Source organism: Panicum hallii, chromosome 9, assembly GCF_002211085.1.
Source record: "Panicum hallii strain FIL2 chromosome 9, PHallii_v3.1, whole genome shotgun sequence".
NCBI classification, from domain to species: Eukaryota; Viridiplantae; Streptophyta; class Magnoliopsida; order Poales; family Poaceae; genus Panicum; species Panicum hallii.
The window spans coordinates 57359051-57426024 of record NC_038050.1 but is presented as its reverse complement, the minus strand read 5'-3'; the positions used below and the strand labels follow the sequence as shown (position 1 = coordinate 57426024).

At 51.4% G+C, this 66974-nt stretch overlaps 7 protein-coding genes and 1 long non-coding RNA gene across 8 annotated transcripts; 4 read left to right on the top strand and 4 right to left on the bottom strand.

Moving 5' to 3' along the window:
• The first annotated feature begins 7345 nt into the window (after window positions 1-7345).
• LOC112877907 (lysine-specific histone demethylase 1 homolog 3) lies at window positions 7346-16548 on the top strand. The gene is made up of 10 exons (XM_025942279.1): window positions 7346-7506; window positions 7622-7732; window positions 7866-9547; window positions 9672-9813; window positions 10215-12533; window positions 12629-12722; window positions 13289-13779; window positions 14584-15252; window positions 15492-15566; window positions 15799-16548. Exons 3-10 carry the CDS (start codon window positions 8040-8042, stop codon window positions 15865-15867), a joined length of 5367 nt encoding a protein of 1788 aa, XP_025798064.1. The 5' UTR covers window positions 7346-7506; window positions 7622-7732; window positions 7866-8039; the 3' UTR covers window positions 15868-16548.
• A 2271-nt stretch (window positions 16549-18819) lies between these two features.
• On the bottom strand, window positions 18820-22312 carry LOC112877908 (probable lysophospholipase BODYGUARD 1). The gene is made up of 3 exons (XM_025942280.1): window positions 21274-22312; window positions 20613-21159; window positions 18820-19471 (listed from the first exon to the last, which is right to left on the bottom strand). Exons 1-3 carry the CDS (start codon window positions 21821-21823, stop codon window positions 19150-19152), a joined length of 1419 nt encoding a protein of 472 aa, XP_025798065.1. The 5' UTR covers window positions 21824-22312; the 3' UTR covers window positions 18820-19149.
• On the top strand, window positions 18955-19729 carry LOC112877909. Its single transcript, XR_003225596.1, has 2 exons — window positions 18955-19096; window positions 19169-19729. It is a non-coding gene; the product is annotated as an uncharacterized LOC112877909 (long non-coding RNA).
• Window positions 22313-26385: 4073 nt separating the features above from the next.
• On the bottom strand, window positions 26386-27817 carry LOC112878210 (heavy metal-associated isoprenylated plant protein 39-like). The gene is made up of 3 exons (XM_025942643.1): window positions 27543-27817; window positions 27214-27289; window positions 26386-27097 (listed from the first exon to the last, which is right to left on the bottom strand). The coding sequence occupies exons 1-3, from the start codon at window positions 27549-27551 to the stop codon at window positions 26676-26678; spliced, it is 507 nt and encodes a 168-aa protein (XP_025798428.1). The 5' UTR covers window positions 27552-27817; the 3' UTR covers window positions 26386-26675.
• A 7040-nt stretch (window positions 27818-34857) lies between these two features.
• Window positions 34858-36350, top strand: LOC112875047 (transcription repressor OFP8-like). Its single transcript, XM_025938729.1, has 2 exons — window positions 34858-35029; window positions 35150-36350. The coding sequence occupies exon 2, from the start codon at window positions 35296-35298 to the stop codon at window positions 36106-36108; it is 813 nt and encodes a 270-aa protein (XP_025794514.1). The 5' UTR covers window positions 34858-35029; window positions 35150-35295; the 3' UTR covers window positions 36109-36350.
• A 3152-nt stretch (window positions 36351-39502) lies between these two features.
• Window positions 39503-44417, top strand: LOC112875045 (C-terminal binding protein AN-like). Its single transcript, XM_025938727.1, has 7 exons — window positions 39503-40182; window positions 41019-41187; window positions 41342-41472; window positions 42010-42783; window positions 42907-42954; window positions 43788-43904; window positions 44059-44417. Exons 1-7 carry the CDS (start codon window positions 39574-39576, stop codon window positions 44131-44133), a joined length of 1923 nt encoding a protein of 640 aa, XP_025794512.1. The 5' UTR covers window positions 39503-39573; the 3' UTR covers window positions 44134-44417.
• LOC112875046 (protein PAM68, chloroplastic) lies at window positions 44408-45345 on the bottom strand. The gene has a single exon (XM_025938728.1). The coding sequence runs from the start codon at window positions 45227-45229 to the stop codon at window positions 44552-44554; it is 678 nt and encodes a 225-aa protein (XP_025794513.1). The 5' UTR covers window positions 45230-45345; the 3' UTR covers window positions 44408-44551.
• A 786-nt stretch (window positions 45346-46131) lies between these two features.
• LOC112877565 (probable serine/threonine-protein kinase At1g01540) lies at window positions 46132-49961 on the bottom strand. Its single transcript, XM_025941903.1, has 7 exons — window positions 48193-49961; window positions 47655-47759; window positions 47437-47559; window positions 47020-47190; window positions 46799-46928; window positions 46466-46672; window positions 46132-46379 (listed from the first exon to the last, which is right to left on the bottom strand). The coding sequence occupies exons 1-7, from the start codon at window positions 48957-48959 to the stop codon at window positions 46311-46313; spliced, it is 1572 nt and encodes a 523-aa protein (XP_025797688.1). The 5' UTR covers window positions 48960-49961; the 3' UTR covers window positions 46132-46310.
• Between the last annotated feature and the right edge of the window lie 17013 nt (window positions 49962-66974).

Sequence of the window (66974 nt, the reverse complement as noted above, 5' to 3'; positions counted from 1 at the left end):
AAAAAAGTTTATGATAAGATTAGCTGGCTAATTTGATTTTGACTTCAACTTCGTTGTTGTCAACTACTTCTTCTCGAGATGATTGCTGCCTACTTTGGCACCAACCTTAGCTTTGGCTCAATCAATTACTTTATCTTCAGGGCTCGTCATCCACTTTGTCTTCGCCACATCTATTTATCGCGCGCGCGGGTCGCAGGCGCCGCATTGCAGAAGGGGGGGGGGTGCTGCTGGCAAGCTAGGGGAGGGAGGCAGGGAAGTGGGTGGAGTGGCCGCCAGCGAGCTAGGAGAGGGGGAAGGGTGGAGTGGCCGCCGGCGAGGGGTGGAAGGTGGGGGGAGCGGCTAGGGTGGTGGTCGAGGCGGCGGAACTTAGCGTTCGGGGTTCCGGGGCTCCAATGGCCAACGGCCTTAGAGGAGGTCGGTGGTGGCGATGGCCCGACAGTGGTGGCGGATCGGTCGGCGGTGGAGGCAAGGCGGGCTGCGCCGCTGGTCCGGCGAGGCTGGACATCCAGTGGGCGGTGGCCGATGGTGGAGGCGAGGCGGGCCGCGCCACCGGCCGGGCGAGGCCGGACATCCCGTGGGCGATGGCTGACGACGGGGGCGAGGACAAGGCAGCAGTGTGGACGGACACTGTGGCGGTGAGAGTGGTTAGCGGCGGTGGAGGAGGGCGTCGGAGGCGTCGCCGAAGCCGGGGGAGACGGGTGCGCTCGGCTATGAGCAAGGAATAGACGCCCCCCTTTGTCTTCGACTACAACAACCCCCCCCCCCCCCCCTCATCGACTATATTTGGCTGGAGGAGCTCACCACCTACTTTGGCTACAACTTCTCCTTTGTCACCTTTAGTTACTTCTACTAGAGGGCCTAATCATAAATTGCAGCCTCAAATATAGGGTGATGGCAGAGTGCTTGCGAGGCCGCGAGGAGGTGGACTTGATCATGGGAAATCAGTCATGCATGATTGCGGGTAGCCCTGATCATGGGTCAATCGGATCAGGTCGGGTCAGGTTCAAGTTGGGTAAAAAAAACTCGGTATTTTTTCTTGAGCTCGACCCAACCACCGGGCTGGATTTTTTGGTCCGGGCGGCCCAACGCGACACGTGGTAAGGTCAGGTCAGCTTTGGATCGGGTAGGATTAAACATGATTTTTATGTACAATTTTCGGGTCGGGTCTGATATTTTTGGATTTTGGCTTAAAAAATCAGCTTGTGCCCTGCCCGCTTTTTGTTGCGGATCGTAATTTTTTTACTAGAGCTTGATCCACATATTGGTTGGGTTTTCGGATCAGATATTTTTTCAAGCAAGTTGGGTCAAGTTCGTCGAGTCGGATGGCCCATGATCAGGTATAGCTCTGGGGTGTACTTGGTGTAGTCATGCAGGAGAAGGGAGGGTTTTGGCACCATGTGCATCATCAAGTGCAGATGTGGATTTATAGCAAGAGGGATGTGAATAGGGATGATGAAGGGGCGTGCGGTGTTTTTACCCAGGGGAATTGGAGGATTGAGAAGTGATGACAAGATGAGGGGATGTCGAGGAGGGTGAGAGGGAGACCATTGGCGATGTGCGGCTAGTTGGACCGTGGTGACCGGTGAAATAGTGTCGGAGCAGGTATGAGGAGAAGAGAGAAGTGAGTCGAGTTGGGCCAGTGGTGGGGAATTGGTCTGAAGTAGATGAAAGGGGGATGGGGGCCTACAGTCAAGATAGGCCGGCCAAATAAGGTTTTCGGACCAGATTAAATTTTGGATATAGGAAAGAAAATAAAAACAAAAGAGGGAAGGTTGGACTGGAAAGGATTAGTAGTTTTGGTGGAGAACCATTTTGGGATTTTTAGGATTTAGGTTTTGGAGTATTTGAAGTTGAATACGTTTTAAATTCGAATACATTTTGATATTGTGGTAGGATTAGAGTTTATGAACATACAATATGCAAAAAAATGCTTAGGTTTTCATGCAAGTTTAAATTAATAAAATACTTTTAATTATTTCATGTAGTAAAATAAACAAAGGGTTGGAAAAATTCAAAAAGATCCAAAAGTTTGGTAGTTTTTAAAATGCTATAAAAGTGGGATGAGTCTTGTATGCAGTGAAATCTGTTTTTCTGGGTTGTTTGATTTCTTGGAGGAAAGATTTCGGTTAGTTTTCTAGAGGCTAAGCAAAGGCTCTAGCGGGCTCTAGCCCCCGCTAATCTTATTTAGCTGTTTTGCAAATTGAGTAATTAAATTAATAATCTAGATGTTTAGGACATCAAATCAAACTGACACAGATCACAAAGTTCATTACATCATCAAACCAGTAAAAAGTTCAAATGTTCAGTACATAATAGAGATTAGACAAACACAAAGTTCAGATAGTGCAGTGAGCTAGTGACCTATCAATCTAACACAGGACAGTTTAGACATAAACTGAAAGCTAAATAAAGGTCCAATCTAGCAGTTTAGCGGGCTAGTAGCGGTTATTAGCGGAAATAAGCAATTAGCGGTAAAGGCTAACTATCCCAGCGGAGGGGCTTGCCAGAGGCTATAGCGGGCTATAGCAGGCTATTTTGAACATTAGCTTCTATTCGTTGGAGAAAATTTTCTTAGTTACTCCTTCTTTATTTGGCCCTCGAAAATTTAAACTTCCTTATTTAACATTGGATATGAGTTTAATTCCTAAATTGATATTTACATCCAATGTTGTTAGCCAATTCCAAACCAGCTCATGTTGACGTAATTGACTAACGAATTGGATGGAAGTATGAAATTGGGAACCAAATTCGGACCTATTATTAAATAGGGGAATTTAAGTTTCGAAGGTGAAGGAAAAAACATTAACTTTGCGAGCATCACATAGGGAATTTTCTCACTTGCTTTTTTGTGCTGGCCAGTAGTTGTTGTTCTTATATATATGAAGAGGTGGAAGTTTATCTCAGAGTTCCGCATCCTTCTTTCTGCTATTGAACTGGTTAGTTTCTTACCTTTCGTAACCCAGCCTATTTTACGGTACTGTCAGCTGTGTTGGTTACAAAGTTCGTAATGGAGTTCCTGGACCACCTGTTTCAGGACTACGGTGTTTATTAAGGTTTCATTTTCTGTCATCCCGAGATCATTCTCTGCCGCGACTATATGTACTACTTGCGTTTTCAACGTAGCCAACTTCCTGCCACGAGCTTGGCCGCGGGCAGACACGTCACTAATGTTCTTATGCCCACGACACGATCCAATCGTGCATGATTGAAAAGGCTAGCTGGGCACGGCGTTGCCACGCGGTGCATGGGACTCGAGCTCTGATTTTACAGCCACTGCATCGTTCCTCACTGGCACGACGCCCAAAATCTTCAAGCTCCGGGCTCCGGCCGGAGACCCGACCGGGAGCGCGCGAGCGCGACGAGGGCGTCGAGGACGACGACACCCCGGCAGCACTCCACTTTCCCGACGGCATCGCCTCCTGGCTCCGTTATGCTCAATTAAAGCCCAATTACGCGAAGGGCCGAAGAAGACTCCGGGGTGTAGGGCCAGTCCGGCTGGGCCACAAAGCCTTTGTTTATTTTCCTCAAGGCCCTTTGAAAAATGATAACAAGCCCCCCCTACCTGGATCCTCCTTTTATGTAATTTTCGCTCTCTCAAGTGCAAAAATGTATTTTTCACTGAGTCGCAATAGCTTTATTTTAGAAAAAAAATTTCTATAAATAAATAGATAATATTTTTTATTAGTTTGGGTCATCTCCGAGCAAGAGGTTGAGAGCTTTGGTATTTTTCTTGGACTCAGAGTTTCTCATGCTACCAACCCTCGACCTTTTATTGAAAAAGGCTCTACATCTAAAAAAGAGAGCCTCTAGATAGGGCTATAGATATGGCAGCATGAGGGGGGGGAAAAAAGAGATACGGAACTTTTAAGCGGTGTACTACAACTAGGAAGATTGGCGCGCTTCGCGCGCCCGCCAGTGCTGTGCGTGCTGAGCATGCTTTATTACCGGGGTGTTTACTGTTTCATCAGTGGCTGTCTCGCCTGCTTGTTATTTTGACGATGGATATTTTTTTCTCTAATGAGTCTTGGTTGAACTGCAGAGTGAGCAGCGTAGTCTGCGTCATTGGACTTGTCGGAATACCTGCATCTTTTGATTGCAAATGCTTTTTCAAACCAATGATTGTGAATGGGGTTAGGAGCGCCATAGCAATACATGAGTCATGACACGTAAAAGTAGGAATTGCCTCGCAATTATTTAGAAATGCATGCAGTATCTTTATTTTTGTTAAAAATTTAGCAATGATGATTTACAGAGTGAAATAATCACAACTAATCAGCACATAAAATTGAATGGAAAATAATGAATGCAATCCGCATGCCAAAACTTAAATCACATATTTATTTAATCATGAGCATCGCATGCCAGACAACTAATTGATAATAGCCAATCTATTACAAACCAGACCGTATATGGACAACCTATTTTACAAACCAATCTTGAAACGCATCATCTCCCAAGCAAGACTCAAATTGCCCTTGATCTGAAACCCAAAGGCACAAAACAAACAGAACCATGAAAGCTAGAAATCAATTAGGTATCAGAGTGGGACATGTAAACCCAAAGTAGAAGTACATCACTGTGAGGTTATAACCGTGATAAAATTTCAAAGATTCAATCAAAGCAATATTCAGAATGTAGAATATAGGTAGGGTATAAACAAAAGGTAATCTACATGAGTTTCTGAAAAGAAACGATATATTTGAGATGGGTACCTGTCATACTGAGCTATTTTCAGATGATGTATAGCAACTCCACTATTTTTACAATCACACAAACATGCCTTTGTGTCGGTAAGGTTCGTTGACCACAGGAATGAATGCATGGCACCAGTTTATTTGGTATAAGCAGTACAACCATCCGGTGAACCATTGAGCACACGACAGACCAACAGATTAACCGGACATAAAACAAACTTATCAATGTTTGCAGTTCGTTAGTATTAGCACACAAATTGCACCGGAAAGCCCACAGTCTTCTTATGGACACTGAGAGCAAATAGATATGGAATTCTCTGAAGGAATTTGGAAACAAAAGAAAAGAGAGGAAGAGAGATCCTGTACCTGTTGGTCAGAAGAGAAGGTGACGCTAGTGTGGTCGAGGGTTTGACTTATTCGGTCCAGAAGACTATTGGGAATGATCCGTGACGCGCTGGAAGCTGCTTCGGTGGCCTTGAGTGTCAGCGCATCGACACAGGCAAGCGCACGGATGTTATGGAGGCAAGCGCGAGGTGAACCGAAGGAGGCAACAGGCAGCGGGGCAGCACGTCGTGAAACGGAGGAGGACGGCGAACCACTACAGGGCCTAATACTGCTGTTGCAGTGTTGCTCGTGGAGTCGTGGTGCCTCCGCAGGTCCAGCGGCTCTAGCAGTGCGCCGTCATGCATCTGGTCGTCGTCTCGACGACTTCGGCCATCCGCTTGAGGCGGCGACATCATATCAGTCGGAGCAGAGGAGGGCACAGAATTGGTCACATACCGAGTTGAGCCGATGGGAAGGGTGACACAAGGATCGTCCGGCCACGGCTTCAACGGCGTCGGCTACCTGCTTGGGATGACGCCGGCGAGGGCGGCGCGTGCTTGCGCGAGCCGCAGCAGCAGAGCAGGCGGGGCCCCTGGCGCTGGCGGGCTGCGGGTAGGAGCGGGCAGCGATGGGACATGCGAGCGTCGCGGGCGCCGGGCGAGTGGCGGACACGTGAGGCGAAGGTGAGGAGGCGGCGGCGCTGGAGGCGAGGACGGAGAGGCGAACCAGACGGAGACGATTTGTTCTGCAGGCACCGACGACGCGCCTGACTTGGCCCCACGTGCGGGGCGCCGCATTTGGGTGGAACGGAAGCAGGCCACGCGCTTGAAGGAAACACAACGTTGACGCGCAAGCCGTGACGGACAGGTGACGCTCTTCCGATCGCGAATAGCATCAAACAGTAGCAGAGGCTCCGTAGGCTTCCAAATCTTCGAGCGATGTAGATCTACATATTAAGAGTAACGGCTATAGTTTTAGGCTATAGCATATCTGTACGTAGTTAATTAGTATTTCTTCTAGATATATACTATGAGAAGATGAGATATTATAACTATTAATTGTATCTGAAACAAGTGAAGGTTCTCCCTTACCACCCACGTCACCAAGATTTAATTTGGGTAGTTTTGCGAATCAAGTACCTCAATATTAATGGGCAGACTTGGTATAGGATATATTTTTTTGGTACTACCTCGTATTATGCTTCTCACATAGTTTCTAGTTAATTATTTACTGCTATATATCTTTTGGCACCGTAACATATTGTGCCTTTCATAGAGTAATTTTCTTTTTAACGGAATATTAGAACAAACTAGGTATAAGATGTCCTAGGGTGTCTTTCGTATAATGAAAAGTAATGTTTGCCCTTCTGTTAATCTTTACCATCCTAAAAAATAAGTATCTACATATACACGAGATGCTTTGCCGTTCTTGATATAACCAACAAAATATATTACAACAAAGAAAAAAAGAATTTATAATTATTTGACCTATTGCCACGTGCCTTCGTAATAACGTGCAGTGCAATACTTTTGCAATAAGATATAGCTTTAAAGTTACTTAGATTAGCACCTCATTCTCTTGCCATCTTATCCGATTTTCGGTAACTGTCGATATACCATTTCTCAGTTGCTTACAACGCATCATTTATAATTATTTCTCATAATATTGTAACGTAGTATACGTTACAGATAACATTTAACGAAATTTAGCTGCTATATTTATCTGCTTGCCACCTACATCGATGTCGTCACTAGATTTGTCGGTTTTTTTTGTCGTTTACGCATGCCTCTTTGTGAGCACTAATTTTTTCCTTATAATCCCGATCAATCTATTTTATAACTTAGTGCATGTCGGTTATAGAATTAAAATACTTGACCACTAGCGGTTGCTTATCATCCGTCTTTTCCCGCGCTTTACTGTATGCCTATGCAAATGCAAAACTAGTTAAACATGTTCTATCAGCATCTTCTACTGCAAATATTATTATGAACATTTTAGATGACACTCGTCACAAGGAAAAAGAAAAAGTATATTATGGTTGGAACAGGATGCTAATATTTTTTTGAACTTTAAAGCATATACATGAATAACCATTAACTTAGAAACAAAATTATAGTAAAAAATACATATATTAGTAATAATTTTTTTCAAACCATGTCTAGAATTTCTATATAATTCCAATATATACAAAACCAGACACATGTTTCATTTGAACGTTGGTAGAATTATAAAAAACAGCTATATTTGCACACAGAATTGGTGAAAAACCAAAACAGCCAGCACAGCGTAAAACCGTATTAACCCCCCCTCTCCTCCCGACCCACATCACCCCGCCTCCGTCCCCGTCCCCTCTCCGAGCAAAAAACATCCGGCCCTCCCCGTCGCGGCCGACCTCGCCTGCGCCGCCGCCGCAGTTGCCTCGCCCGGTGCCCGGACGAATCTTGCTGCCGGTGGGGTGGAATAGGACCTTACTGACCCGCCCAAACCCGTGTATGTGCCTCCCAGCCCTAGACGTCGCACAAGGCTTTAGCTTCCTACGGCGCGTCGCCGAGGACCACGCCGCCGGGTGCTTACTCCATCGTTTTCTCTGTCTCTCTGCGCAGGATTTTCCGCCCACCTCTCTTCCTCCGCTACCACTGCTGCAGGGCTGGTTCTCCCTAGTAGTGTGGGGTGGAGATCCATCAGGGCGAGGGGCTGATTTCCTTCTGGTTTTGGTGAGTAATCCCTTCTTGTCTCGATGAATTCCTTTGGTCTAAGGGTTTGTTTTGTTCTCCATTGAGTTGGTTTTTGATTTGCGTGCCGCCTGATGCCCTACTTACCCAATCCATCAATCCATGGTTCGATTAGGTTTTTCATCTCGGTATTAGTTGACAAGATAGCACCTGCTCATACCTGTTTATGGTGAGGGTGTGGTCAGTTTTCCAAGAATTTAGGGGGTTCAACTGAACCCCCATGACCCAAGTGAAGTCCTCGCCTTGTGGAGCTCGTGGTGGCTGAGGGGAGGGTGTGTGGCCAGGGGAGATGGATGATACGTTGGCTATCATAAGGAAGAAGTTGAAGAAGCGGAAGAAGGGCAAGGATGGTAATGATTTCGGTGCAGTGGCTGAATGTGGAGCTGAGGTTCAAATGTTGGTTCAACAGGAAGATGTGCAGGGTGGTGTCCATACAGGTAATGATGTTACTGATGAGGATAGCAATCTGAGTGTCGTAAAGTTAGGGGATGTTGAAATTGCTGGGGATGGCGCTCAGCGTCTGGATGATTTGGGATTGGAAGACTCCTTGTCCGTGCTGTTTACAAGATCTGGTCGGAAGTCTCGGCAGGTCTCAGAGAAGGAGGCTGAAGGTGTTGAAGTTGCTTGTCAACATGACGAGGAAGGTCTTGACAAGGGATCTGCTTTGGTTCCAGATACAGCTTCCAAGGGCACTAAAAGGAGAAGGCGACGCACAAAGGAAGAGATGAAGAATGCTGCTGTGCAGGATCGGAAAGCCTCATTGCCCCGAAAGGCAAAGGCAAAGGCAAATGGTAGCAAGTCTACTAGACACTATACGGTTGGTCCTCACCAAACGTTGGGAGGATTATCTTCTTTTTCTCCTGACCTGGAAAATAAGTCTCTTATGAAAGAGAAGGCTGCAGATGATGAATTATGCCACCGATCATTAGGAGAAGCGCTTCTGCAAGATGCGGAAGCCAGCAAAGTACTGAAGGATGGATCTAGGAACCCTTCCAATGGGGCTACTCATCATGTTGAAATCTCAGTTTGGGCAAGCAATCACCCTGGGTTGAAACCTTGTTCAGGAAAGGTTGCTGAAAAAACATCTTGCACTGCAGCAAACACAATCAATGTTGGTGTTTCTGATGCACACACATATTCTCAAACACTAGGGAAGGACAGCAGTGATGATGTGGATTGTTCTCAAGGCAAGTCACCAACATCAATCATAAGAAGGAAAACTGGTCTAAAACCAAAACCAGTGCCCTGGAAACCTGTTCGACGAAAAGAGGCATTATCATCTGTTGATGCTGATAGTAAACCAGCTGAAACAATAGAAAGTATTGAACCAAATGCAGTTGTGCTTACAGAGCGAAATTTCGGTGAGCTGGCTGTTTTGGGGGCCAACGATTCTTGTTCTTCGCATGACATGCCAGCACCTGCGAATGATGTGGATATGGCTGATGTGGAAGTGCCATTGGATTATGAAGACACAGATAACACGTCAAAGGTGAAACGTGTTACACGAAGTTCCAAAAAACGCAAACATGGTGACATGGCATATGAGGGTGATGTTGATTGGGAAACTCTAATGCAAGAGCAGGGGCTGTTCTCGAACCCCTCAGCCAGCTTTACGGACCAATCAGTAAAATCAAAAGATAAAATTAAAACCTCAGAAGTTTATGAGGGTGGAGGTGATAATGGTGTTGCTGCAGTACGTGCTGGCCTGAAGGCAAAGGCTGTTACACCAATTGAGAAGATAAAGTTCAAGGAAGTCTTGAAGAACAAGGGCGGCCTTCAGGAGTACCTAGAGTGCAGGTAGGTTAATGTTTTACTTTTGAGCTATATGTACCCTGATTTTCTTTTTACCATCTTAATATCAAATTTTGGTGGAATTAACCCTGCATCATTGTTTTTGTGTCTGTTTCTTTTTGTATTCCAGGAATATGATACTAAGTCGCTGGAGCAAGGATGTTAAACATTTATTGAATCTTGCAGAATGTGGTGTTTCCGTCTTTCCTTTGAAAGATGAGTTGCCACGTCAAGCACTTATTCGTGATGTGTATTTGTTCTTAGACCAAAATGTAAGTTGAGTCACCCTTACTCTTGGTCAGGCTTCATAACACAGGTTTCATTACTTTCCAAAATTGCCTTACCAGATTAAGCTGTCAACTTCCACCTAGGTTAGCTGCACCTATCAGACCTCTTTGATGACTTGCTCACTGACCTTCTGAACCATTGAACACTCCTTTTCTTTTTACTTTTTTCGAGAATGTGCCTGAGCATGTGTTTCATTAAGAGGAAAGCAATAAGTTTACAACAACGCCACACTGAACAGCGCTGGGTAGCTCAAACCAAAAACAACTATCACACTTGAGCATTCGTTTTCCTTTACATGCAATCAGCTTGTTCTTTTAGTCAGTATGTTTTTCTTAATTGCAAAAGAGTACCTGAATGATAACACACCATACTTCATGAATTTCAGGGCTACATAAATGCTGGAATTGCATCGGATAAAGTGGCAAAGGAGCACGACACTCCTGAATTTGTGGAAGTACCCAAGCTAAATGAATCACATAGAATTGAATCAGTAAGCATTCAAGATGACATTGTCTCTGTACCACTCCAGAATGGGGATTTTGAGTATGGCACAGGCATTGAATGCTGCAGAACTGAATGTGTTAAAAATACCGAGTGTGCTTTAGTAGAAGCATCAAATGATAAGGATTGCCCCGCTGTTGACTGTGATGCTCTGGAGTTGCTACCTCACTTGAAGTCTGAAGAACAGCCAACTGAAGAAAAGAATCTTGGTGTATCAACTGAAGGTAGAGATGCATCATTGCCGTCCAGCAATTTGGATATACAAGGCAGGTCATATGTGGACTCTTTTGTTCGAAAAGTTGAAGTCTCTCACCAACCAGAAGCACCAGAAATTGAAACTTGTGGAAATAACTGTCAAAGTGGTAGGGTTGAATCAGGTGCATATCGCAAAAAGATAATCATTGTGGGAGCTGGCCCTGCTGGTTTAACTGCGGCTCGCCATTTGCAACGCCAAGGTTTTTCGATCACTGTTCTTGAGGCACGAGATAGGATTGGTGGTCGTGTTTATACAGATCGCACGTCACTTTCAGTTCCTGTAGATTTGGGTGCTAGCATTATTACAGGAGTGGAGGCTGATATAGCTACTGAAAGACGAGCTGATCCATCCTCTTTGATCTGTTCTCAGCTTGGTCTTGAACTGACTGTGTTGACTAGTGCTTGCCCTCTGTATGATGTAGTAACTGGTAACAAGGTTCCTGATGCACTGGATGAAGATTTAGAAGCTGAATATAATGGCCTTCTTGATGAGATGGCACTGCTGTTTGCGCAAAATGGTGACAGTGCAATTGGTTTATCCCTTGAGGACGGTCTGGAGTACGCTCTTAGGAAGCGTCGTGCAGCTCAACATATGGATTCTGTTGAGCGGGATGATCACTTGAAAAGTTTGACAAATGCTGGAGCTATAGACATTTCCAAAAGTGCTTCAACAGAAAAGGAGATAGCTCATTGTGGGAAGGATGATAAGGTCGACGTCCTCAGTCCTCTTGAGAGAAGGGTTATGAACTGGCACTTTGCACATTTAGAGTATGGTTGTGCTGCACCGCTAAAATCTGTATCCCTTCCATACTGGAACCAGGATGATGTATATGGAGGATTTGGTGGTCCTCATTGCATGATAAAAGGCGGTTATGACAATGTTCTGTGCAGCCTTGCAAAAGGACTTGATATTAGGTTAAACCATGTTGTAACTGAAGTACTGTATGGATCTGATGAGTTGGGGGCTAGCTGTAAGGATGGGAAACACGTCAAGGTTTCCACCTCAAATGGCAACGAATTTACTGGAGATGCTGTGTTAATCACTGTTCCTCTTGGTTGCTTGAAAGCACAGACAATTAAATTTACGCCCTCCTTGCCAGATTGGAAACTATCTTCTATAAACAAGCTTGGGTTTGGTATTCTAAACAAAATAGTATTGGAGTTCCCTGAGGTATTTTGGGATGATAATGTGGATTACTTTGGTGCAACTGCAGAAGAAACAGATTTAAGAGGACAGTGCTGTATGTTTTGGAACCTCAGAAAGACAGTTGGGGCACCAGTTCTGATAGCTCTACTTGCTGGGAAGGCTGCTATAGATGGGCAAAGCATCAGTTCTGATGTTCATGTTAACAATGCTATGGTGGTTCTCCGGAAGCTCTTTAGGGATGCTTCTGTACCTGATCCAGTTGCATCTGTTGTGACAAATTGGGGCCTTGATCCCTTTAGTAGAGGTGCTTACTCTTATGTTGCAGTTGGAGCATCAGGGCGAGATTACGACATTCTCGGAAGGCCAGTTGCAAATTGTTTATTTTTTGCTGGTGAAGCAACATGCAAAGAGCATCCAGATACTGTTGGTGGTGCAATTTTGAGTGGTTTGCGAGAAGCTGTTCGCATCATTGACCTAGTAAACACCGGAAATGACTATATCGCTGAGGTAGAAGCTCTACAAACTTACCAAATGCAGTCAGACAGTGAAAGAAATGAAGTTAGAGACATGTCAAATAGACTTGAAGCATGTGAACTTTCTACTGCTCTAAGTAAAAACTCATCTGATGTGACGTATCCAATTGTTAGCAAGGAATCTTTACTGCAAGAAATGTTCTTCAGTGCAAAGACAACATCAGGGCGCCTACATTTGGCTAAGGAGTTATTGAAGCTTCCTACAGATGTTCTTAAATCATTTGCTGGGTCTAAAGAAGGACTAAGCAAACTGAACTCTTGGATACTTGTAAGTTGATTAACGAGTTATTTCTTTAAGCAGTCATAGTACCAGTACTTTTCCTATATTGAAAAATCTTCATGTTTGCAATCTAAATTTGGCAGGATTCACTTGGGAAAAATGCTACTCAACTACTGCGGCACTGTGTTCGCTTGCTTGTGCTTGTTTCCACTGATCTGGTAGCTGTGCGCTTGTCAGGTATATACAAAGTTCCATATCCCTTTAAATGACATTTGGTAGGGAATGCCACTCGACATGGCAGGTGTTTCATGTTCCTCCCTTCCAACCTTAAACTTTGGAAGGGTACAAAACCTTATTGGGTTATTACATTCATATTCTTAGGAGTCTAATTTACCTTGCCAGTTTAGCGAACCCCATCCTGTTTTACTTTTATATAATGGTTGTTCATTCATTAGGTAGAAAAGGAAAACAAATAACCAAATACCTATTACTATATAAGTATATATGTGCACTACTGAATTGATCTGTCTGCTGTAGTTATTGGTTATTACATTCTTATTCTTAGGCATCTAATTTACCTTGCCAGTTTAGCAAACCCCTTCCTGTTTTACTTTTATATAATGGTTGTTCATTCATTTGGTTGATGAAAAGGAAAACAAATAAGCAAATACCTATTACTATATATGTGCACTACTGAATTGATCTCTGTCTGTTGTAGTTAGTGCGCCCGTAGATGCTTGTATAAATTATTTGCTATTGCAGCCTGGTGACAAGCCTGATTCTTCTCTTTGAACTTCATGCAGGAATTGGGAGGACTGTTAAGGAAAAGGTTTGTGTGCACACAAGCCGAGATATTCGTGCTATAGCTCGTCAATTGGTCAGTGTTTGGATTGAAGTTTTTCGTAAAGAAAAGGCCAGTAATGGTGGACTCAAATTGCTGCGTCGAACACCGTCAATTGAATTGAGTAAGACAAAGAGTAAGGATTTGCAATCAGGAAAGCCTGCCTTACGTGTACCAAATGAATCTTCGGACAATAATAAAGTAGCTTCCCAGCGCCAGCGTGCAAGATTCACAAGTAGCCACTCACCACCAAAAGCAAGCAAGAAGTTTGAGAACAAGGAAACAAAATTGGAAACTGGGACTGTTAGAAGGTCCGATGACAACTCGTTTTCCCAAAAGCAACAGCATGTTATTGAATCTAAGGTGGAGCATGGCATTCCTATGTCTGAGGAAGAAGCTGCTGCATTTGCTGCTGCTGAGGCTGCTCGAGCTGCTGCCATAGCAGCTGCACAGGTCTGTGACTAAAGTTTTCTTTTGATCAAGTTTTTTTCCAACTAGTTATGTTTTAATCTTCACCATTGAGCATCCTTATCAGCTCTCATGTGAACGTTATTCACAAAAAGCTGAGAAAGCTTGTTATGTGCCTCTCTATATTGTCATAATTTCATTACCCGACACTGCAGAGTTGGAAATTTTGTGCTACTTTAAGCTTTTTTCATCTATTGCAAAATCTGCACATAAATTTTCTAGTTTAAGCTTTATTTCTTTTATTGCAAAAACTAGGGCATATATTTTTCTGCAAACTATAGTTGTGAATGCAAAATATCGAGACATTTACAATTTTTTCCTTATCTATAACCTGTTGCTCTTCTTTCTTTTTATTTATCACTGAGTGAAGTTTTTCTTTGCAGTACTTCCAAGAAAAGCTACTATGGTCCTCCTTATTTTGTGCACGTGTTTGGGACATACCTTGTATTGTGCAATGATTAGAGCAATATTACTTATCACTGATCACGTGTGATCGAACATCCAATGGAAACTTTAAAAATCCCAATGTGGAATTTTAGGCTTAGAATTTTGAAACTTGTAAACAGTTTTGACTCTGACTTTAGATTAAACAAAAAATAGAAATTTGATAAAATTTAAGGCAGCCAATTGCCAATTATGGTAATTAAGGCTCTAATTAGAATCAGAGTGGTATATGAAAATATTCTAGTTGGTGATGTTAGTCCAAAATAAATAAACTTTTGCAGTGTTCTAAAAAAAGGGAAAATTGTCCAACTCTTTACTCATGTATGTTTTTTGTGTGTTTCATAGGCATATGCATCTGTAGAGGCAGAGATAAATGTGCCTCGTGAGCTTCCAAAGATACCGTCATTCCATACTTTTGCGATGCGTGATCACCATTTGGATGAATCTGATACAAGAAAAAAAGCATTGAAGGATAATTTTGGGAGACTTGAGTGCATATCAGAAAATGGTTCCAAGAATGGCAAAGCTAAGAACTCACCTGATGATGCTAACTGCGCTGATGTTGACAGCTTGAAAATGTCTGGTGATAATGGCACACAGAGGAGCCACTCAAACGAGAAATCCTGCCTAGCAAATACTAGGGATCATTCTACAGACATTGGTATTTTAGACGGTCGGGCATGGGTGGATACTGATACAATCTGCATTGATGGTGTGAAGGATCCTCTAGCCATTGAGAGGTGGCAAGCACAGGCAATGGAAGCTGATAAAGAGTTCTACAGTCGGATACGCATACCTGATGAAGAAGATTCAACTAGTCAGAAGCAGGCATGCCGTAGCTCTGCCTCACAGGGTGCCGACAGCAAACCTGCATCCGAACGGCAATCAAGAGGCGTGGAGCATATAAAACAGGGTCTTGTGAATTTCATAGCCTCGCTGCTGATGCCATTATACAGAGGAAAAAAGATTGACCGCGAGGGGTACAAAACAATCATGCGGAAAGCTGTTAACAAGGTAATCTTTTTATTGGATTATCAACTTGAAAACGTAACTTGATACTCTGTTTTATGGTAGTTAGTTCATACTTTAAAATGTTTATTTTCCATGTAGAGCTGCATGTGTTGCTCGATTTTCTTATCATGTTATTTCCATCATCCTTCTGTGATCTATTTGAGTACTGTTGCCTGGTGAATTAGGTCATTAATATGATAGTAACGATACTCACAGTGTCTCTGTTTCTCTCTGCCCAACAGATAATTGAGACATGCTCGGAAGGAGAAAAATTGATGACCACTCACGAGTTTCTTGATGTTAAAAGGAAAAATAAGGTGCGGCAATGTTCACTTCTTACCCAAGTTTTATACTTTTGTCCAGACCCTACCTTATAATACTGCATAGCTCTCTACCAATGATGTTATTATTCTGTTGATTTCTATCTGATGGCTTGGGATTCTGACAGCAGGAGCCATTCTACGCCTTACTAGTCTCTTCCGATAATTCTTTTACTTAATCGGAATAATGTTATATGTTTTAACTCATGGGTGTTTACCATCAATGCAGATTGAATCCTTTGTGGACAAGATGGTTGACAGGCATTTGCATGTGGTTAACAAACCTGCCAAACCATAAGGTTCACATTCGCAGTGGTGTTGTGTGCAAAGGAAGCTCTTTTAAAACACCAAGCTCTCACTCAGTGATCGTGCTCCAATCCAAATGAACTAAGACTGTGAATGTGAACCTTATGGTTCACCAGTGCTGCCAACAAGATCAGCAGGATACCTATTACCCAGACTATCGGGGTGGCCCAGAAAAGCATTGACCATTTCAGCACATTTACTTTTGTATTTAGTTAGGCATCTTTCCATTATCGTAGCTATAGGTCAGTCAAAGGCTTAGACCTCTGTGCACTCGACAAGCATGTTGTGCATGCAGTAGCTTGGATGCCAAGTTGAGTTTCTGTGGCTTGATGAAGTGGCATATGGAGATCCTGGATTCAGCGTGATCTCATATGCAATGAGGGCTTTTGTGCCTTACATGGCGGTAGTTCAGTCCACCCTAGCGGATTAATCCTGTTCGTTGTTCAGAGTTAACTTACACCAAAGTAGATCCTCTTCTCTATTTGTTGTACAGTTCTTTTGCAATTTCTAACAGGGTTTAACTTATAGTTGGTCGGGTTAGAAAGGCTGCATTGGCAGAGAAGGTTGAGCTTTGCAGCCCTTTGTATATCCTTCGCTGCTTATAATGTGCCTCCTTGATGATTGTCGAATGCTAAATGATTGCAAAAGAAAAAAAATGATGTTTAACCCCCCCCCCCCCCCCCCCCCAAATTCTCTGGTTGATTTTTGCCCTTCTCCATATGTTTGTATGTTTCAGTATGATTGTATGACTCAAGGGGGATACACTGCCATGGTGTTCCAACATATTTCGTGGATTCCATCATATACTGAGGCATATGTTTCTATTCTTCTGTATTCTGTGCCTGGAGCTCACGATAGAGCTTTACTTTCTCCTCTTGAATATTATACGTGCAACAAGTAAGGCTCGGTACTTCAGATCTGCAAGTTCAGGATGTTTACAATACCATGCAACAGGTTTCAGTAACTACATGAGCCTTTTGTGTTAACTACATGTTTGTTTGTTTGTTTATCAATAAGCTATGCCAGTGTGTTTCCATACGATTCTTTAAAGTTTTGTCTTTTTCCCTTAAAGCTTTCTGTTCCCCTCGTGCATCTGATATACTAATTCCTTGTCTCCACTTCCAGATCCGGTATCTGGTTTTGTCCAGTGATTTTTCACTTGTAATTACTCTGCAGGTAGGTGTTACATTTCTCTTCTTGTATTATTCTTTGTTACTGTGGTAACTTCTGCCTTCTCCCGTGCATCCTGTGTGCTCTTCATTGATTAAATACCTGCTGGACCAGAGATATCCAGGAGATGCCTTCATTTCAGTCCACTCCTTGCATGGATGCATACAAGGAGTCCAGGTATACCTTCCGATCCCCAGGTCCAATCCAAAGGATTTTCCTTCTGTAACTGATATCATTTCCTTATCATTGCCATCTGAACTCTTGTGCAGGATGCAAAATCAACCCATGATTGGTTTGGCATGTATACTGAGGTAGGTGCTGCAAGTGGCATAAACGGATCTCAATTTTGACCACCCCCAAGTCCCAACAAGCCTAGCCGAGCTGGAGCATGGCTACAGCATTGCTCAATTTCATGCTTGTTTCTTGTGCTGGCTCGCTTTGTCCAGGCAGTTCTTGAGCAGCAGGAAGGAACCCTAGATCGCTACACGCGGCCACCGTCCAGACAATGGTCCGCTGCTTGCTTGGGGTGGTGGGCACGGGAGGATTGATGGAACGCCTCAAACGGGGAGCACTTGTATTGAATGAGCAGGCTTCATCTCACTGTACATGAGATCTTGCATGGCTGCCAGCTTTTACTACACTGATTACACTGTAAATTAAGTTGCTGGAGACAGTGCCATTACAGTTGTTTGGATATGGATGTTTGATACTGATTAGATTAATTGCATAAATGTAGATTAATTCTTGAGACGAATCATTAAGCCTAATTAGTTCATGATTTGATAATGTTGTGCTACAGTAAATATATGCTAATGATGAATTAATTAGGCTTAATAGATTCATCTTGTGAATTAGTCTCCATTTATGCAATTAATTTTATAGTCAGCTCATATTTCATATTTCGTCCTTCTAATTCGCATCCAAATATTTGACGTGACCCGGATTAAAAATTAATCCCTAAATCCAAACACGTTCTAAGTGTGAGTGATAGATCGGAGATTTCGCTCCATGTTTCAAACAAAATCTTGGGCTGGAGTGAATGGTTGCTGTTAGATTGAGCCGTTCTGTTGCGCAGGCAGGCAGATGCAGCTGTAAACTGTAATAACTCTGCGCAAGTACAGCAAGCTGCGGCCCTAGTTGGGAGACGGTGAATCCTTTTACTTTATCGTCCTCCTGTGGCAGCTCCTTATGATCTCCATCAGGTAAAGATTGGGAAAGTCGGATGAACAGTTGATGGGGAGGAGTTGGACAGTGCGCAGGTATATCGATTTTGCTATGCCGTGATTTTTTTTTGGAGCATCTTGGGTCCATTCATAATTTTATAGGTAGTTATGCACCATTTATGGGAACCATTCAGGCGACAATGCATTTCGAAGACACCGTAATGTGTCCACAGGGTACAGCAAGGTATGGTGTTCTGACCTTTGCTCTGAATCTCTGCAGGTTGACGCGGAAACTCTCTTCCGGAATCCAGATTTGAGCTGGACCGACCACTGGCAACCACGACATGGGAATAGAGTGTTCAATCTTCTGTAGGATGGTGGGCAGCAGGGGAAGCATCGAACATGCAAGAAATCAGAAATTCGCCTTCAGTTCTAGTTCTATTTCAGCGATTCGTTTTGCTTGCATCTCCTATATGAATTGTATTTCCATTATAGATTACAATAATAATAATGTTGTATCTCATGAAGCACAGGAACGCACCGCGAAGAGAACCGGGGAAGAGAGAAGGCGCAAGCTCAACAAATTGATCAGGTCACATTCTGTTCATGGATTACAGCCGAAACGACTCGTCATTTATCATAGTTATACACAGCACCAGGCAAGAATTTTCTCAGCCTTCAATATGAAAACTTGAGAACGAGAAGAAAATACAATGGGGGAGAAAAGGAAAGGAAAAAAAAGGTAAAATGTAATTAGGTAACCTTCACATTTCTCTCGAGCCCTTCTGCCCTTACACTTCCTGTCGCCTCCGTCCAGAAACTTGTTGCTAGTTTGCAGCCATGCCATGTTCTTCCAAGACCCCACCCTTCTGTTAACCTGATTCTGAGGTGCGTTCTTAACACTCCCCGTGATTCCGTCCTATAAACTTGATTATTAATCCTCAGCGTCTCCTGTCCCAGATCTCCTCGAGTTCCCTGGCCAGGTCCTTCTGCCGGCCGACGACGATGGTGACGTGGTCCTTGCCGTCGATGACCCTGACCTGGGCGCGCGGGACCTTTGCCTTCACCGCGTGGCTGCACTGCACGGGGAGGAGCTCGTCGTCCCCGCCGTGGTAGACGGTGACGTCGCAGGTGAGCTGGTCCCGGACGACCTCCAGGCATTTGTCGATCTTGCCGGCGCTGCCGCAGATGATGTTGTGGAGCGTGTGCCACGACGCGATGTGGGTGTGGCAGAAGAAGCCGTCCATGAGGTAGGTCCGGACCCTGCCCGTCGCAGCACGACCAACGGTTGGTTAGCCCAAAATAATAATAACAAACAAGCGTCCCTCCCAAAACTGACCCTGCCTAGCTTGGTTTAGTAGCTAGTACTGCACTGGTTGTCCATTTATACAGTCTCGAACTGTTGTTCATGCGCCCGGCTGGCTGCATCATATGAACATGCAGAAAAGATGAACTCTGTACACTGTACACCCCTTTGGGGGGTACCCTTCACCAAATCTTGGAACCTAGAGAGTTGGAGAAGTTAATGGCCATGTCCTTTTCTTCTGATGCTGCTAAATGCGTAAGCTCATACTGCTAACGAGAACGAATGGCTACACACATTAACTTTAGGCATCAATGCCATGGCGCACCCTTCTCATGAAAGGCATCTATTGTTCGTTAGTTTGCACTGAAACGAACGGCTTGCTCTGTTTTCTTTCCTCCTTTGAAATTTTCGAGGAAATTCAGTGAGATCGCCCGAGTAGCTGGTGGTTGGTCAGTTGGGCAGGTGCAGCGCTGCAGCTCAGTGTCTGTCTGGCCTGGCCACCCGGCCGGCAGTGGACCGGCGGATGGGCGCCGGCCGCTGCACCGAGCACCCCAGGCCAGCGGCTGACCGAGGTCAACTCATTCCTATGCACCCCCCTATTAACTCCCCTATTGATCACATCGTCGCAGGCGATGCAGGCCGGGCCCCACCCGTCGCTCCTAAATGCTGGAGTACCAAGGGAGTGGAGTGGAGTACGAGTACCCTGTGTCGAGATCCTATCATCCTATTGATGATGCGATGCGAAGCGACCTCTTCTACGAGCGAGCTCGCTCGTTCGCTCCCTTAATTCCCGTTGGTTTCATGCAAAATCAAACCAACCAATGGAAGGAAGAAGATGGCCAACCGGCGTACCACAAACCAGTCCCCAAAACCCTTGGATGGAGGACGCAAGGAAATGTTGTTGAGCCGGTCGCTGACCTAATTTCACCTCCCAGATGCTCACCGAATCTCGTGATCTTGGTTTCTCGTTTCTACTGAAGAATGGAAAAAGGTTTGTTGCCCCAAAAAGGTCTTCTTCTTTTTTTTCAAGAGAAGAAGGCAGTAAGTTGATGTAGGAGGTGGGAAACACTGGCTGGATTCGCAATTGGTACCCCGTACCTGTAGAGGGTGAAGACGCGGAAGGCGAGCTCCCAGAGGCGGTGGTGCTTGCAGAGCACGATGCTGACGGTGCGGCTGAGATGCTCGTACCAGCACGCCACCGAGGCGCCGAACGCGATCGGCGGCCACACCCGCCGCGGCGCCACCGTCCGGAGCACGTACTGCGTCCCGACCTCGCCGCGCGGCACCGGGAAGTAGGGCGGCGCGACGAGGGTGAGCGACCTGACCGCGGCGGGGTACTTGACGGCGAGGGCGAGCGCGAGGATGGAGCCCAGCGAGTGCGCCACGATGTGGAAGGACCGCACCCCGTGGCGCTCGATCACGGAGCGCTCGATCATCTCCACGTGCTCCCGCAGCGTGTACAGCGAGTCCGCCGGCTTGGGGCTGCGCCCGAACCCGAGGAGGTCCACGGCGAACAGCCGCCGCCGGGACCGCGCCGAGGGGCTCACGTGCGGGAGCACCGTCTCCGTCCAGAACCCCGACGACGAGATGAACCCGTGGATGAACAGCACGTCCTCCTCCGGCGCCGCGCCGCCGCCGACGCCGCCTGCATTTATTATTTCATTTGTTGAGAAACGAAACGACGGTGAGAAGATCGAGCGCTGACGGACGGACGGCCGGCCGGCCGGCCTCGGGTGCGCGCGCGCGACGCCATACGTACCTTGCGGCGCCTCGACGTGGACGAAGAGGCGGCCCGTGTCCGCGGGGTTGCAGTTGGCGCAGTGGCAGTCGGACCACCGCGGCGACGGGTACGGCCTGTGCTTGCCGCCGCCGACGCCGATCTTGCCCCGCAGCATCTGCACGATGGCCGAGTGCACGGCAACCCCCGCCGGGCGCCGCTTGGAGGCGCCGGACCCGGACGCGGACGCGGACGCGGACGCCGCCGCGCAGGCGAGCACGGAGGGCCGCTCGTAGAGCGTGTCGGAGATGTCCTCGAGGTGCAACTTCGTGGACGACAGCATGCTGACGACCTTGGAGCCGCCCCGCTCCGACACGACGATCTTGCCCGTGGCCCCCGCGGCCGCCGCCGCCGGGGCCGAGCGCGAGCAGTAGCAGGGCCGCCACGCGCCCTCCGCCACGTAGTCCGCCACCTTGTACACGACGCAGAGCAGCACCTCCAGCGCGTCCAGCAGCACGAACACCAAGAGGCTCACGGCCTCGTTCGCCGCACGGCCGGCCGACGCCAATGCCGACCGCGCCGCGGCGCCCATCTCTCCGGGAGGATGAAGGCTGTAGCAGCGCGTGGACGGGGAGGCAGCGGCTCAGGAGTCTGGGCGAGGGAAGGTGGTGGTGGTGGTAAAGAAGGGTGAGGCGAGGCGAGGCGAGTGAGTGAATTGATGGTGCTCTCGCATTAAAGCGCAGGGGTTGGTGGTGGTTGAACTGACACGGCCAACTGGGGCGCGCGGGTGCCGGGCTGGGGCGCCGGACCAGGCAGCCCAAGTAAGCTCAGCGCCTGCACCTGTCGGAAGCCATTCATAGGTAGACGACCAGACGGTCCACGGGAGGCGACAGGCCATGCAGGATCTGTTGGTATAGTACTAGTAGTAGTAGTAGGAGTAGTAAACAAAAAGAAAAAAAGAAATTAGCGGTGAGATCAGATGCCAGTGTTTCACCCATGGAGGTCACTTGCCATTGCTAAAAAACTCTATTTTTAGCACTAGCTTCCCCTTCCCCCCTTGAAATTGGAGGCCAGGTCCAAGGAAACAACGGGACAGCGAAAGCACAAGGCGCCACCACTTTCCGAGCCATCGGTGGCGTCGCCGTTGACGCCTTGTGCGCCCCCTGAACGGCGGTCTCAAGGCGCAGCAACAACAGCATCTGTGCAGGTTCCCCACCGGGCAGGACTCTTTCAAGGTAACCATAGACAGACAGATAAACATGAAAAGAAAAAGAAAATGTATGGCGCCTTTCCAGTGGCCGCCACATGTTCTGAATTTCTGACAGTATGCTCCTTCATTCAGGCTTCAGCATCTCTCAGTTCAGTACAGGAGAGGAGCTCCATGGATCCGCCGCTCCGGTGCCCCCAATGCAAGGCCCCCAACTGCATGCAGCTGCGTGTTTGTTTCGCTACAACACCGACGACAAGCTCTCGGCAACAGAAACTATGCAGCACGCCAGCACGCACAGCTCAAGGAGTTCGGCAATGGTGATTGCGGCCCATTTTTTTTCCTCGGGATATACGGGCTCGAAATACGGCTCCCAAGTAGTACTCGATTGGGGGTCTCGGCCAATAGTCCATAAGCACGTCTCGCCACCGTGCATTTCCTGACGAGGATTTCGCCGGCGTACAACGCCGGGCATTTGCAGCGTCCAACGTACGCACATGGCTGCGTGCACACACGAACGCCTCTTTCGGCCACGATGGGAGCGGAGATTGTGCGCGCGCGCGGTACTGCAGCGCAGTGAATACATGCTGTACTGTGCGTGTACCCGTCGTCTAGGCGTCTAGCACGTTCCTGGCTGCACTCGTCAAAATTCGATTCGTCCATGATCCGGAAGACCCGTGGCACTGTGCTCAGAGAGAGAGAGAGAGAGAGAGAGAGAGAGAGAGAGGACCTCCCGTGCGGACACGTGTGCGTGGAGGCGTTACGGAGAGGTTTACTGTGGGAAACGTTTGCATTTCAGTAATTGAATGATGAATGAACTCTCTCTCCACGATCTGGACATTCTTGTGTGCATGAATGAGCCACCTGACCAAGATGGTAACCTGACTTCGGTGATCGAACTCTCAAGTCTCCTGAAGCGGCGACGATTCAATCCGGCCATTTAACTGCACGCTAAAACCACCAGACGAACCTGACGAAACAAGCAGGATCTAGCAAGGATCGCGACCAATTCCGCTGATGGTTAGAGGACCAGCCGGGGTACGGACGCCGCGAGCTTACGTGATTTTACACTCGCTCAGTAGGTGAGCTACGGCGGGAGGAAAGCTGAGACGAGCGGCCCGTGTAGGTGAGCAGGCGCCGGAATTCAGAAGGGCCCCCATTGTTTATTCGGAACTCAGCAGCGCGGACTAACTGCGGGGCTCGAATTCGGGCGGAATCGTTTCTAGATTTAGGTAGAAGGTTGCCTCCTCGGCAGTCACCAGCTGAAAGAGATGGCCGGGGCACTGGTGAGCTGACTGCGTCTGGGATTTTTGTAGGTAGATAGAGTGATGGTTGCGGGGGTTAGAAAAAACGTCTAGCGAGAGGGACGGTCTAATGAAGATGGCATGGAGAGAAATGCACGTGATTAGTAGTATATGTGTTGCGTGCAAGGAAGCAGAGGTTTAGCCATGTGCAATTTGCAGTGCGTGAGCAGCGTCGAGTCAACAGCACTCAGGCCGCAACCTACCCATCAGGATTCAGGAATAGAAACTGTTTTTTGTTTTTAGCGACTTTTGTTAGTGGGCTGCCAGACTACATGCATGATAACAATTGGGCCATCAGGAATTTGGCCCTGCTACGAAAGGTGAGCTGCGGCAGGAGCGGCGCGATTCCCCTTTTGGCCCAAAGGCCCACATCAAATCAAAGATTACCACTATTCATAAAACCATACATCGTGTGTGGTCGGCCCAATACGGCCGCCTGGTGTTTTCGATCGGCAAGCAGAATATCCACCAGCTTCCAGAAGAAATCCCATCCCCCACCCAATCGCCCTCCCTCCGCAAGGCAATCCCAATTTCCACATGCTTCAAAACTGGTTATTCAAACACTCTGACATACTATCTGAAAGTAACAATGGATTCTCCTGTCTCCTCAGTAGAATGCCCATGGCAACTATCCATGGTTAGACGAGGATTCTCCCCACCTTTGATTGTTTTCATTCTTTGACTTTAATGAGTTTTTCTAGTGCTAATAACTATCCTCCATTTTCTTTTCAGATATTTTTCGACGATCAGTTGATCGCCTGCTGCAACTGGATAGAATAATAATCGGCCAGTGAGAGATTAGCTGCATGTTAAGGTTTAGCTTACGGATGGTCCCATAAACCCAGGTTAACCATCCAAAGCCTCAGACGTCGTGATCGGACTCGCCGAAATGTTTCGGACGGGGACAAGTGGTTTTGGTTAAAACCATCCAAATTTTCGGGCGTCACTGGCCACGCCCGCACTCCGTTTCGTGGATGCAATTAGCCACACCCACACCCGTGTGGACATGCGCCCCCTATCCCTTTCATCTCCTTAATTTGGTGTTTCCATGTTCAGTATTCCATAGAAAAAAACTTCATCCCGTTCTTCTGATGCGCTGGACCTGACGCCTCAAGACCTGATGACCTCATCGATTCCTGTCGTTTTCTCTGTGAAGGTTGTAGCAGCAGGTGTGCCATTTGCAGTATCTTTATGGCATATTTCTACGAATCCCTGATTTTTGTCGACTAAAGTATGGTTGCTGACTAAGAGCAATTCCAGCAGCAACCCACTAAATTAGATCCTCCAAATGCTAAATATGAGTTATTTTTTAGGAACTTCTAAATTTGCTTCAACTCCAGCAATATCCCTCAATTCTAACTTATAATAGAGGGCTTCGCAGAGACCCTCTAAGAATAGAGGGTGGAGAAGAGAATTTGGAGGCCTTCCAGGATCTGTTGGAGTGCATCTTTTTTGTTTAACCCTCTAAACAGCATACCCTCTAAGCAGGTCCCTATCCCAAGTTTAGATGGTTAAAAAGAATACACTCAAGTAGAGTCTTTACTCGGCCCTCTGTTCTGGGGAGGCTTCCAAAGTCCCTGCTCCACCTTCCATTTCCAGGAGGTCTCTAGAGATCCCTCTATTTATAAGTTAGAATTGAGAGCTATGCTAGAGTTGAAGAAAATTTGGAAGCTCCTACAAAATATAGGCAGATCTTATTTAGCATTTAGAGGGTCTGATTTAAGAGTTATTGCTGAAGTTGCTCTAATGCATAATGCATGATACGCAAGGTTTTTGGGTAAAAGATGAACAGATTTTAAGAAAGGATATCTGTGTGCGACAGCTGTTTGAGACTTTGAGTGAGTTTCCTCGCTGAATACTTCGGGCGAACCTTACCTGCGGAATGTGGACTTGGCTCTCAATGAGTATGCTAAATGAGGCGATTAGATATTGCTCACTGATTGGTGGTATCATACTGATGTGATGCCATCAAAGATGTGAATCACCATGTGATGTAATTGCATTTTTTTTGGGGCGAAAGATTAGTTTAGCCGTTTAGGTGCGGCTAGGCTTGCTTATCCTGTGCTCCATGAGAGTGAGAGGTGTGAGCTGTGGGCTTTGCTATCTCTTCCCAAGTGCGCATTTTTCTCTCTTTCTTGATCACAAACTTGCAACTCTTGTGCAACTTGTCGTAGAAAAAATGGGTAGTGAGAAACATCTCTCTGTTGGCATCATGCGGCATTTCGAGATTCTGTTTCTCCAATAAGTCAATCTGGTTGGATGCCTGTGAGTATCATGACCTGACAGGACTAGCTAAGAGGAAGAGCATGGCATGAGGGCAGGGCAGAGCACACGCTGTGTAGCTCTGTTAGATGAATCCTCCTCAGCTTGTTCCTAACACATTACAAGGGGAACTCAACAGTTATTTTGAAGACGGGTGCAAATTGTTCGCGTTCAAAATTTGTACTTTTGTACTACTTCTGTTGGAGGAGTAACATGGACAGGTCATTTAGCTTATCCTCTTAGACCCCACTTGTCAGTCTGTATGGATGTTATTTTTCCAATTTTCACGCCTCATAATACTGCGACTGAGATCTGAGAAACCTTCAGCAGCATATTAAGTGATTCACATTTTCACACGAACATGCATCAGTCACACTCGTATTAAAATCCAAAATTGTAGCTACATATCATTACATCTCTAGTTAACTCAGAAAGCAAAGTTTCACTTACACATACAGTTACCATCATACGTGTTCTTCTATGTACTGAGACACGCTGCGTATCCACCACACGAGTAGGCGCTATCTTTTTTTACCTTTTTATGCACGTCGCAAGCATGCATGGTTCACAAGTACCTCAGGTCGTCTGTCTCGTAATTCTTACTCGGATATATACACGTGAGCTAGACACGGTAACTGATGGTGGCTGATTACCTCATGCGGCACAAGGGTCTAGCAGATGGCGCAGGAGTTGGGGTTCTCCTCCATGCTCTGGACGTAGTAGTGGGTGTTCATGGGCGGGTAGTAGGCGCGGTACTGGTTCATCAGCTCGAGGATCTGCTGCTCCGTCGGCGCCGCCGCCTTCTTGCCGTCGCCGTCGTCCTTCTTCTTCTCCCCCTCGCCGTCCTTCTTCTTCTCCCCCTCGCCTTCCTTCTTGCCGTCGCCGTCCTTCTTGTCGCCTTCTCCCTCCTTCTTGGCCTCCCCGTCCTTCTTCTTCTCCTCCTCCTTCTTCTCGGGCTCCTTGGCCGGGCCGACCGAGTCGATGGTCGCCGCCCACGAGGCCTTGCGCAGCTTGCTCACCACGTTCACGGGGTCCACCATGCCGATCACCGTCATCTTGTGCGACGCCATGTCCACGGAGATGGCGTCGATCCCTGCAGGCCACCACGACGACAGGTCAGTCTCTTCGTCGTCTCTCTCCCATCGACGCAACGCATGGTCGGAAAACAGCAATTGGGGTTTGGGAAGAAACGAGCGGCTGCCGTGGTACCGGTGAGCGCCGAGACGGCCTTCATGGCCTTCTGCTTGTCCTTGTTGTCGTGCAGGTCCAGCTTCACCACGATTTTCTGCATCAAGAATCGAAGCACTCGTCAGAAAGCTGCTGAACGTACGGTTGGACTCTGTGCTGAGCAGAAGCGGAACAGGGGAAGCACAGATGAGCAAAGAGTAGAAATGCAGAGCGTAAAAGAGAAGGCGAAACGAATCATTCTTGGATTCCAACGAGAAGACCCCATGCCCCTGGAAAGGCGACCAGCTTTGTATACGGCGGAAAGAAACCAGGCCACGATCAATGCGAGCAGCACGAGCACGTCGTCTTACCTTCGACATGTCGCCGGAGGAGTGCGAGCACGGCCGGCGGCGCAGCAGAAGTCAGAAGAAAGTAGCTGCCGGCAGGAAGGAAGGGCGACGGGAATGGTGCCGAGGAGGTTGGTTGGGTGTCAGGAGTCAGGAGTCAGGACTGGAGAAAAGCAATGGTGGAGAGCGCGGAGGAAACACCAGGAGGAGAAGCTGTAATAAAGCAGCAGCAGCACAAGCAGCCGGGCGTGTCACGTATCAAAAAGGCAGGCAGGGAAGGAAAGGGAATGGCTACCGAAAGCTGGCCAAGAGCAAATCTCTGTTCTCTTCCTCCCAATTCGCTACTGGTGCATTATATTGTTGCCCCTCTTTTCTCAAAAGTTTTAGGGCCTTTTTGCTCACTGCCTATTTGCTCCCAAGACAGAGCAGGGCTGTGCTCTTCTTGTTCTTGCCCACTTCATTTTCTTACCATAATCCAACCGTACTTCCGTGCTCTATCAAGTTAGGTTTACCATGGTACTTCGGTCTATTTGGCCTATGAAAATTGAACTATTTGCTCTATCAAGCTTGGTGGGTTCCAGCACGAGCTAAACCTAGATAGGCATAAGAACTTCTCAACGGGCATGATGCCGATGCTATTCGCTGCTCCTTTTTCTAAACCTTCCCCCCTGTCCTTCTTGCTACCCTTTCTTACGTGGCATGATAGCGCTGAAGTGGATGGATTTGCTGCACTGGTTTGCAGCCTTATGTGCTGTTTGCATCCGGTCCGCCCGGGCACAGAAGTCCCGCGGAATCTCCATCCATGGACCTTCCACCATCAGCCGGGGTTTTTCCTTTTTGATAAGATATCAGCCGGGTGTTTGTGTGGACTTGTTTCACCCGTCAGGTATTTTCTACTTGCCATTTGTGTAAGTTGTACACTTGTACTGTAGCGGGAGTTTATTCAGCCACCGGAAATGGCATACATAGCATGACGCCAACGCCTGAACCGGCCTACGTGTATGGATTCTTGTGGGATTGTACCTACTCGTGCATTCGTCGAGCTGACGATAATTGAAATTTGAGAAGTCTGGGTGCAAGCTGCAAGGAATTATGTAAAAGCTATATGTTTTCTTTTTAAGTTTCTGCCATCTTCCAAATCCATTTTTTTCCTTACTTTCAACATTCCACGAGATCTTTTACAAATAGCTGCTGGTTATTCATCTTCTTATTTACATTTTTCAAAAACAGCCAAGGTTTTTTAAGGCATTTCAAGAGTTATTTATCAAGTGGCTAATGGTTTTTTTTAAAAAAATGGTTGAGGATTCTCAATTGCTCATCTGTTTCTTTTTGCCTATCTAGAAATGTCTAAATTAGAGTACAAAAATCCTCCGCCACTTGATAAGAAATTATGAAGAAAATACAGAACCCTTGGCATTTGAAAATGACGTTTGGTGAATCTTTGATATCATGTAGTGCGCATTTACCAGCCGATCTGTTTCTTTTATAAAGCACTCACACATTTTCAACTTTGAACTTTGTGGTTTTCAAACAACAGTTCACTTACTATAGTGCAAATTTTGTTGTAAAAACATGCTATCAGATCTGCATTTGAAAGTACCTTCATCGTTCTGGTGCTATATAAATAGTAAAGGAACTTACCCACTAGAAGTTTAGTTCTCATAGACTGCACCAGTCAGACAAAACACCTTATATTTTGATTTCTATAATAGAGTTCTTTAGTGAAATTCCTACAGTAAGGAGTGGTTCAGAAATTATTTGCATGCTAACATTATTGTGGCCCGTGGTGAGAGTCGGCAGCATCCATCAGGGAAAATATTTTTTGAAAAAAACCCCGGTGATAAACCCTATTCTCAGCTTTGCTGGTATTTTCCCAATTTAGTTTTTACTTGAAATTGTTTGTGATATATCTCGGCCGTCTATGATTGGGTGTCCTAATGATTGAGTTCCAAACAGAGGGACAAGGGCGTAACATCTGCAGCTGTGGCTCTCAGAAGAAGAGAAGCCATGCCCGCTAACGTTCCTCCAAATACGACAGGACACTCTGGCCTTTTACGACGTACGTACTCGTACGTAGGATTCTGCAAAATCAAACCCTGTAGAAATTCCGTGAAACTCCTACGCTCCGATCGAGCCGAGCCCTGTACCTGCCGTGGCGCGTCCTCGGTCTCGCGGTCTCGCGCCTCGCGCCTCGCGCCCGCTCGTCGCGTTTTTTCCCTCTGAAAATCCCATGTCAGCCTGAACCGCGAGCGGAGTACGCGCGTGAAGCGTGGATGTGGACCACTGGATCCCGTTCCTGCACCGGTGGTGGATGGGAGGTGGTGCGCCGCGCGTCGCGCCGCCGCCGATGCGCCGCCTAGCGGCCACTGGCCACTGCTTGCTTGGCTGCTTCCTGCTTGGATCCGGTCCCGGCTTCTGTTCGTGTTCGATGACGCAGAAGCTTCTAGGCCCACGATATTATGTGGTCTGGAGACATGCACGGCCCTGCCTACTGGTTTAAACTTGAGAGTGTCAAGCTCTGCAGTTCTGCAGATTTCAGAGTGAAACAAACCTATCAACCATGTACTGTACATCTGTTGTGGCAGTGGCACTAAGGACCAAATTTGGAAGAAAAGAACTTTTACAGTACGAGACAATTTCGGCCAAACTTTTCTAGAACTGTCCTGGGATTCGCGTTTATCCAGCCCGCGTATCTACGGCCGTCTAGCTAGCCTTTTACTACTATAGGTTTCAGGCCAAGGGGAACTGTAACTACTGTGTCGGAAAGTCTCATCTTTTTCCTCCACAGGCTTCATCCGTTCGGGAAATATGCTCCCGATCGCCATCTTGCAGAACGGACAGGGAACGCTATGGTATACATGTCTGCTTGCAGTTCAACTGCAAAATGATGAGAAACACTAGCCGACCGTAGCAGTTCATAGTCTAGGTTGACGATTTCGCGTGTCTATATTCAGCCTTTCAGGTGAGTGAAAGAAAGCTTCCATTTCTGGTGCGCATCATTGGCAACGGAAATGAGCTAGTTGCAGTGTGCTCATTGTTTGCGGGTGAATTTAAGGAATGCCATCGAACAACGCACGAACACTGGCGAGACCAGGAGAGTACGGAGAGGTAGACCCTGGAGGACGACCTGGCCAGCGGCTCGGCACTAATGCGGACGGTGACAGTGCAGGTTCTCCCTTTCACGTCAGACGGGGAGTAGCGAATATCACCTCGAGTAAAAGGGCAGAAAGTAAAGAAAGCTCAGGTAACCTTCAGAAAGGTGAAAATGGCGTCAAGAGTAACTGGGCTCCATTTTTACTACTAGAGCCTTCTTCAATGAATAGAGAGCGAATATCATTGGCAGGTATGTTCGAGGGAGCATGCGTGCGTGACTGACTGCATGCATGTAAATGTAACCTGTAAGGCTGACTCCAACGGAGCAGCCATCCGCCCAGCCAAAGCAAAAATGGCTCCCACACGGGTACTGTAGTGCTTGGATTGGGGTTCCAACGGGCAAGCCATTTGAGCCAGCCAAAATAGCGGCAGGAGAGAGAAGCAGCAAAACTGGATGGTACTGTAGCGCTAGCGATCGGTGTTGGGCCTTCCTTCTCCCCGTCCCGCTCCCCCTCCATCTCCGTCGCCTCCGCCCGAAGCCCGCCACCGCGCCTGCCCCCCCCCCCCGCCTCCCGCTCGACGCCGCGCCCCTGGGCCCCCTCCCCCACCCCCGCCGCCGCCCGACCGCGGCCGCGAGCCCGCCGCCGCCCGCCCCCCGTCTTGCCGCCGGCCCCGCCCCGGCCCCCGCCGCCTTCCGCCCGCCGGCGCGCCACTGCCCCCGCCCCCCCACCCCCGCCGCCCCCGCCCCCGCCGGCGCGCCACTGCCCCTGCCCCCCCCCACCCCCGCCGCCCGAAGCCCGCCGCCGCCGCGTCCCCTCCACGTCCGCCGCGTCCCCTCCCCGAGGCGGAGCTCCTCCTCCGCCGCCGCCGCCAGCCCGCCGCCGCGCCCGCCCCCCGCGCCCCTGCCGCCGCCGCCGCGCCCGCCCCCCGCGCCCCTGCCGCCGCCGCCGCGCCCGCCCCCGCCCGACGTCGCGCCCGTGCCCCCCCCCCCCCACCCCCGCCGCCCGAAGCCCGCCGCCGCCGCCAGCCCGCCGCCGCGCCCGCCCCCCGCGCCCCTGCCGCCGCCGCCGCGCCCGCCCCGCCCGACGTCGCGCCCGTGCCCCCCCCCCCACCCCCGCCGCCCGAAGCCCGCTGCCGCCGCGTCCCCTCCCCGAGGCGGAGCTCCTCCTCCGCCGCCGCCGCCAGCCTGCCGCCGCGCCCGCCCCCGCGCCCCTGCCGCCGCCGCCGCGCCCGCCCCCGCCCGACGTCGCGCCCCTGCCGCCGCCGCCGCGCCCGCCCCCGCCTTCCACCTGCTAGCGCGGCCCGTTTCCTTTCCGTGGCGCGAACCAGCCTGGCCAAGCTATTTTAGCTGCTCCGTTGGAAACTGCAGATCCATCCATAGCAATGTAAAATTGATGGGGCAGCCAAACACCGGGATGGATGGCCCAAATGGCTGCCACCCGTTGGAGTCAGCCTAAGAGAGCAATAGCATTGTATTGTCACGAGAGAGGCCCGGATATCAGCGATCGTGGCCCAAACGCAAATCACTAATTAGTTTGAATGGGCTGAGCGAGCTTACCAGAGAGAGACCGGACCACCATCGCGTAAGAGAAATTGGGCCGTGGGCCGTAGCCGCCACCTCGGTTGCACTCCGTTCTGTCAACTGGGCCAGTTTTGGGCGGCCGATTCCTGGCTGGCCACTGCAAACATATCATATTTTCTGATGGAGCAGCAGTGATCGAGAGAGAGCTCTCGCCCGAGTTGCAGCCACCCCGGGCAACAAGAGGAGTGTGCTGAGAACGGAACGAAGTGCCTGCCATCCTACTACTGTCGATTCCCAAAGTCAAAATCCTTCAGAAACTCAGCTGAGGCCCCGCTCACTTTCACACGATCACGCACCTGACACCTCCCTCCGCCGGCCGGTATTATTGGCCACTGCGCTCGGCCGGCGCTGGACGCGGCCTGGGCCTGCCTGCTCGATCAAGTGCGACCAGAAAGCACCGGGCCCTTTGCATGCATGCACGCACGCGAAGGCCGAAGAGCGCAGTGCGCCACCGAGAGGAAAAGGCGCCTGCAGGCTGCTGCATGCTGGTGCTGGCTGCCACCGACCTCACCAGCACAGCACGCGGTGTAAAAAAAGGAAAGCCGAAGAGCGTGTCAGCGACCACCCAGCCGTTCCCATTCGAGCGACGAGGGCCTCCGCCGGCCAAATGGCGGGACGAGGACGAACGCCGCCGCGGGACGGAGACCGGATGCATGATGCATGATGGCCGTCCAAATGGAGTCGCCAGGCACTAGTTTAGACCTGTCAGTGCGGCGCAGAGAGTAGACGTGCTGCAACAAGCAACCTGCCGTCAGTGTGCGCTGCGTGCAAGGTGTTGTAGGCGCGTAATCGATGTGCATAAGCACACCTGCGACCGTTTTAGGCGACACTTGCGATCATTGAGGCGCCAAAGGGCTCCCTCCTTTCCGTTTGTTTATTGGCTTTCCGGACGGGTTCACGCGCAGTTGCTTGGACGCAGCCGGCCAGCGGGTCGACATGCATGAGCATGATTCCCAGCCCTGTCGCTCCAAACGGCAACGGCACCAGTATAATTTGTAATGGCTGGGGTGAGCCTCCTGACCATTTGCCTCGACAAAAAGAAAGGTTAGATAATCCGTACGAAAACTGATTAGTACTGCTACCATGTATAGATAGTATTGGGTAGCGAATTATTTGGTGTGCAAAAGATAAATACACTGACACTACTCCATTTGTGTCGACCACCCCAGCCACCCACAGGCACACAGCCGCCAAAATATAGCTTCATCAGTAGCCGCGACCAACTAACAACCACCACCAAATTTGCATCGACCTCTCGTTCACCATGCCACGACAGACCTCGCACCCCTGGACACCCCCGGCCCCTACCCCCACCTTAAAAAAATAAAAAATGCATTTTGAGAAATCCAAAAATCAGATAACTTTTAGAATCGAGAATCCAAAATGGAGCCTTTAAAATAGGCCAAAAGCTGAAACAAACGGGGTCTTAGTATCACCTAGCCCGCGTGTCTCGCTCGACGCGACTATCCGTATCGCACTACCGTTGACGTACGCACAAGGTGATAGTTACGCATGGGTCCAAACAATACCAAGCGCTTCTCCAAACTTAAACCGCAACAGTTGCAACCCATGATGGTGACAATTATCAGGTTTGGCATATCACCAGGAGGTGTCAACCGGCATAAACCAAGACATAAGCCAACGTAGTGGCATTATCGGCCGCATATTTAGGGGGCCGGAGGGCACGGGCGCCTGTCCATGCAAACCCTAGCACAAATTAAATGCCTATTTGAATGCATTTAATTTGGACATAACAGGCTCCTACTACCCTTCCAAAGGCAGCCTAATGATCGAGCAATGACACCCTACCTAGTGCGATGGAAACGTGTCAACAGATGCGGATGGGACAAAGCCGCTCTAGCTAGCCTAAGCCCGGGTGTACGCTGTCCCTTTCCAAAAGGCATCCCACATCATTGTTAGCCGTAGCAGGCCCGTGGGTGGGATTTTAAACAAGATGCTCGTACCGCTTGGTAGGGTCTTCCGATTCCAAAAGGAAAAAAAAAAAAGAGAAGCTGCCCTAACCATCTTTACTATTCAACACGCACTTTTCTTCATTCCGATGCAATTAGCATCAATGCGGGGGTTTAAGAAACGTCGTCAACGCTGCGTGTGTGGGTACGTACGTGTGCGTGGTCCATCGCGGTAATGTTAATTGTGCTGAATATAGTGAGCTGATAATTCTTTGGATCCACTCTAATGTGGATAGGAAAAAAATTTAATGGTGTGCGCTAGGGATAGCCTACAACTACAAGTATCGAAAATATGGAGCTAGGTAGGAAAAAATTTACAGGTCTTTGCAGCTTTACGGTTTTTCTTTCCAAGAAGTTTGACGGTGTTTCCATCGACAATGTGTAGCAAAGATGTTTTTCCCCCATGATGCAAAGGAAAGGGTTAAACGGAAAAGGAGGGTAAATGGTTGAAAATTGAAATATATAAGACAGCATCTATGTTCTTTTTAAAAAAAGTGCATGCCTCATAATTAAATTATGGAGCACTATAAGTACCGACTTTGTCGTAATCGTCCACGGGTTCATCAATGATAGGTAAACCAAACCAAATCATCGCGCGCCGTTGCGTAAGACACCGGATGCCTTGCCAATTTTATGAATCTGTTTTCTAATTCCTCCTTGCATATATTTTCGTCGAATATATTGGGTTGGGTCGACGTGTATCCTACCGAGCATGAAGAGAAAGAGACCCATGCTTACATGGAGAGCATAGGTACTCAAGAATGCTTATGCTCTTAGAGTAATGACAGCTACGGTGTAAATCTATTCTGGTCTTGACAAATCTACGTGCAATGTGAAAGAGGTCTGATTTCGCCCTCTTCCATCAGGTTAGTTTGTTCTTGGTTTTCATCTAACCGCTAGCACACCTGCTGATCGCGTCCACGCAGGAAACGAAAAACTAATATAGCCGTTTGACTTTGCATGGCTGCCGATCCGATCCTCTCCAGATGGCGCTCCCTCTTTTTAAGGCCCCTCTCCATTTCTCGCCGCCTCCACATCTCCTCCTCAGCCCTTTCCTTCCACCGCACCACCACAGTACGCGCGAGCACAGCCTCCTCCTTCCCCGCCAGATCAGAAACTAGCCGGCCTATCCATGAAGGTCCTGATGTCGCGGCGGCGCGGCGCGGCCGGAGGGCTGCGCATCAAGAAGAAGGCCCGCGGCTTCATGTGCGGCTGCGGCGGCACCAAGTCGGTGTCAATCTCCGACGGCTCCGACAAGTCGCCCATGGCCACGCCGCAGACCGCCGCGTCGACCACTCCTCTTACGGCGAAGGTGTCCACCACCACCAGCACCGCGACGGCGAAGGCGATGAGGAGAAGAGCCGGCGGGGGCAGGCCGCCCGCGACGACGTCGTCGGCCGCGGAGGCCCCGTCGTCGCTCTCGTCCTCGTCCTTGTACGCCGACACCACCGACGACGGACCCAGCAGAATGGACAGCACGCCCAGCCTGTCCGCGCTCCTGCGCCAGCTCGGCGAGCTGGAGCGCAGCGTCCGCTGCCTGCACGCCGGCGGCAACGGAGCGGAAGCCGGCGCCGGCGCCAAGCAGCAGAACGGCGCCGGGGGCCGGCGGCACCGGCGGGCGGTGAGCGAGGGCGGCGGCGGCGGGTCCGGTCGCGTGGAGGAGAGCGTGGCGGTGGTGAAGGAGTCGGCGGACCCGCTGGCGGACTTCCGGCGGTCCATGCTGCAGATGATAGTGGAGAAGGAGATCGTGGGCGGGGCGGAGCTCCGGGAGCTGCTGCACCGGTTCCTGTCCCTGAACTCGCCGCGCCACCACCACCTGATCCTCCGCGCCTTCGCCGAGATCTGGGAGGAGGTGTTCGCCGGGTACGAGCGCACGCCGGACTTCCTCGCCGCGCAGCGCAGGAAGAAGAAGCACCTGGTGGCGGCGACGACGCGCGGCGCTTAACTTCCATCTGCTGCTCGATCGTATCGATCCGTCGACCGCTTCTTTTCCATCCGTCTGACGATTGACGAGCGAGCTGAGGCGAGGTTCGCGGTAGGGTTCTTATCTGTTTGGCTGATTGGTTTCTTGATTGACGCGCATTGGTTTCGTTTCATCATGCGTGTGTACAAACGATTGCGAACGGGCGAGAGCCGGTAGGAATGAACACGACCGAAGGCTCCAAATGCGTGCCTTGTGTTTCCTGAGCTTCTGCTGCCTCCAGAATTTCAGCGTACTGTTTTTCCCTCTGGTGAGATCCAGACTTCAATTCCAGAGCAGAGGTAGTGGTACAAGGTGCACTTGAGCTTTCTCCTCCATCTAATTCTATCCACGACGTCGCTTTCGGCCGTTGGTGAGGAATTGACGGATCAACCCGGTGCGCCTGTGGAGAGATGGCCAAACGGAGGAAAAGGCGCCGCCCGTGATCCCCGGGGGCGCTTGACTGCTCGTTGCTGGTAATGTGAGGAGCTCGTTCGTTGGTTGAAATGATGGCGCTGGCTTTCCGGCGTGCGCGAGAGGGGAAGGTGAACGCGTGCGCACCCGACCGATGGGGATCCGTCGCGCTCGCACGGGGGCGCATGGCCAAGGACGCGTGGTCCCTGCCGTGCGCGTGCGCGTCAAGGGGTGCTTCGGTGCATGCCGCGCGTGTTGGGGGGGAAGAGATGCGTCGCGTTGCATCGGTGGCGCCGCACGGACGCTCGGCGGGGGCGCTCTTTTGGAGTCAAGGCCACGGCCAAGCGCCGCGCACGTTTGGAGCTGGAGCAGATGAGCCGCTGCTTCTTTCGGCGGATTCAAGAATGGCCGGCCGCTAGATCCAGTTCCCGGCCGGTCCATTGCACGGTTGCCCTGCTGAGATGCGAGGTTTCCAATAAAATTCGGCATCTGAGGCTATATGCGTCGCAGAGGCTGGAACTATTTTTTTTTCTAAAAAAATTATGACATGCGGCATCTGAGGTAAAGAAAAGAGAACGTTCTGTTTGGATATATATATGTTGAACTACTGGAATTAAATCGGATACCAATGCGAATTAGAGAATGATCCTTTTAAAATAGTTTTGTGTAAGCCATTTTAAGGTTCATTTCACTGCGATCTAGTGTAAGCCATTTTAAGGTTCATATTGGCTTCTTAGGTGAAGGCACTTTTAATCTTTACCTGTTTGGTAGGCATCACTAAAAGTAGTTGGAAAAATCCAGCCCAACATGCTCTAATATTATTTGGATGTAGATGAAATTGCTATGTAAAATCCAATAAGGTGACGAATACCAAATCATGTCTCTATGCGCATATCATCACCAAATTGAGAATTAGCCTTTCTCTTCTCCTCTCCACTGTGACCGAGCCCTAGGGCTCCAACCCTTCCTTCACCGGTGTTGCAGGCATGGCCACTAGAGCACATCCCCAGTGTTGTGGATCGCATCCACTCATACCGAAGGTAGAGTTCGTATAGCGGCAATGAGAGCCGAGAAAGGGGGAGAGATGCAGGAGAGTGGGGGAGGACAATTTGAACATGATATGGAGCGAGAATGCTAGGATTTGCGGGAGGAAGTGCAATAGTATATCGAATACCGCTTGTTATTAGAGTGAATTTCTAATACCAAAGTTAACATAATACTGCTACACATTCTACATTGCTTTCTCCCCCGCGTCCCTCTCTCCTAGAGGCGACTCCGGGGCTTCCAGCCCACGCCCCCAAGGTCCGTCCGGGCCCGGCCGTGGCTGCTACCGCCGGCAAGCCGGCCGACGGTGGCCTGCGACGGCGCCGAAGCTGATGTTCGCGCGCTCCTCTCCCCCGTCCACTTCCCTTCCTCCCCCCTTCCCCTAGCCCTACCCCCACCATGGTTGTCCTCTATGGTTGCTTGCCGGCAGTGGTGAAGTGCTTCTCCGACTATTGCATCGCCAGATCTACCCTCTCCCATCCCGGATCTACCTTCTCCCATCCTGGATCTATAGTCTCCATGGTTGGGGCGGTCGTATTCCTCTCCAACCTCAGGTCGTCCCCTCCGTCATCAGTTTGGACCACCATGGCTCACCTCTACTGGTCTCAGGGCGGCCGCTTACCGAAGGACGTCTGCCATCGGGTGTCGGCGCGGCTACCCTATCCGTATCTGACCGTCCTTCGATTGTGCTGCGAGGAGCTCCCGGTCCCCCGTTGCGCGGATCCGCGTTTTACGATTTTGGGGCGGCGGCCTAGGCTGCCGGTGTGGCTTTCTTCGCAGGTACAGCTCGTCGCGTCTCTATGCTCTACGATGGCTGCCGCCATTGCTCGATGCTGCGGTCTTTGTCACCGCCTATTCTTGGTCGCCTCTGCTTGTGCGTTTGCTAGTCGTCACCGCTGCTCCGAGGGGGTTCCTGTGCTGGTCGTTGTTTCCAGGAAGATGCTCGCATTGCGTATGCGCTCCTTGTGGTGGCCATGGTTTGCTTGCTATCATTGTGTTATGCTAGGTCTCCGTGAAGTGTGATGTGAGGTTGGGGTTGGATGCCGCAAGCGAAAGCTCGACCCGACATCTATATTGGTGCTGACCACGGCTGCGTCCGCGAGCATAGCATAGTAAGCCAAGCTCCTTGGTCTCACTGGGTGAAAGCTCTGTCTGCTCCTGGAGCAGACGGACAACGGCGGCATCCTTAACGTCGTGTTCTCCTTGGAAGTATTGTCTTGCATGACCGTTCAAATCCCACTTCCGGTGACCGCGGATTTTCTCGACAGTGGATACGGTCTCTTTGTATCCGCAGGGTGTAAGTAGGTGTCCATGTGGGTGGTGTGCTCATGGTTTCTTTATTGCTTGATGTTGTTGTGCCGTGTTGTGTGCCACTGTTTATGTGACGGCTTTGTAACCTTGCGCTTTGAGGGTTCTTCAAAATTGTATTGCTATAATTCTCTTTCTTTTAATAAAATACGTGCTCAAGCACGGTCACGAAAAGAATTTGTAATACCAATTCACGTACCATCACAACAGCATATATCAGGTGCACGAATTCTATTTCTTGGTGCCATATAGGCTCAGACGGACATGTGCAGCCGAAAACTAATGCAGGCCCCCACGCGCAGATTAATGCGGAAGGCCTAGCACCGTGCGAACCTCTCCCCGGGCTCAGATTAATTGACGGGCCGGCATCACGCGCGCGAGGAGGAGGAACTTGGTGGACTTTTCCACGCGTGCTGGGCTGCTAGCGGCCCAGCCAAACCCTGAGTGCCGTGCACCGCGTAGGATTCGCTCGTCCTCGGCCGTATGGGGCCTCGGGCGGGCCGGCCCGGCCGGAAGCCGAGCGCAACCGAGTCCAAAGCACGGTCACGCAAAAAGCGGTCGCTTTCATTGTATCGTGCCCGCACAAAAGGAAAACAGCAGCCACACGCGACGCGCGGTCAACTCTCTCGCTCGGCCTCTGAGTCTGCCTGCTGCTGTGCAGTGGCAGCCGAAGGGCCCAGAAAAATGCTGCACGGCCCGGCCCACCCCGCATCGCCGCCGGCCGCCGCCGCCGCCATGGCCGCCGGCGGGCAGCCGCTGGTGGTGACGCTCAACTGCCTCGACGACCCGTCCCTGGAGCAGGACGCCCTGTCCGGCGCCGCGGCCGTGGAGCACGCGCCGCTCTCGGCGCTCTCCGCGGGCCGCGTCGAGGCCGCCGCCGCCGTCCTGCTCCCCTCGCTCGCCTTCCTCCCGCGCGCCGCGCAGCGCAGGCTCCGGCCCTGGCAGCTCCTGCTCTGCCTCGGCTCCCCGGACCGCGCCGCCGACGCCGCCGCTGCCGCCGAGCTCGGCCTCCGCCTCGTCCACGTCGACGCCAACCGCGCCGAGGAGGTCGCCGACACCGTCATGGCGCTCTTCCTGGGGCTCCTCCGCCGCACGCACCTCCTCTCCCGCCACGCCTCCTCCTCGTCCCCGTCCGCCGGGTGGCTCGGCTCCGTCCAGCCGCTGTGCCGGGGCATGCGCCGATGCCGGGGGCTTGTGCTGGGCATCGTCGGCGTCAACGCCGCCGCGCGCTGCCTCGCCACGCGCAGCCTCGCCTTCCGCATGAGCGTCCTCTACTTCGATCCCCTATACGAGGTACCGGATCCGCCGCCAATACACTTTCAGACAGTGTGATCTGCTCTCTAGTTTTCAGTTTTGCTGTCTAGGATTGAAATGCTGTTGTCTGCCTGTGCATTGTTAGCTAAGGTGATTTCAAAACTTCTCAAGTGTGTTCTGTATGATTAGAAGATAACGCTCACTACTTTCCTGCGTTCCTTTCATGTAAAGGTGATCTGATTTGGCTTCTAGTAATCAAGTGTATTATCGCCTGGCTACTTGTAGATTTAGTGGTCCTATTTTTGTGTGTTGCCTCGTTGGTGGCATTAGTTGAACTCCTGTTATCTTGGAGCTTTAGTACCTTATCATAACATGGAGATCTGATTGTTGTGTTTGTTGCCTCATGGGTGGCATTAGTTGAACTCCTGTTATGTCTAACAAGAATATGTTCATACCTGAATAAATTTCTACAACCACTTTATGTTGGACCTTTAGTACCTTATCATAACTCATAAGATGGAGATCTGATTGTGCCTGAGCTCCGTCAAACACTTTTGAGACCTTTGACTATTTTTTCTACCTGTCCATAAGATTTTAACTAGAGAAATTTACATTCAAATGATCAGATAAAAGATAATTCTGCTAGGTTGAAGCCATAAGTTGCAGTATTCAGTTTGATTTGGTTTCAAAAATAGAATCAGTTAGTTTTATATCTTCAGTTCTGGTACTTTTACTGCAAATTCCATAGTATTACTGCAGCTGTATCAACTTTCATGGTGTATCTAGTATTGGACACATGTAATCTTTATAATAAAGTTAGAGCATGGTAGAGATGAATAGGTCTGACCAGTTGATTGTTATGGTGTTACATGAAGGCTACTGGGAAAATAAAGCGTCCTTCCATTGTATTTCCTTCTGCGGCAAGAAGAATGGATACTCTCAATGATTTATTGGCAGCAAGTGATCTTGTTTCGCTTCATTGTGCATTGACAAATGATACAACACATATACTTAATGCTGAGCGCCTGCAGCACATAAAGCCTGGTAAGATCTAAGATGGTTCCTTCCCTGCTTCCTTTTTTTCTGTTTTAGCCCCTCTATTGGGCAGGTCCATGCTCTGTGAACTATGAACTTGTTTATGTGGTTTCTTTCTTCATGCTATAACACACTTTGGACGGCTACCTTTTGAGCAATGCAGGAGCTTTCATTGTCAATACTGGCGGCTGTCAGCTCATAGATGATTGCGCCCTCAAACAACTCTTGATTGATGGCACTATAGCTGGATGTGCATTAGATGGTGCTGAAGGTCCACAGTGGATGGAAGCATGGGTATGGAATTTACTTTTGTCACAATTGCTATTATTTGGATATTCATATATACTAATTATACTATACAATATCATCTGATGGACTGGTTTGTTCTTCCCAATAGGTTTCCACGTTTGTTCTTCCCAATAGGTTTCCACTGAAATATATTTTCATCTTGTGTTTTGAAGCAGTGTATGCTACAACATGTAATTCATTCCATTTGTGACATGTGCTGCCTTTTAGCATACACTAATAGCTCAGTGGGGATGGGGGTAGGGAAAAAATTGAAGTGGTACATCAATATGAATCTTGTTCCATACACTCTAATGAGTTTTTCGAGTCATAGACTAAACAATCAGCTTCTAGCTCGTAGATCCAAAAGAATGGAAGTACAAATGGTATCCTATCAGAGATAGGGACAAACAACTGATATGCTTTTGTAGTTTCCTTGCTCCGTGCACTTGCTATGGTCACTTTACTTGTTATATCCCAACAGGCAAGTCGCCTTTCTAACAAATGATTTACAATACTAATTATGCCTTTGTTGGTCACCCACAGGTGCGCGAGATGCCAAATGTGTTAATTCTTCCTCGAAGTGCAGACTACAGTGAGGAAGTGTGGATGGAGATCAGAGAGAAAGCTATTGCAATATTGCAGTCCTTTCTCTATGATGGTGTTGTTCCAAACAATGTTATTTCAGATGAAGATGAAGAGATAAGTGAAGTGGGATATGAAGATGATCAATTTGGCAAACAAGAAAAAGATCATGCTTTACAGGTTTGTGATGGTGAGCAGCAGACAGCAGACAGCCAATCAACTACAGAATATGACAAGAGAAGAGCCATCTCGCAGCCTGAAGAGCCTCAAGCTTCTGCACAATCTCATAGTATTGGCTCCAGATCTGAAGGGAGGCGCAGCCGATCTGGAAAGAAAGGGAAAAAGAGGCCTGCTCGCCGCAGATCGCAACAGAAAATGGATGAACTGTCAACTCTAGAAGGAGGAAGCAACTATTCTTCACGCAGAGATGATGATAACCAAGTGTTAAGTTCTAGTTCACGATTTGCATCACCTGAGGACTCAAAAAATAAGCAGAAATCTTCTGCTGAATCTCCAATGGAGATAATTTCTGAAAATAAGTTGCCTGCAGGGCTTGGCAGAAAGCTTCCTGAGAAGCTAAAAGAAGGTTTTGTTATTGCTCTAAAGGCAAGAGATAATTCAGGATTTTATGTTTCAAGACAGAGGGTCGCTGGTGATGGTTGGTATCTTGATGTGATACCAAATGCTACAAAGAGGGATCCTGCTGCTCAGTTCCTAGTCACTTTCAGAAACAAGGTGATGTTTTTCTTTGCCTTTCTGTGTCTCCAGTTCTATTTTAGCCTTGTTGTTTCTTAAACTGCCAGGTAATTTGGGTACCTGACACATACAGATACTGAAAATATCTTTTATACTCATCAGGACACTATGGGATTGCGATCTTTTGTTGCTGGAGGAAAGCTATTGCAGGTATCACCATTTTATTAGTACTCTTTACCTTAAAAAGTGAGATCTGAATATTCGTATTCTTACAAATGTTAGTGAAGTAAGGAGGATACAGGCAAGCACTATGCACTGTGTGCGTTTGGTAGTAATTGGTACTCCTAAATTTAATTGGGCATATGTGCTCACATCCATCTCGATGCTAGTCACATGTATCTACATAATTCCATGCCTTTTGAAAACGGGTACTCTTGCTATCTGTCAAACTGCTCCTTAGGCCATATACATCTTGGATGTAGAGGCTGGGATAATATTTATTCCAGCATCTAAAAATCGGCTAAACTGCTCCTTGTTTCATCCTTCTATTTGTTGAATGATTTACATGTGCTTTTCCCATGCCCAATCTATAGCAGCAAGTTTGAATGGTCGATAAATGAAACTTCCTTGTTTGGTTTGTAACCCATGATCCCTATATCTCCCTCAACCCTTTTTATTCGATATGTTTGACCCCAAATTGAAAAGATCTGTAGATAGATACTTCATCTCAGAGTTCTGGTATCTCATCTGCATTTATTGTATACCCTACGTTTTACAAGACATGATCTCGCTGTTCAATTGGTGGCCAAGGTTAAAATGGAGTACTTCAGGAAATGAACAAATGTAATGTGGCAACATAATTAAATTAATTAGGGGTATGTAGTCATCTTATGCTGTTACTTATAACCCCGAAAGTCTAATTTGTCAAATAAAAGAACGAAATGGGGTGGGGGTGGGGGGAGTAGATGCTCATCATGTGAAGTGAAATGCTTGATCAATGTTGGTGTTTCTATATGTTTGACTGGCTTTCATGACATTGTCAGGCTAATAATAAGATGGAGTTCGTCTTCGCAAGTCATTCTTTTGATGTTTGCGAGAGCTGGATGCTGGATGGGTCCCTGTCGGAATGCTGCAAACTGATCAATCGCAAAAATTCTTCTGTATGTCCATTTGCCATCACCATTCTAAACACAATAACATCAAGATGAATTTAACATACACAAATGCCCCTATTAGTATGTTGGATAAAAATACATGCATTGATACTACTATGTGTTTGTTTATACCTTTCCTGATGGCTAAAATTTTCTGCAGGCTGTACTGGAGGTCCATTTTGAGATCATCGGAGCCCCGAGTGAAGAAGATGGTGTGATTAGGTGGCTTGATTAATATATCTGATTTAGGGCTATGACGTTTTTAGAAAAAAAATAGGGCTATGCTGCCAAAGCAATTGATCTGATGTTGTCCTCGGGTTAGGTCTGCTCCGTATTTTTCTATTGCCAAATATTCAGTTTTGGCTGTTGTTCTAGTAGACTAGTGCCTGCACCCAGCATATGTCACTGAAACTTTTTAGCAGTCTGCTTGTTGTAGGTCGCATCTGTATTTTAAATCTTCAGTAGGACAAAGTTACTACGGAGTATCCCCGTGCAAAATTAAATAAGACTGCTTGCAAAGTGTGGATTACTCGACCACTACAATTTATTTCCTTTGGTTTACTGAAAGGTAGGATCAAACTATACCACACTGAATATTACATGATCAGTATCAAGGTGCACGGTGTTTCAGTGTTTCCAGGCGACCAGGCCAGTCATTTCTTTCTCTGCTTGGCCTTGGCCTTCTCCTTGTCGATCTCCTCCTTCCACAGCACGGGCCAGTTGGCCCTGGCCTCGTCGATGCCGAGCAGCGAGCCTTCCTTGTCGGGGTCCCAGCTCGCCGACAGCGTGCCGTAGGCGATGCCCAGCGCCGACGTGCCGAAGGCGACGAGGATGGTCAGCAGCGGCACCCACGCCGGCACGTCCACCCCCTGCCCGCGCTTGAGCGCGTCGTACGCGTTGAGCAGCGCCACGCCCGACGCCATGGGCACGCCCACCGCGAACATGATCCGGCGCAGGATGCGGTCGAACACTGGCTGCGGCAGCTCGTCGTCGTCGCCGCCGCCGCCGCCGTCGTTCTTGTCGGTGCTGCGGCCGCTGCCGTCGGGCTTCGCGAGCGACGCTTCCTCCATCATCAGCAGCTGCTGCTGCCGGTGCTGCAGGTCCTGCTGCCGCCGCCGCTCCTGCTGCTTCTCCTTCCGGGTGGCCTTCCTCTCGGACGGCGCCGCGCCGGCGCCGATGCTGCTGTCCGTGGCCGCCGAGCGGACGGTTCGGGCGGCGCGTCGTCGCCTGGAGAGCGGCGAGAGGCTGAGGCTGGGCGTGGGCGGGTTAAGCGCCCGTGGGTGGGGTGGTTTCGCGGCCGGGAGAGCCGCTTGGTGGAGTAAGGCCGCCATGTTTACCCCGTTGTGGACGACGACGAGCTCTCTCGTGGTGTGGTGCTTTAGAGCGTGGTCTCGCCGGTGATGAATGGCCCTTATCGCCTTGAGCGAGTGGTGGCGCGTACTTCGTGTCGTGTGTGTTGAAGATATGCTCTTTTGGTCATCTGGATAACACATCGGCCGGGCCCACAGAAAATATCCCTTGTGGACAAAGGGGGGTGTCCACGGAAAATATCTCATGCCAACAAGCGCAGGCCCACCTTGTAGTGAGAAGGCCGCTGTCAGGTCAGCCTGGCGTTCGCAAAGCTCTGGAACGTTGGTACGAGCCATTGCTCACCGTCACGAATTCTACTCCCCTCCGCTGCGAAGGGAACGACAATTCAAAGCAGCAGGCTACGAGCGATCCGTTGCTGCCGGGGCGGGGGGGGGGGGGTGGCGGCGGTGGACAGCAACGACTACGCCGGCGGCTACGGCCCCGCGAGACCGCAAGGGCTGATTCGCGCGGGCTTCTGCCGGAGCTCGATGTGTTCGTGTAAGCCAGCAGAGATTTGCATCAGCCGGCAGCCGGCCATGGAAACCTTAACCGCCTCTCACCCGAAAACCAGTTCCTGGTGTTCACGAATCACGTGTGCGCTCGGTCCCTTCGTTGGGAAGGATTGCCCAGAAACTATTGGGCCCAAAATGATGGCAGACACACAGGCATTGAGCTGGACCGACGAGGCTCCTTTATAGTAGGAAACGAGCACCAGAGGCGATTCGTGCAAGTGGCTCGAAAAGTGTCATGGCGGTTGGATCCAGAGAGGAGGCGTAACACGGCGCTAGTTTCTTCCTTCAGGAAGTGGCAAGACGCAAGACATGCCGGGTGTGTACCTTTGTTAGGTAGAATCGTGCATAGAAGGTGGCCATCGAGGATCAGCTGGTGGCACAGTCGTTGGCTTTCAAGAACACCGTACACTTGTGTTATTAACCACCGCTGTCACAGAACAAATGCAGCCGCAATACAAGGGAAGGGAGATCTCAGCTTGTACCAAACACATCTCGCTATTAGCATCCCAGCGTCCCAGATTGTTGCTCGGCGTCGCGTGGCCCGCTTCCATCACCTGCAGTGCTCGCGCTCGTAGCTATCCGACTCCCGAGGGGACAGGTCCCGGGCGAGCTTGAATTCCTGCGGGCGATTGCATTCTCAAAGTGGTCAGTGTCAGAGAACCTAATGCACTTGCGAAGCTAAAACTGATATCGTAATCGGCGTACGTCTCGCTGTATCTGGTCGTCTTCGAGCATGTGAACCACGTGCGCCATCGTGGGTCTCTGGCTGCCCTCCGGGTCGACGCACCGGAGCGCGGCGAGGACCGCACGCTTCAGGGCCTTGGACGGCGGCGGCTCCGGCAGCCGGGGGTCCAGCACCTCCTCCACCCTCCGCTCGGCGACCATGTGCTTCAGCCACTCCACCAGGTTCACCTGCATAGAGATTAGAGAGCAGCATTTTTGCATTGCCACAGAATGGAATGCTTCAGCTCCTCAGCGGCTCAGCCACAGGGATCCCTAATGAAGCGTTGTACGAAGAGCAGCTGGTAGGGAGCTCACCTCGTCGGCTGGTCTTGTGTAGTCCACCGGAGTCCTGCCGGTTATGACCTCCATGACCAGCACTCCGAAGCTGTAAACGTCGCTCCGCTCGTTCAGCATCCCGGTTTTCGCGTACTCCGGCGCCACATACCTGCAACACAGCAAACGCTGTAACCAGTGTGGAACTAGAACAGCAGCAGCAGCAGCCCTCCCTGCAAGAACGGAGGGAAACCAACACTGACCCGAACGTCCCCATGACACGAGTGGTGACGAAGGACCTCTCCGAGCAGAGAAGCTTGGCGAGCCCGAAATCCGACACCTTGGCGTTCCACTGCCGGTCCATAAGGATGTTGCTGGATTTGATGTCGCGGTGGACTATCTTGGGCTCCAGCCCTTCGTGAAGGTAGGCTAACCTGAATCGCCAGAGAGTTGCACATGAGTGTCGTTGGCGTAATTCAGTTTTCGACGGACAGATGTGACAGTGTGGTGCAGACAATGCTGCTTTCGGAGATAAGTTGCAACTTTCCTAATCATCGCCATTAAGAGCAGCACTGGTGTACCGTGTCAACGAAACTTCAATGTTTTCTGGTCATCTTAAATTCAGTCCGGACACTAGACAGGCAAACTAGTACTACGGATAAAGCAAATAAAAGCGTTACCCTTTAGCTGTTCCAAGGAGTATGCGCATCCTGATGTCCCAGGTCAGTGGACTGATCTCACTGTCATCGTGGTGCAGCCACTTGTCCAGATTACTGTTCTCCATGTACTGGTAGACAAGCATCCTGATGATGTGGCCACAGCAATGATTTGAGTAAAAAAATACTGGCAATGACTAATGAGGTTCAGGCATGTAAACCGAACGGTATTTGCACTGTACCTGCAAGCTGCCTCGCTGCAGTAGCCGAGCAAACTGACCAGATTCTTGTGCCGGACACGCCCGATCGTCTGAACCTCCTTCCTGAAATCTTTCTCCGCCTGGCCTCTGATGAAACATACAAAAAAATAGTGATCCTTTTTATTCTTTCCTTTTTTTATCTCCATCCTGACGAATTGGTAAATGGTAAAGCAGCATCTGTCACCGAAGAGCAGAGTAGGACTCGATTTGAAATTTTTTGGGGTCCCAGGAGGAGGAGCAATTTACTACCCCTGACGCAGAATTCAAATGTAACAACTACCTATTTTCATGCGCCCAACTAACTCAAATGTGCATATGGTTAATGAGGGTTTTTTTTTGCAAAATTTGAAATGAGCGCCATTTTTTCTATGAGATCGAGTAACTAGAAAATCGATGACAGATCATACGATCAAAAGCTCAGCAACTGAACTAGAAAAGTTTTGCGTGCGAATTCTGTTTGCTTCGAATCTAACTGCAAATCCAAACGGACAAAATCCGGAAGCGGAGGAACGAAGTTTACCGGTTGTTGTGGAGGTTTTTGATGGCGACGGCGGTGCCGTCCCGGAGCACGCCCTTGTATACGACGCCGTAGCCACCTTCGCCCATCACGTTCGCGGCGGCAAGCCCGGCCGTGGCCTCCTCCATTTCCCGGCGCGTGTACCGCCGGCCCCAGCCGCGCCGCGCCGCCTCTGGAACCTCCGCGTCGCTGCCGCCGCCGTCGCCGCCGCTGTCGATGCTCCCGCCGTCGCCGCCGCTGCTCGTCGCCGTCTCAACGCTCGTCCTCGCGAAATGCCCCGCCAGGATCAGCGGCGCCTTCTGCTCCGCCTTGATGGCCTCGATCGGCGGCGGGCGCCACGGTGCGGCGGCCTCCTCCGCGTCCTTTGCCGGCGGCATTGCCACCGCCTGGTGATGCTGATGCGCGTGCACGCGGTGCCTGAGGGACTTGCTGGCGCCGGGGCGGTGCGCGGGCGGGGCGAGGCGAGGGGCGCGGTGCCGGCGGCAGCGGCGGCAGAGGCAAACGATGACGCAGAGCAGGGCGAGGGCGGCCGCCGCGGCGCCGGCGGCGACGAGGACCCAGGCGCGGAGGCCGAGGACGGGGGTGCGCTGCGAGAGCCAGGCGTTCGGGACGCCGACGCCCAGTACGGACGTCGTGGCGCCGCCCTGCTGCTCGTGCTGCGGGTGGAGGTGGTGGTGCGGCGCGGGCGGGGGGCGGGGGTGGCGGCGCGGGGCGCTGCTCGCCACGGGCCGCGCGGCGGGCGGGGGCAGCGTCCTCGACGGAGCAGGCATGGCCGCGCGCCGACGCTCTGAGCTGTGGAAGCTCAGCTTGGTTGGGTTGCCTATTTAATTAGGGCTTTTTCTCTCTTTTTTTTCTAGTTAAAGGGTCTAGTTTTCTGCGGTGTTGCTGCGGTGGATGTGCGTTTTGTTTTACCAAATCTAGCCGTTTAGATCCACCTGAAACTCTCTTTCAAGATCATTTCCAAATTGATGACACGAGGGCACCAGTCAGTTTACGGAGCCCTTTTGATACTCCAGGTCTTTTGATAAAACCAACTATTTTCTCCCGATACAAGTGGATTACAGCAGGAAACAATTTCTGTTTCCTAGCACGTTTTATGAGCAAATTTCTATGACGTTTTGTTGCTAAAACTCATGTCGCCGCTTTTCCTATCACGACGACTTACAGCAAGATGAACTGACAACTGAAACACGGTCCAGCAGGGTCCCTATACTCGGATCGCTACCCTAGAGGTCCCAACTTTTCTCCCTTAGTCCCATCTCCCACGGGTGTGGTAGGGCGGTTCTTCCTCCTCCCTGCCCGCCCACCTTCCCATGCCCAATTCCATCTCCACGCCGGTGGATTCGGCGACCCCTGCGCAAAATTGCTTGCCGCTCGCCTGAATCGTCGGCAGATCCGAGCTCCGTTCTTCCCCTTGCAGCGGACGAAGGCGAGGGCGTCGAGGCCCGAGCCTGCAGATGGGGTCGCTCCTTTCCCTTCCCTCCTCCAAATCGATGGCAGCTCCTGATCCCTCTGCGCCCTCCTGAGCTCGAGAAAGAAAAATCCTTGAACGGCCTCGGTGCACGGGGTCGATTCTGTCGATTCCGCCGCCGATTCCTCGGCCTCTACCCCATGCGCCGCCCTACCTGCAGTTCTGTGCTTGATTTCCTCTAGAGTCCAGTCGATGGACCGGTGGCCGGCGGGAACATGCACGTGGAGCAAAGGAAAGGAGCAGCTAGCAGCCATAGGCGGAGGGATGAGTGGCTCGCTGCTCGCTCGTAGTTGACCGTGGCAAAAAAAAAGAAAATACTGATTCACTGACAGGTGGATCCCATTTGTTATAGCAAAGTAGGGGCTGCTATATAGGGACCATTGATGGAGCCATGAGCACCAGGAAGACTCTCTTCTTAAACAGGAATCATAAAGTAGAATCTATTGTTGGAGTTGCTTTTAGCAACCTATTGCTAAAGGCGCGTTCCCTGACTAACATACACAACAGAAGGCGCGTTCCCTGACTAACATACACAACAGAAGAGTACATGATCGGCGCCCTCTAGCTCTCGGGAACGAAGGGTGCATTTCTCATGATTAGGAAGACCATGCCGCCGTAGTTGATCTGAGGTAGAACAACGTTTTGACCCTGTTTGGGAGGATTTTTACCAGTTTCGGCTTTATATATTTTGCGTAAATCGAAATACAGGAGTGTGAATCCGTTTTGCAGGGTAAAAATGAACTAGAAGTTGGATGAAATCATTTTTTTAGCTTCACTGGCTTCGGTTTCGCTATAAAACCGTTTTGGAAAAACTCTCCCAAACGGCTCCTTTGAAAATAGGGAGCCTATTGCATTAGGCTACAATTCCTCTCGACGCACCAACCACCAAGACATTTTTCTTGGTGAACATGAGGTTTTGAGGTTTGTCGCTATATAACGTTTGTGGTGTTTGGTGGTTTTCTGTTTTTTGTTTTGTTGCTGTGTTGTTTCTTATGTTTTCCTTCTCTATTAATGCATAGACCGACACTTAATTTGTCAAATTCTGTTAAAAAACGAGGCTTTTGGGTGCAGGGTTAACGTGGTAACGTTAACAGCCCATCTTCAGAATTATAATCCGTATAGTCGCGTTTCAGCTCATGATTGCATTTCGATTGCCTGCGTTCGTACGGGGTACGGCCAAACCGTTGAATCCTGTTGACCTCCACGAGCTGCACGCATCACACTGCGAACCGTGCCGGTTGGCTGCTCGTTCAATTCGTCCTGCACACACAACACTAGAGAGAGAGAGAGGGAACGCGGGGGTGGGGGGGGGGTGTTGGGTTGGGTGGCGGCGGCAGACTTCGGTTTAGACGAGATCATGGAAAGAGATTTGATCGGTTTCGACAAAAGGAAAACCATTATCGGTTTCGACAAAGGGAGAGAGGGAGGGGGGGGGGGGCAGACTTTGGTTTAGTCGAGATTATGGAAAGAGATGAGATTAGATAAAAAATCTGGTTTAGTTAGTTTTGATTTTCGATTTAGGTGTAGCTACTAGCTAGTGCGCCTCTGCTAGTGCTAGCCTGCTAGGCGAGGGTGTGATGTTGGCAATGCCGACCTTTGATCGAACCGTCGGTGCTGCGAGTTCGCTTGGTGAGGAAACATCGGTGCTGAAGTGCCGAGCGGAGCTGCTGCTGCTGCTGATCTCCAGCACTGGTGTGCTTTAGGGGGCCAGGACACTTGAACAGTCCTAATGAAAAGCACAGGGCCACGGCCGGGCGCTTGGTTTGGGTTTGTTAACGGGCGGAGCATTTTATCTGGTCCCGGATATGGTTGTTGCTGATCCCTCGTTCTCTCTTTAAAAGAAAGAAACAAAGGAAGAAGATGTGGCCCTAGATATGATCACTGATTCACTGGGTACAGGGGCCGAACCAGTAAAGGTGCATGGGTGTACATATGTACACCCAATATTTTTGACAGAAAAGTCCCAGCTAGTATGTATATACATATATGTATACATATAATTGGGTCAAATTGGCTATATTTGAGCCCAAACATGAGAAATAGGCCTAGGGCCGGACTTCTTGGCCTACTGCCTCATCTGCTGCGCCACTGCTAGGCTAGGGTTGGCCGTCCGCTGCAGCCTGGCAGAGGAGCGTAGAGCGGAGGAACGAGCGAGGCCGCGCTGGCTCGCCGGCCGCTAATCTGACGGAGAGCGCGTCGGACGACCATGGTAGATGCGGAACAGATCACGGCAACGACGGGCATACATTCTGCGGAAGCCCCGGAAACATCGTCAGCAAGGGCAGGCACAAATGTGGAGGAGAAAGAGCTCCTGGCGGGCGTCGCCGAGGATGAGCAGGCTGCACCGACGCAGAACACAGCAGCTTCGGCCACAGAAAGTTCAGTGGCTGCAGCACCAAAGATTGATGTGCGTGGTGATGGAAGATTTAGGAACTGAACAATATTGCCGAGCTTTCAAGTTTACTTGTTGAAACAGACAAGCACGCCATACACTCATGTGTCTACAAGTTTCTGAAATTAGACGCACGCACTTTACGGTCAAGACATGCAGAAGGGACGAGTAGACGATGACAGGGCAAGATAAGCCGTGCGCGCAGCGCTGGCTCTCTATATATACGCCCTCATTTGTGCATATAGCGGCCAATGCAATACAACAATGCGAGCCCTTATTTGTACATACAGCGGCCAATACAACAGTAAGCTCTGCAAGATGGCAGCCTTGTATGGTGCTCGTATTCATCATATCAGGAATCTGAACGATATGCTTATATATCTTTGTATGTCTTTGAGTGAGAAGGAAAAAAGTTTCCATCTCCTGGATCAAGCTCGAATCTGACCCTGCATGTATCTTTGTATGAAGAGTTCACGCCCCAGCAGGGCTGGAGATGCAGCAGCTGCTGGATGGCTCACGGACAACCAGTACTACGCCATCATGGCCAATCGTCACCGGCCCGTACCCAGATTTCCATGTTCAAAGGGATCTTCGTGTAGGCTCTGGTTCAATTCTGTCCGTACATACAGATAAGTGTACCTCCTACTAGTGTGTCCAACCCGAGGGTCGCAAGGTTATCCGTAACCTCGTACTAAGCCTTTGGATGACGGGACGTACGGCCCGGGCCTGACAGTTGGGGTCACGGTCTCCGGACCTCACCCCGCGCTCTAATAGGTCCGGCGCCTCCACATGCCCACGAGAACAAGGTCCTCAGGAACGGCTACTACGGGCCCGGACCACGGCGGGGTAGTCTTAGGCCCCTACGTGTGGAAGCCGGACCCCCAGGGGGCCAGCGACCCTGTGCCAGCCAGAGCGGCCCGGACCTCCCTTCCTACCGGGGAGGAGGTCCGGTGCCGCCACGTGCCTCTAGGGAAGCGGCCGCTAAACCAGCACCGCCACGTGTCCTGTGGCAACCAGCCTTCTGCGGGAAGCCAGCCCAACTACCGCATGGGCTGCCCACTGACATGTTGGACAAGTATGCTGACATCACGGTAAGCCCGACAGTTACCGAGGCGGCGCGTCGCATCACCGCACCGCATGCGCGGGCGAGCGGCGTGTAGTCACATCACAGCGCCGCACGTGTGAGCGAAGGGTTATTATGACCTGCTGCAGGAGGGCCGTGGCCTGCGCTGCTACAGTGCACGGATGCTACAGCTCGGCAGGTCAACATAGACCCTTCGCCTGTCAGCGGGAACTGATCCTACAGTGACAGCACGTCTCTCACTACGCATGTCACTGACAGCAGACCCTGTGCCAGCGAGACGGCACATGACCATACCCTGGTAAAGGATACGCGCAGGAGCCGAAGAGGAAGATTTCCGAATTTGTGGTATTTAAGGCTCCAATGTGTACGTTATTTAATATGTCGTCGGGATCCCGCTCAGTGTACGCGCTCCCCTTGAGCCTATAAAAGGGAGAGCGCGCACGTTAGAACGCAGAAGCTTTTGGAGGTTCCACCAACACACAAGTTTCATAGACTCACAAGCAATACAACACACAGTGGACGTAGGGTTTTACGCTCCGGCAGCCTGAACCACTCTAAATCCTTGTGTGCTTTCCGTGTTCATACGCCTCTTGATCTAGCATTCCTTGACTTCCCCAAACTCATCCTAAACTAGGATTAGGCGGGTGCACTCCACCACCTGGCTGGAGAAATCCTCCGACATTTGGCGCGCTAGGTAGGGGGCTAGGTTTGGTTAGTGCTAGATGAAGGCCCTTGATCATAATGCCTCAGATAGCTGAGCTCGATGACCATCCGATGGGGGAGGAAGTGGCGTCATCTGCGCCGCTTGCCTCTCGCCGTCGTCCATTCAGGGTTGTGGCTCCTGTCGCGCCGTAGCGTGCTGTGGGGCAAACCTCCAGGGCCCAGTTGCAGCCTGCACAAAACGGGCCGTTGATGGCGGCCAGGGAGCTGCTCCACAACCCGCCAGACGCGGCAGCCTCGCCCGACGTGCTGAGGCAATGGCGTGATAACGTCGACCGCCTCCTCAACCTGGCACAGGTTACCCCAGGCTCAGCAGGGGGATCTGTGTCCAGGCAGCGTCGTCATCAAGGCGACGCATCTGGCTCTGTGCACTCCCCATCAGTGAGGAGTGCACGGACTGAGGACCTGCGGGCAGAACTCAACCGCAGACGTGCGGGAGAGGATGCCTGCGTCACCATCTAGCGGGCGCGCGTGCGCCGGCTCAACATCGAGGGTCGGAACCTCGAGGCCGAGCTCGACGCGGCTATGCCAAAGCCGCAAGGACTCGCCCAGGCTCTGGTGGCCGGGATAGGTTGTGCAGCGCTCGCAGACCACCTCCGAGTGGTGGCCTGGCCGTCCAAGTTTCGGCCTCACCTAGCAAAAAAGTACGATGGGTCAACCAACCTGTCAGAATTCCTGCAGATCTACATCACCGCCATCATGGCGGCTGGGGGTAACGATGCCGTAATGGCAAGTTACTTCCATGTAGCCTTAACTGGGCTAGCCCGGAAGTGGCTCATGAACCTCACTCCAGGATCCATCCAATTCTGGGGTGAGCTCTGCGCGCAGTTCTCGGCGAACTTCGTCAGCGTGTACCAGCAGCATGGCGTGGAAGCCCACCTCCACGTTGTGAGGCAGCAACCCGGGGAAACCCTCCGAACCTTCATCTTCCGCTTCACCAAGGTACGTGGAACCATTCCTCGTATCTCCGATGCATCTATTATCACGGCTTTCCGACAGGGGGTCCGTGATGAGAAGATGCTGGAGAAGTTGGCGACACACCAGGTGGAAACTGTCACCACCTTGTTTGCCTTGGCGGACAAATGCGCCAGGGCTGCAGAGGGCCGTGCATGGCACTCTGCCCCTCAAGGAGGGCCCGCCTAGACGGGGGGCTCTAGTGTCGCTGCCCCTAGCAGCGGCAAGAAGAAGAACAAGAAGAACCACGGCATGAACAAGCCGCAGACTGGTGCTCCGGTCGCTGTAGCGGCAGCGGCCTGAGGCCAGAACCCGCGCGGCAAGCGCCCGCGCCAACATCGTACCGATCCTGAGAAGTGTCCTGTTCATCCTGGGGCATGCCACACCGCCACCGAATGCCGCGAGATCCAGAAACTCATGGAGCACCTCAGCAAGAGGCGCGACCAGACCTCCAAGGATGACTCCTCCTCGTCACGGCGGACCGGCAAGGAGAAAGTATTTGACGCCGATGCTCCCGCGGCGGAGAGGGAGTTGGGGTACCAAACCCCAAAGAAGGACCTTAGGGGTCTCTTCCACCAGTCCGACTCCGAGTCTGGGGTGCACGAGCGCCACAAGAAGCTGTACATCATGTACGGCTGCAGCACAGAGCTCGTCTCCCTGAGGGACGTCAAGACCCTTCGCCGAGAAATTTTCTCAGTGAGGCCGGGCGCACCGAAAGCAGCGCCCCACCAGCGGTGGAGAAGCACCACCATCTCCTTCGGGCCATCCGATTGCCCGGAGAACATGGCGGGGGCTGGGGTGCTTCCGCTGGTCACTGCCGCCACCATTGCCAACATCAAACTCCACTATGTGCTGATCGACGAAGGCGCTGGCCTCAATGTCATCAGCTATGCAGCATTCAAGCAGCTGCACATCCCAGAGTCTAGGCTGGACCCGTCACGCCCATTCTCCAGAGTGGGCCCTCATTCCATCTACCCAGTGGGGACCATCTCCCTGCCGGTCATATTCGTGACGGAGGAAAACTTCCGCACAGAGAACGTTCAGTTCGATGTTGTGGAGGTGAACCTCCCATTCAACGCCATTATTGGCAGACTGGCTCTGTACCGGTTCATGGCCGTTGCCCATTACGGGTATTTGTTCCTCAAGATGCCATCCCCTGCAGGAGTCCTCACCGTGCAGGGTGACCGGACCGCTGCCGTAGCGGCAGTTGAGAAGCTGCACGCGCTAGCAGCGGACCTCGTCCCGGCTGCTGGCGCAGAGGGGTCCGACCCCTCACCCTCACACGCTAGGGCGCCAGCCAAGGCACTCAAGGTCTGTCAGTCTGATACTGACGATGTTCTCGTGAAAATCTTCTAGGTTGGAGTGGAGCCCTCCTAGACCACCCGCATCGGGGGGGACCTGGGAGAGAAATAGGAAAGCGCGCTCATCGCCTTCCTCTGGGCAAATGTTGACGTGTTCGCCTGGGAACCATCTCAGATGCCCGGGATCCCCAGGGAGGTGATTGAGCACCATCTGAAGATCCACCCCGACGCCAGGCCGGTGCGACAAAAGCCACGGAAGCAGTCCATCAAGCGGCAGAACTTCATCCGTGAAGAGGTCCGCAAGTTGCTGCAGGCTGGCTTCATCGAAGAGGTCCACCACCCAGTGTGGTTGGCCAATCCGGTCGTCATACCAAAGGCCAATAGGAAGCTTCAGATGTGCATCGACTACACCAACCTCAATAAGGCATGTCCAAAAGACCCCGATCCACTTCCACGTATAGATCAGATTGTGGATTCCACCTCCGGGTGTGACTTGCTATCCTTTATAGATGCTTATTCTAGTTTTCATCAAATCAAAATGGCTAAGGCTGATAGGAAGCATACAACTTTTGTAACAGTGGATGGTCTTTATTGCTATGTTATAATACCATATGGACTGCTTAATACTTTACCCACCTTTGCTCGTGCAATGAACATTATACTAGGTGATTTGGTTAGAGACATAGTTGAGGTGTATGTTGATGATATCGTTGTCAAGACTAGAGAATCGAATTCCCTTCTAGAAAATTTAGCTCAAGTCTTCGACAAACTACGCATGACCTCCACGAAGCTTAACTCCGAGAAATGTGTCTTTGGCGTTTCGGCAGGGAAGCTCCTCGGTTTCCTGGTGTCACACCGGGGGATCGAGGCGAACCCGAATATAAGATCCGGGCAATTGAAGCAATGAGACCCCCTGCAAGTCTCAAGGATGTGCAGAGGTTGACGGGGTCCCTTGCAACACTAAGCAACCTCATCTCAAGGATGGCAGAGAGGGCTCTCCCCTTCTTCAAGTTGATGAGGGGGTCCGGTCCATTCACATGGACTGAGGAGGCAGAGCAAGCCTTCCAGGAGATGAAGCAGTATCTCACCTCCCTGCCGGTCCTAGTGGCTCCGGACCCGGGTGAGACGCTGTTTCTGTACCTTGCAGCGACGACTGAAGTGATCAGCATGGTGCTGGTCGCTAAGAGGTCCGAGCAACTCATGTAGGGGGCCCCTGTGGTTCCCCTGTAGGAAGTGGAGGTCCGACCTCCACCAATGTGACAACCGATCCTACTTCGGGGGGTTCGGCTGGGTCCCGACTCGGGAAAGAATCAGAAAATCTGGGGTCCAGTATGTCCCCAGCTCAGGGAGAAGGGCCCAGTCCCACTGCCAAACTCAAGACCATCCAAAAGCCAGTCTACTATGTCAGCGAGGTCCTACATGAAGCAAAGGCTAGGTATCCCGAGACGCATAAGCTCCTTTATGCTATACTTGTTGCGTCCCGGAAGATCCGCCATTATTTCCATGCCCACAAAATTGTGGTGGTAACCGCTTACCCATTGAGGGCGATCCTTGACAATGCCAACGCCACGGGAAACATTGCCAAGTGGGCTGCAGAGCTTGCTGGATTTCAACTCGACTTCTAACCTCATCACGCCATCAAGAGTCAAGTCCTTGCTGACTTCGTTGCAAAATGGACTCCTACACCAAGCGTCCCTGGTGGTCCGGACCATGGTTCAGACCCCCCACCTCCAGAAGTCAGGGCTCCGGTGTTCACCGGACCCCACTGGACGCTCTTCTTCAACGGGTCCGCGTGCAACAAGAAGGCTGGAGCTAGCGTGGTTCTCATCGATCCAAATGGCGAACAAGTGAAATATATGGTGCTCTTCAACTTTGAGGCCACCAACAACATGGCGGAATACGAGGCCCTAATCTTCGGACTGACGGTGGCCCTTTCCCTAGGGGTCCGGGAGGTCCTGATCAAGGGAGACTCCCAACTCATCATCAGGTAGGTCCGGGGGGAGTGCAGTTGCAACAATCCCCAGCTCGCAGCATACCTCATCCATGTGAGGAAGCTAGAGAAGGATTTCGATACACTGGAACTGCAACACGTTCCACGTGAGGGCAACTCAGTGGCAAATGCACTTTCCACAAGGGCATCAACTCAGGCATCCGTGCCAGAGGGCGTCTTTCAAAGACAGCTGCTGAAGCCATCCGCCCAGCCTGCCGAACTGGGCGAAGGGGGTCAATCTAGCACCTCGAAGCTAGCGGTCTCGGCGGCGCTCCATCCATGAGGTCCACCAAGGATTGTGTGCACCCTCGAGGGTCCTGAAGACCTCGAGGAGCCGCACCCAATTTCTCATGGGGGTCCCGATACATGGATCTTTGAGATCCGGGACTACCTGAAAGATAACTTCCTTCCTGAAGATCAAGCATCCGCTGAGTGTATAGTGCGATTGGCTAAGCGATACGCAGTGGTAGAAGGGGATCTCTACCGCTGTGGCACCAATGGCATCCTCATGCGGTGCATCACCCAGGAAGAGGGCTACGACTTGCTCGCAGAGATCCATGGAGGCGAGTGCGGAAGCCATTCTTCATCCCGCACGCTGATCGGTAAAGCCTTTCGGCATGGCTTTTATTGGCCGACAGCGCTCTAGGATGCAGCTGAGGTGGTAAAGTCCTGCAAAGCATGTCATGTCAGTTCCATGCAAAGCAGATACACACTCTAGCTTAGGATCTGCAAATGATTCCATCCTCTTGGCCTTTCACTGTATGGGGGTTGGATATTTTGGGACCTTTCCCCAGGGCCGTCGGCAGGTATCGGTACCTCTACGTTGCCATCAACAAGTTCACCAAGTGGCCGGAAGCAACCCCTGTGGTCAACATCACCAAGGCATCGGCAATTGCATTCCTCAGGTCAATTGTGTGCAGGTTCGGGGTCCCGAATCAAATCATCACCGACAACGGGACCCAGTTCAAGAGCCAGCACTTTCAAGAGTACTGCAAGGACATCGACATCTAGCTCTGCTTCGCTTCTGTGGCACATCCCAGAAGCAATGGCACATCAACTTTGTGGCTAATGCTGAGATACTCAGGGGCTCAAGATTCGCACCTGCAACGATCTTGAAAAGCATGGTGCGAAGTGGGTTGACCAGCTTCCAAGCGTACTATGGGGGAACCGGACCACACCCAGCCGAGCGACCGGGGAGACCCCTTTCTTCCTAGTCTACGGGGCCGAAGCATGCCTTTCCCCGGAGATCACCATGGGCTCACTACAGGTCGAAGCTTTCGATGAGGAATTACGGGAGCGGCAGCATCGCCAAGATATAGACCTCGTCGATGAGCGAAGATGGCAAGCAGCAGTCCGAAATGCACGATACAACCAAGCGCTCAGGCGTTACCATCAACGGTTCGTGCATAGTAGGGAGCTCCGGGTCGGGGAACTAGTCCTACGGCGAATCCTGAACCGAGAGGGGCTCGACAAGCTCTCCCCCAGCTGGGAGGGCCCCTTCAAGGTGTCAAAGGTGTGCCGATGATCTTTTTGTTTAGCTACAGAGGAAGGCGTGCAACTACCCAACCCATGGAACATTGAGCAACTCCGTAAGTTTTATCCTTAGGGGCTTAGCCGAGAATAATTTTTTTCTTTGTAATATGGTAGCTCGCTTGTGCGGACCAGGGCGGTGGAGGTCCGTCCTCGTACACCCGGCCCCTGGTTTTCATCGCACGTTCTATCTATACCAACTTATCAAGGAAAAATTTATTCTCTGCCTGCTTTTGAGGTTTATGCAATTCAGTTTCTTTTCTTGTCTACCGCTTACCCTAACCCCCACATGATCCTTTACCCCTGTGCCGTGATTGAGGCCCGGATTGAGTTGCTGGGTTGTGTCTCTACCCAGGACCTCTCCTTCACAGGAAGGAAGGGTCCGGTCTTCTGGGGACCGGCTTCGGGGAAGCATACTTGTCTTCAGCAGGGCCCAGAGTTGTGTAGCCGCTTAGCCTGGTTCCGTACCCAAAGCCTACATACTCTACCTCCCTATGATAAGTACCGTAGTACCTAGAACTGCGGATCTGGAAGTCCGGACCCCTTCGGTCCTTAAGCTTAGGCCCTGGTGCTCTGATTCACTAAGCATCTCAAAAGATTCTCGCTGGCAAGGTCCGGGACCCCATGGGAACGATTACTAAGTGTCGATCCTAAGTCATGTGCAGGACTAAACCTCGCTTTCATGGAAGCTAGTCCCACTCCCTTGCGACTACCTCCCAGGAGGCCAAGGGACCTCGGTAGCCAAGTAAGCACACGACAGAACAAGCAATTGGAAAAACAGCTAAGTTTTTCTTGCAAAACAGCTAAGTTTTTATTGCTTGTCATATACAGAATATTACATTACTTATAATGAATACAAAAACAATTTGTATTACATATCTTTGTATTACATATCGTGTGCAAGACTTTGTATAACTTACAATATGTACAACAACAACAAGAAGACTACTCCTATTCTATTGGCGGTCCAGAGGGGCCTCCTCCTTTTACAGGTCCGGCCCTGTGTTGCGCTCGAAGCGGGTAGCCATGATCTCCACCACTTCTTGTACTCCTTCCCGGGTGGCGGCCTCCGCTTCTGGTACGGGGCCCTCCAGGACTAGAGTCAAGGAGATGGCGGGGTCATGGCTCTGGAAGCAGGTGAGGACATAGTCGACCACCACCCGGGCAAGCTCCCATCCTTCGGCCTCCAGGCGCACGACGAGGGTGGACTCCAGGCGTTGCAGGTGCTCAGCGGCGGAGTCCAGCGCCGGAAGGACGGCGCTGAGTGAAGAAGGGGCCTCTGCAACCCGGATGGGACTTAGCCCAAGGGGTTCGAGGGTGGTGCTTGCTTCACCAACCTGGCATGCTGCTCCGCTAGGAATCCCTCCACCTTGGCCTCCCGCACCTCGAGGTCACGGGTCCGGGCCTCCAGGTCTGTCTGAAGGGCGGAGAAGCGATCCTCCTCCTCCGTGACAGCTGCCTCCCAGCGGGACAACTCCTGCTCCCGATAGTTGAGGGCGGCCTGCTCGTCGTCAATCATCTTTACCATAGTCTTGGCAGCATCGATTGTGTGACGAGCCGTCCGCTCCTTCAGCTCCACCTCCTTCTCCTTCTAGGCCGCCGCCTTCTCCCGGGTGGCCACCGCCATCTCCCGGTCGATGACCCTGCGCATCTTCTTGTGCTGGACCTCACGCTCCCGCTCGAGCTAGGCCCGTTCCTAGTCGGAGAGCCGAAGGCACTCCGCCTCCAACTTCTCCCACTCCCGCCGGAAGCCCGCTTCTGCCTCCTCCATAGCCCGCTGGGCCTTGACCAGGAGGCGGGGAAGAGGGACCTCCACCTGGCTCGGGAGAAGGTGCCTCCCGTACACCACCTCCGGCATGTCCTCCTGCGTAGGCTGGGGGCCAGAGCTGGGAGCCCCTGCGACCTCCGCTGCGGCTGCCCCCGCCGTCGCCGCAACCTCCTCCGCAGCCATCTCTACGAAGGGTGCCCCCGTCGTGGATCCCGCCGCGGTAGTCTCTCCGCCCGCTCCGGCTGGAGGGGTCGCCTCTGTCTGGGGTGCGGCCTCGGTCGCCGAAGCTCCGGCTCGGGCCTCCGCGGCTTTGGGTGGGGACGGTTGTGCTGCCGACGATGCCGCCGGCCCCCCAACGGTGGTGGAAGAAGCCGGCTAGGGGCCGGACCTCCCGACCGGAGAGTCACCGGAGGATGCGGAGGTTGTGGCAGGGCGAGCAGTCCTGGCAAACATCATCAAGATAAGGATCCAAAAAATAAATGAATCAAAGAAAAACATGAGGAGATAACCAGTCACGTGGAGCTCCGCACCCCCCATCCTGCCTGCATGACCGGGGATTCCCTTCTTCCTGAGGATGATGCCCCGGGCGACTGGCGGGGCCTCTCCGCCGAAGGCATCCCAGGCGGCGGTGGCGGGGCCTGTTGCTGCTGCTGTGGTGGTGGTGGCAGTGGGGCCTGCTGCTGCTGATGGGGCGGCAGTGGTGTTGGCGCCCTGTTGCTGCTGCTGTGGTGGTGGTGGCAGTGGGGCCTGCTGCTGCTGCTGCTGGGGCGGCAGTGGTGTTGGCGCCCGGCGCTGCTGTGGAGGCGCCTGGTGCTGCTGTGGAGGCGGCGGAGGCGGCGGTGGTCGATGCTGTGGCGGAGACCGCCGCATCTCCTCTAGCCTCCCCTACGGCTGCTGGTGATGCGGTGGCAGCGACGGAGCTCGGGAGCCACTCTGCCCCCCTGACTCCGTCGTCTTCTGGTGCTTGGGGGCTGGCTCCCCCATGAAGGATCCGTCACCGCGGCGGAGCCTCCGTAACCTATCCTTCTCGCGGTCTCGGCTACTCCGCAAGGTGGCCACCTCTGGCACCTTCTCTTTCTCGAAGGGAGCCGGGCCTCCGTGGTAGGACCCACCGGGGCTTCGATCGGCGCGTTGGTGGCCGTCGGGCGAGGTGTCGGGGATCCGGATCCCACGATTGGGGTCACCCCCCACCTGCCGGACCGCTAGGCCACCCTCGTCGAGGGTCGGCAGCGACGCCAGGACCACCGTCCGCATCGCCTGGTCCTCGCACAGGGCCTTGACCCCTCTTGGGAGCACCAACGACTCCGGGGCGTACGCCTCGCCGGTCATCGCCCGAATCAGGACCTCCAGCTCCACGCCGGACAGATCTGAACCAGCCCCGCGCACGATCCTGCTGCAGTCGTTCACCCCGGTGAACATGCAGGACATCCTGGATCGTTGTTGCAGGTGAGCGATGCGGCGCCTCAGGAAGTTGCCCAGCACCATCATGGATGTCAGGCCGCCCCTCGCCAGAGTCTTGTCCCGGTCCAGCACTGGGTCGAGCTCCGCCGGTAGGGATGGCCTGGCCTTCCAGCAGCTGTGGTCGAGGAGGGTCCCTTCGCTCGGTAGCTCGAGGCGGTCGTTGGCATTGGTCATGGCGATGACCCAGTCATTGTGCCAATCCTCCCACTTGGCGCTGGAGAAAGCGCTGATGTAGGAGCTGGATATCCCGTGCCGAAGCTGGAAGTAGTAGGCGCCGACGGTGCACTTGCTCCTCCCAAACCCGACCAGGGCGTAGAAGTGCCTGAAGATGGGAACGTAGGGACGGACCCTCACGAACATCTCCATGAAGTAGGCGAAGACGGACACGAGGAGGATGGAGTGGGGGTGAGGTGCTGGAGCTGAAGACCAAACTCCTCCAGGAGTAGAAGGAAGAAGGAAGAGATTGGAGGGGCTAGCCCGCAGGTGATGTATGCGTTGAAGAGGACGAACTCCCCCACGACCAGGTTGTTGAGGTAGCTCGAACCTGCCCGAATCTTCCTGGCGAGCTCTGCCGTGGTCCACCCCAAGAGGCGGCGCACCGCGTCGAGCTGTTCCTGGCGCTGGAAGCGGCGGGGATGGCTAAGAGGAGACATGGTGGCGATTGCTGCGGATGCGAGGGGAAGGATTGCAAGGATGCAGGAAGAGGAAAAAACACCGGGCGCAAAAAACCGATCGCAAAAATGCGAGTGGAGACAAAAGGGCGCTACGGTGTTTGGAGAAGGCAAGTGTGAAAAGGTAGCCGATCCCTATGGCACATGTCTTTAAATAAAGCTGATCCCACCTTGGACTCCACGGTGATTGAGGGGAATCCGAAGAGTCGTTCGCACCAGCGCCCGCCTCTCACCCCCTGTGACCGGTGGGCCCGGGCCCGCCGGTCAAAGGTGTGGTCGCTGAAGGCGGGCGGAAAAGGTGGAATCCGAACCGCCAGTATGGCGGGACGTGCGCGGATAAGACACGAAGCTGAACCGTCAGGCGTGCAGAAAGTGGACAGAGGACGACCCCTCGGAGATCTCGCCGGAGGGGAAAGTCCTTCTTGCCCCTTCGCTGTGGGCGCAACCTGACCACCCGACGCAACACAAGATTATGGCCCCACCTGCGGGTTCCTTCCTCACCCGAGGTGGGCCCGGGAGCCTCTGTCACTACATACAGATAGGGGTACCTCCTGCTAGTGTGTCCAACCCGAGGGGACGCGAGGTTATCCGTAACCTCGCACTAAGCTTTTGGGTGACGGGGTGTACGGCCCGGGCCTGACAGCTGGGGTCACGGTCTCTGGACCTCACCCCACGCTCTAACAGGTCCGGCGCCTCCACGTGCCCACGAGGACAAGGTCCTCAGGAATAGCTACTGCGGGCTCGGACCACCGCGAGGTAGTCTTGGGCCCCTACGTGTGGAAGCCGGACCCCCAGGGGGCCAGCGACCCTGTGCCAGCCAGAGCGGCCCGGACCTCCCTTCCCACCGGGGAGGAGGTCCGGTGCCGCCACGTGCCCCTGGGGAAGCGGCCGCTAAACCAGCACCGCCACGTGTCCGGTGGCAACCAGCCTTCTGCGGGAAGCCAGCCCAACTACCGTATTAAAAGCGGGTGGTTGGGGTGCACGTGCCCGAGACAGGGCATGGGCTGCCCACTGACACGTTGGGCAGGTATGCTGACACCACGGTAAGCCCGCCAGTTACCGAGGCGGCGCGTCGCATCACCGCACCGCGTGCGCAGGCGAGTGGCGTGTAGTCACATCACAGCGCCGCGCGCGTGAGCGAAGGGTTATTATGACCTGCTGCAGGAGGGCCGCGGCAAGCGCTGCTACAGTGCGCGGAGGCTACAGCTCGGCAGGTCAACATAGCCCCTTCGCCTGTCAGCGGGAACTGATCTTACAGTGACAGCATGTCTCTCACTACGTATGTCACTAACAGCAGATCCTGTGCCAGCGAGACGGCATATGACCATACCCTGGTAGAGGATACGCACAGGAGCCGAAGAGGAAGATTTCCGAAATTGTGGCATTTAAGGCTCCAATGTGTACGTTATTTAATATGTCGTCGGGTCCACCTGTCGGGACCCCGCTCAGTGTACGTGCTCCCCTTGAGCCTATAAAAGGGAGAGCGCGCATGTTAGAACGCAGAAGCTTTTGGAGGTTCCACCAACACACAAGTTTCACAGACTCACAAGCAATACAACATATAGTGGACGTAGAGTTTTACGCTCCGGCGGCCTGAACCACTCTAAACCTTTGTGTGCTTTCCGTGTTCATACGCCTCTTGATCTAGCATTACTTGACTTCCCCAAACTCATCCTAAACTAGGATTAGACGGGTGCACTCCGCCACCCGGTTGGAGAAATTCTCCAACACATTCATTCATCGAATACCTCATAGATTCATTTTTTTGAAAAAAATAAAAATATTGATAGTGCCCTGCCATCTACCACCGTCCGATACATTTAAAAAAACTCCTTATACCTAAACAATACGGTCGCTAAGGACAAGATGGCACGTAGCCCAAAGACAGATGGACAGCCTGGATAACTTCTACTAGAGCTGCACGGTACACCAATGAATTTTCCTTATGCGTGGTGTTGTGAGTTGTGAATGCCTTCACCTTGTGATTCCCCCCCTCTCTCTAGAGTGCAACAAGTCTCCATGGCAGTACAAACAGTACCACACTACCAACTCTGTGTGCTGCTGTCCAAACCTACCATCCCAACCCAAACTCCTGTTGATACACAGGCCTAGTTGCATTTAACGTTGCCTGTACTACATAGGAGGACGTGTAAAGGTGCGGACGACTCAGAGCCGCAGTGCTTTGTGATGCCTCCGGCCACTCTAGGGTCCGGGCATTGGCAGCGCTAGGGGCTACACACATGCATGGCAGCTGCTGCCTGCTGCTCAATTGCATGAGGAGCTCGTCCGCTGGTATTGTCCACATACACGGGGATCAGGCGACACACACAAAGAGAGACACTTGTTGCCACCAGTTCATGTACCGGCAAGCTAGCTAGGGTGGGTGCACCGCGGTGTGTGTCACTGAATGCTGAGACCGTTGCTGATCGACGACGCATGATGCATGGCTACTGGCTAGAGGTAGTAAAGCGATCGAGCTATACCGATGCACGCACACACTTTAGTGGATGACTACACGGCATGATACGGCGTGCGCGCAACACTGGCTATATATATACGTCCTCATTTGTGCGTATAGCGGCCAATGCACACTGCCGGAGAAAGGCACATCAGTGCCCGTCATAGGAAGCTTTAGTGCCGGTCCGTGTGACCGGCACTAAATGGCCGGCACTAACGTGACAGTCGTTAGTGCCGGCTATATTGACCGGCACTAAATGGCGCGTGTTAGTGCCGGTCCGTTATTCCAGCCGGCACTAACGTGTGCAAATATCAACCCCCTAGAAACCATTGTTCAGCATGCTGCATTGCTGCTAGCTTCCTAGTCATTGCAAGTCTCAGCACTTAGCAACTTTTCAAACAAAAATTACATGAGAATGGCAGGAGACAGTATAATTTTATCAAAACTTAGCAGACCAGACATGGAAATAAGTACAGAAGCATCAAAACATTGTTGATGTGCAATTAACCAGATGCTTTTGCAAGTTGATGTGCTCACCTCGAATCCGTTTTTGCGATCGGAGGGCGAGGAGGAGGTCCGGAGGGAGGGGTCGACGGTGGGGGCCGGAGCTTCGGGCGGCGGCAGCAATGGGGCTCGAGGACGCGGAGCAGTGGCGCGAGGACCTCGAGGCGGCAGGGGCAGCCGGGCGGCCGGGCTGCGCGGAACGGGCCGCGCGCGAGGACGACGAGGTGTGCCGCGGCCGGAGCTTCGGGCGGCGGCAGCAATGGGGCGCGAGGACGCGGAGCAGTGGCGCGAGGACCCCGAGGCGGCAGGGGCAGCCGGGCGGCCGGGCTGCGCGGAAGGGGCCGCGCGCGAGGACGATGACGTGCGCGGCGGCCGGAGCTTCGGGCGGTGGCAGCAATGGCGCGAGGACGTCGGGGCGGCAGGTAAGTTGGGGCGACATCGTCGATCTGAATGGGCGAAGGGGCTAATTTGTTGGGGGGAT

Excerpts from the sequence above, each read along its gene's own strand:
- LOC112877907 (XM_025942279.1), top strand. The coding sequence starts at position 8,040 with ATGGATGATACGTTGGCTATCATAAGGAAGAAGTTGAAGAAGCGGAAG. Across the intron at positions 9,814-10,214 it reads ATTTGTTCTTAGACCAAAAT|GGCTACATAAATGCTGGAAT; the intron begins GTAAGTTGAGTC and ends CATGAATTTCAG. Across the intron at positions 13,780-14,583 it reads CTGCCATAGCAGCTGCACAG|GCATATGCATCTGTAGAGGC; the intron begins GTCTGTGACTAA and ends TGTGTTTCATAG.
- LOC112877908 (XM_025942280.1), bottom strand. The coding sequence starts at position 21,823 with ATGGGCGCCGCGGCGCGGTCGGCATTGGCGTCGGCCGGCCGTGCGGCG. Across the intron at positions 21,160-21,273 it reads CCACGTCGAGGCGCCGCAAG|GCGGCGTCGGCGGCGGCGCG; the intron begins GTACGTATGGCG and ends TAATAAATGCAG. Across the intron at positions 19,472-20,612 it reads CGCGTCTTCACCCTCTACAG|GGTCCGGACCTACCTCATGG; the intron begins GTACGGGGTACC and ends TGCGACGGGCAG.
- LOC112878210 (XM_025942643.1), bottom strand. Across the intron at positions 27,098-27,213 it reads GGCCGTCTCGGCGCTCACCG|GGATCGACGCCATCTCCGTG; the intron begins GTACCACGGCAG and ends GGTGGCCTGCAG.
- LOC112875047 (XM_025938729.1), top strand. The coding sequence starts at position 35,296 with ATGAAGGTCCTGATGTCGCGGCGGCGCGGCGCGGCCGGAGGGCTGCGC.
- LOC112875045 (XM_025938727.1), top strand. The coding sequence starts at position 39,574 with ATGCTGCACGGCCCGGCCCACCCCGCATCGCCGCCGGCCGCCGCCGCC. Across the intron at positions 41,188-41,341 it reads CCTGCAGCACATAAAGCCTG|GAGCTTTCATTGTCAATACT; the intron begins GTAAGATCTAAG and ends TGAGCAATGCAG. Across the intron at positions 42,955-43,787 it reads CTGGAGGAAAGCTATTGCAG|GCTAATAATAAGATGGAGTT; the intron begins GTATCACCATTT and ends TGACATTGTCAG.
- LOC112875046 (XM_025938728.1), bottom strand. The coding sequence starts at position 45,229 with ATGGCGGCCTTACTCCACCAAGCGGCTCTCCCGGCCGCGAAACCACCC.
- LOC112877565 (XM_025941903.1), bottom strand. The coding sequence starts at position 48,959 with ATGCCTGCTCCGTCGAGGACGCTGCCCCCGCCCGCCGCGCGGCCCGTG. Across the intron at positions 47,560-47,654 it reads TGCAGCGAGGCAGCTTGCAG|GATGCTTGTCTACCAGTACA; the intron begins GTACAGTGCAAA and ends CCACATCATCAG. Across the intron at positions 46,673-46,798 it reads ACACAAGACCAGCCGACGAG|GTGAACCTGGTGGAGTGGCT; the intron begins GTGAGCTCCCTA and ends ATCTCTATGCAG.